This window comes from Panthera uncia, chromosome D4 (assembly GCF_023721935.1).
Source record: "Panthera uncia isolate 11264 chromosome D4, Puncia_PCG_1.0, whole genome shotgun sequence".
NCBI lineage: Eukaryota > Metazoa > Chordata > Mammalia > Carnivora > Felidae > Panthera > Panthera uncia.
The window spans coordinates 73,396,046-73,468,134 of NC_064807.1; positions in this window are offsets into that span (position 1 = coordinate 73,396,046).

The window sequence follows — 72,089 nt, forward strand, 5'->3', positions numbered from 1 at the left end:
AGAGAAAAGGATATCCAGGTTTTCTGGAATCAGTCTGACAGCCACACAGTGTGCCCCATTTCAAGAAGTTTTTGTGCACATTGCCTGAAAATTGTCCACATTTCTTCAGTTTACTTTCAAATATGAATTGCCACGCAGACATAGAATTTGCCTATAACTGTATCCAGCTGTGTACCATGAGTATTTTAAATAGAATACATAAGATACGGAAGAATCATAGAAATAAGTCTCCCTAAAAACACTATTCATTTCAAACAAAGGCCATTAGCAGAAGAAAGCCTTTGAGTTAGAAAACCAGGACACAAAATATAAGGCTGCTTTAAAGCTGGAAGCTGTTCTGGTGAAAAACCATAGAAAAGCCAATCCTATCTGTGAAGATTTTGCATATGGGTGTGTAATATAGACATAGAGGTCCGATTTCCTTTGCAGAGAAGGAATGTAGCATTGTGATGTTTCTGAAATTCTAAACCTGAACAGGGGTCAGGGGGAATCATTAGAGTCTGAACACATATGCCAAGGTATGCTTTATGAATACTAAAGCTGGAAGAATCACTTTTAAGGACGTACACAGGTTTCCCTGCTGGCCATTCTGCATCCGGCCTTTCTTAAAGGGTCTCTCTTGGAAAATAAAGTCAGTGATTTTTTTTTTCCAATGGCCCCACAAAGCAGGAACAGATGTGACATGAGTAACCTCTACTTTGTGCATACCTTAGAGAAAAACGACACGGACTAGAGCAGGGGATCTGGCTCCATGCCAGAGACAAGGACAATTGGAGTTGAGGCCTCTAATGACATGGTTCACCTCCGCTCACTCCTTTGTGCTTGCGTGGAGCGTGCAGGTGGGGGGAAAGGGCTGTGTCTACTCATTGGAAGCATAAATGAAGTATCTGCAAAAGGCTGTCATTTCCCTTTTCTCTGTCCTCTCTTTTTCCCCTTATCAGAATCCCCATACAACTGTAGATGACTGTCTCTTAATGCATGGGAGATGGGATAAAACAGATGCCCAGGGCCTGCGTGCGAGTTGGACACCTGAGTTAGAGTTTTGACACTTTAGAAAATAATTTCTAAAAAACAAATTACTTACACTTTGTGCCTCCTTCTTTGTTATATACACAAGGATAGTATTCATCTACTTCACAACCTTACTTTTAAGCATTCAGTAGATCGTACATGAGGAGCACTATGCCCAACACATAGCAAGTCTTTGATAAATATTATTTTTTACAATTATGAAGAATCCCTTCCCATTGTGTTTTATAGTTATCTGGGTCCATTTCTTATTTCTTCCCCAACAGAAAGGAAGCCTCTCAAGTGCAGAAAACATGTCAGATTCACCTTAATATTGTATGGTCTCAACTCCGTTTCAGTGGTGTGCTAGTAAATGTTCAACGACTGGCTCTCCACAAGAGGAAGCTCAGATCTGTCATGCTTGCCAATTTCTGTGGCGTGAATGCTCCCACCATGGTCGTTTTCAAGCCATTAACATGACGTCAGCTGACTTGCAAAATTCCTGAAAACTTAACAGTAGTCTCTTGTGGGGCAACACAAGCCAGCTTTGGTACACCACTGAATGCATGTACCAAAGAAATGTGAAAGAATAAACATGTGTATAAATAAATGAAGAATTAATGATTCACACAAAGGATTCTCAATGGTAAGACAGTCATAGCACCCTACCCTTTATTTTTTCCCAGCTGGACTGAGGTACAGTTGACAAATAAAAATTGCATATATTTAAGGTACAACATGATATTTTGATATACCTATACATTATGAAGTTATCACAATTGAGCTAATTAACATATGCATCATCTCACATAGTTACATTATTTATTTATTTATGTATTTATTTATTATTGATATGGTGAGGACCCTTAAGATCTACTCTCTTAGCATATTTTAAGTACACAATCAGTATTATTAATAGTCACCATGCTATACAATAGATCCCCAGAATTTATTAATAGTGTCAGTGAAAGTCTTTACCTTTTGACCAATTGATCTCCATTCTCCCAACATCAAAACTCTTGGCAGCTACCAGTCTACTCCATGTTACTAGAACTTCAATTTCATTTCAATTCCACCTGTAAATAAGATCCTAAAGTATTTGTCCTTCCACGTCTTGGCTTATTAAACTTAGCATAATGTCCTCCAGCTTCATCCATATTGTCACAAATTTTAGGAGTTCCTTCTCTTTATGGCTGAATGATCGTTCCATTATACATATACTCCATTTACTTTATCCATTCATCCACCCGCAGACACTTCAGATGTTTCCATGTCTTGGCCATTGTAAATAATGCTGCGATGAACATGGGGGTAGAGATATCTTTTTACTAGTTTATTGAGTTTTGCAATAATCTTTTCTATCCTCTTGAAAGAGGTCTCTGATCAGTAGGAATATTTACTGAGGATTTCTACAGAATATTAGTCCCAAGACTAATAGTCCCAGAATATCTGTCCCAAGAAAAAGAAAATCTTGATCCAAAAACCTTGGGTACTGTCACAAGTTATATGTTTCTTATAAAAATTCATAATGCACATGGGTATATTAAAGACACTGATAAGTCTCATAATAAAGAAACCCAATTCTTTATTGTAATATAAAGAAATATGTCTTAAACATATTTGACCACTAAAACTGTTTTGGCTGGGTAACTAGCAACATCGTAAGGAATTAATGTCGCTGAAGAACACAATGAAATAAACTGACAGAACTACTTTTTAAAAATTATATAGAAAGGAGTAAATGTCTTCAGTGATTTTTGGAGAATATATATTTTTTTAACTGGGAACAAGTTTACATACATCTTGGATATGAATCAAAAACAAAAAAAATGTATTAATAAAAATAATAGCTGCCATGTGCCAAAGGCTGCCAATGCCCAATTCTGCAAAGTGGATAAAATTACCCCATTGTACGGATGACAAAATGGAGATTCAGAAAATTTGAATTCATCAAAAATGAACTATGGGGACCTCATCAAAATAAAAAGCTTCTGCACAGTGAAGGAAACAATCAGAAAAACCAAAAGGCAACCAATGGAATGGGAGAAGATATTTGCAAACAACATATCAGATAAAGGGTTAGTATCCAAAATCTATAAAGAACTTATCAAACTCAACACCCAAAAAACAAATAATCCAGTGAAGGAATGGGCAAAAGACATGAATAGACACTTCTTGAAAGAAGACATCCAGGCGCGCCTGGGTGGCTCAGTCGGTTGAGCATCCGACTTCGGCTCAGGTCATGGTCTCACGGTTTGTGGGTTCGAGCCCTGCATCAGCCTCTGTGCTGACCGCTTGCTCAGAGCCTGGAGCCTGCTTCAGATTCTGTGTCTCCTTCTCTCTCTGCCCCTCCCCCACTCATGCTTTGTCTCACTCTGTTTCTTAAAAATAAATAAATGTAAACTGTTTGTTTTAAAAAAAAAGACATCCAGATGGCCAACTGACACATGAAAAAATGCTCAACATCACTCATCATCAGGGAAATACAAATCAAAACCACAATGAGATACCACCTCACACCTGTCAGAATGGCTAACATTAACAATTCAGGCAACAACAGATGTTGGCGAGGATGTGGAGAAAGAGGACCTCTTGCACTGCTGGTGTGAATGGAAACTGGTGCAGCCACTCTGGAAAACAGTATGGAGGTTCCTCAAAAAATTAAAACTAGAACTACCTTACGACCCAGCAATTGCACTACTAGGCATTTAGCTACGGGATACAGGTGTGCTTTTTCGAAAGGACACATGCCCCCCCCCCCCATGTTTATAGCAGCACTATCAACAATAGCCAAAGTATGGAAAGAGCCCAAATGTCCATCAAAGGATGGATGGATAAAGAAGATGTGGTGTGTATACACACACACACACACACACACACACACACACACACACACACACAATGGAGTATTACTCAGCAATCAAAAAGAATGAAATCTTGCCATTTGCAACTACATGGATGGAACTGGAGGGTATTATGCTGAGCGAAATTAGAGAAAAAAATATATGACTTCACTGACATGAGGACTTTAAGATACAAAACAGATGAACATAAGGGAAGGGAAGCAAAAATAATATAAAAACAGGGAGGGGGACAAAAAATAAGAGATTTAAATATGGAGAACAAACTGAGGGTTGCTGGAGGGGTTGTGGGAGGGAGGATGGGCTGAATGGGTAAGGGGAATTAAGGAATCTATTCCTGAAATCATTGTTGCACTATATGCTAATTAACTTTGATGTAAATTTAAAAAATAAATTAAATTAAAAAAAAGAAAATTTGAATTAATTTACTTACTGGAAAACTGTTGAGCAGATCAAATCCAGATCTTTCTGTCCCCAAGCTGGTGTCCTTCTACAACATCAGACGTGTGATGTCATTATAAAATGATGATCATCAGTTTTCGCCCTTCACTCTTCAAAGCAATTTCAGTTACACATATATTTTTAAAGATTTTATTTTTAAGCAAACCGTACACCCGATGTGGGGCTCAAACTCACAAACCCCAAGAACAAGTAACCTGCTCCACCGACTGAGCCAGCCAGGCACCCAATTATATTTTTAAATTTACTTTCCCTTTCTCCAGTATTTCAATAACTATTCCAAATTTCTACATTTTCTCTGCCATCCCACTCACAGAAAATTATTTCACTTCCTTTTAACCAACTATATAAAAGCATTAGAAATACACATCTCAGTTGCCTACAACCTGACCTATAAATTTAGTTTTATATGACCTATCCTCACACCTTCCCTGTTTATGTAAGAAAAGAAGAAGAAGAAGAAGAAGAAGAAGAAGAAGAAGAAAAGAAAAAAAGAAAAACAAGTCTTGACATCTGTGCTACATACCCCAAGCCTTTCTTGACTTATCACATTCCTCCCTTTATCCATACCCCTATCTCATTCCCTGCTTCTTCTTTCTCACTGGATTATTCCATTTTTAAAAAATATTTATTTTGTTTCATTTTTGAGAGAGAGAGATAGACAGAGCATGAGTGGGGGAGGGTTAGAGAGTGAGGGAGACACAGAATCTGAAGCAGGCTCCAGGCTCTGAGCTGTCAGCACAGAGCCCAACGTGGGGCGCAAACTCCTGAACCATGAGATCATGACCTGAGCTGAAGTCAGATGCTTAACCGACTGAGCCACCTAAGCGCCCCTGGATTATTCCATTTTTAAAATGTTTACTTCTCATACTTTAAACTAGCAATCTATAATAATCTTTCCTCCTCTCCTTTTCATCCCTCTTTATCCTCCAATTCTCTCTTCCCTCTCCTTCTTAGCCAAGCATTTTGAAGATATTTTCTATGCTAGCTGTCTACATATCCTTATTTCTCAGCCACTTTTTGAACCTCTCCAATTAGGCATTTTTTTAAAAATTTTTTTAAATGTTTATTTATTTTTGAGACAGAGAGAGACAGAGCATGAATGGGGGAGGGGCAGAGAGAGAGGGAGACACAGAATGGGAAGCAGGCTTCAGGCTCTGAGCCATCAGCCCAGAGCCTGACTCGGGGCTCGAACTCATGAACCGTGAGATCGTGACCTGAGCTGAAGTTGGACGCTCAACCGACTGAGCCACCCAGGTGCCCCTCCAATTAGGCTTTTCCTACAACTCTACTGAAACACTTTCAACTAGATCGTCAGTGACCTCCTTGTGGCTGCACATTGGAACACCTTTCAATTCTTTATTTAATTAACCATTCCTTCCTTCCTATGTTGTTCCCTTTGCTTCACTGATAACTCACTTGACTTGCTTTCCCTCCACTTTTCTAGTAACTGTGTCTTAAAGTCCTATGGTGGCTTCTCTTCCTCTGCCTGTCCTGAGAGATGAATTCCAGGCTCATATTTCTTCTCAGTGAACATGCTTTTCTTGAGTGATTTCTACTCTCATGGATTCACTGATGGCCTCTATGCTCATATTTCTCATCTACTTGCAGTCCAGAAGAACCCATGACTTCAAAGCACATCCAACTTCCTACATGAAATTTCAACTTGAAATTTCAGGTATCTCAAAAGCAGAACTGTTAACAGTCTCCTACTCTCAATATGCTTTACCACCCATGTTCCCTTTTGAGAGTAAATTTTACTCAGGGTTTCTGAGACAAATGAGTGAATGGATGAGTGAACAAATAACAATCCTCACCTTTTCTGTCTTTGTCTACTCTCAAACCTCATCCATCATCAAGTCATTTGAATTCATCTACCTAATGTTTTTATGATCTGCTGATTTCTCTCTAACACACCACAAGTGTGCTCTGATCCAAACTTTTCCTGTTTGGGTATCAACAGTATCCTCCCATCTGAATCCCTAACATTGACTCTTACTCCTGTACAATGATTCTGCATTCTAGAGAAAGAAATGTATTTCTAACATTAAAATCTGATTTGTTCAGTCTTCTTTTTAAAGATCCTCCCATGGTTTCACTTTGCTCTCCATCCATCCTTAACATCTAAAAGTTGTTCAGTGTAGGCCCAATGTAGGCCCTCTCTAGCCAAAGTTATTCAATGTAGGCTGAAGCACTTTTATTCCCAGTCTTTTCTGCACTACATCTCCAGTAAACACATGTGTGTATGCGCACACAGGCACACACATATACACATACACATACTCTCTCACTCCAGTTATACTGACCAATTCTGACTCATCCTCCCTGTCTCATATAAAAGTCATTTCCTCAGGAAGGCCTCCCCTCCTCCAGTTCCTAAGGTTTCTTTCCCATGTATTCTCATATATCCCTGTTAGGGAATTCACAAGAATTTGTGTAAAATTGCGTGCCTCTTCTTCAGTATGCTTGAGGTCCATGTTTTTGAAAAAGCGCACGAAACCTAAAAATTCCCATATAAAGTAGTTCCCATGAGAAATAATAGCAAAGGGTTGAGTTCCAGGATTTCTATTACATTTTGCAATTCTGGAGGTAATATGCTTATATTATCATAGTCTATAATCACATTATTTAAATAGCCTGTACTCATATAATTTGCATTATACAGATTCATATTATGTGAATGTAGGACAGAAGAATTTCAGTTAAAATTGTAATCTAGCATATGTGTTTTTATATGTTTCCTTTTGAATCACCATGAAAATGATGATAATGAAACTAAAATGTGTAAATTCATAAGGATGCAGAGAACCAGAGACAACATGACCTGGAAAAAGGGGCATTAACACATTTCTCAAAGATGGAAAGCAGATGAGTAAGTTGTAACTGACCTAACAGACTGGAAAATCCTGAAACCCAAGAGCCTTTCAAAAGAGATCCTTATTTAAAAAAAAAAAAAAAAAAAAGAAAAAAAAAAAGCTTACTTGCATCATAGAACTCCAGAAAAGCTAAAAAATTATAGACATTGGATAGCTTGAAAGGCATAGGGCTTAAAGTACTGACTGATCTAGAATCTGCACAAGAAGTTAGACCCCCAGGTGCTCTTCTATGCCCTGTGCTGTCAGGCAACTGTCCCTCCCTGACTCTGCAGCAAAGGCAAGTATTTTGTTATAAAGGGATGTAGAATGAAGGCTACTTTAAAGTACAAAGTCCAGTCAAGCAGAGGATAAAGCGAAAAGCCATTTTGAAAACAAGAAAATTAAGCAAATATTATGAATGGCAACCACATACTCCCTACCCTCTCTAGCCAAGAGATGGGGCTTCCTCTCTGGAGATCCTGAGTGGCCCAGAGGGAAAAATAAAGTAATGGCTTTTGAAGATTCCAGTGAAACAACTGGAATACTTGAGTACTATTACATCAACATACAGAGAGGACAACCCAGTAATCCACAAAACCCACTCATGTGGCAGATTTTTCTTCTTTATTCCTAAATATAATAGATGGTCGATGATTCCCAGGCATTTGAGGACAGGCTCTAACATTAAAGACAAAACCCAAAATGTAACATTATACTCAGAGGTAAAATGGAAGTATATGTAAATGCAAAATGAATTGTTACACCCCCACTCAAGAATGCAATGTTAGGAAAAGGAATGATCTAAGAACAAAGAAAAAAAGTCATTGGAAATTAAGTTAGTCATTAGAAAAAAGTTATTAGCCTAGGTGGCTCATTCAGTTAAGCTTCCAACTTTGGCTCAGGTCATGTACCTGTGGTTCATGAGCTCAAGCCCCACATTAGGCTCTGTGCTGACAGCTCAGAGCCTGGAGCCTGCTTTGGATTCTATGTCTGCCTCTCTGTCTGCCATTCCCTCACTTGTGTTCTGTCTCTCTCTCAAAAATAAAAATAAACATTAAAAATCCCCATGATTTCCCCGCAAAAATATTTTCAAATTGAATTGAAAAACAATGGTGAGAAAATATCCCAGAAAGTAGAGAAAATGGATACGTATATGGAAAATAGGAGAAGAAATTGTCAAAAATACTAGAGGATCAATCAGAAAGTCCAGGAAATAACTAGTAGAGTTTCCAGAAAGAAAGACCACAGATAATGGAAGGGAGGAAACAGTGTGTGGGTGGGCACGTGCGCATGTGTGCATGCATATGTGAAATAATTATACAAGTACAAATCAAAGTTTACCATAGTGAAAATTGTGAACATTAATGATGTTGGGAAGGTGATAAGAATTTTCAGGGAGCAGAAGAAAACAGTTCATGTAAAAAATATTGGATATCAAAATGCCATCACAGTTCTGATAACACAATCCCAGACACTAGAAGAAAATGGAGCAAGGTCTTAAAATTGTGAAGAATTTATAACACTTAATATTTAGATTCTTATTCAAATGTAAAAGCCAAAAGCAAAAGCAAAAGATGGGTTGAGGTATGCAAGAACTCAAAATATTAAGTTTACACACTAGGCTCATTTGTTCCAGTAAAATAAGGAATGAAAATATAAATAAGAGAAGGATGGCAGTCAGAAAATAGCAGCTTGTGTACTGCAGAGAAGACAAAAGGAGTCCCCAGGAAGAGGATGAAGGGAAACTCAAGGTAAGAGCTATTTGCAAAACTTAGAGAGCAGTTAGTCAGTTGGCACTAGAGCCCAAGAACGGTGGGCTTCAGGACAGTGGTCTCCAAGGGTAAAAAACAGATCATACACACATACATACATACATTTCTTTCATTTTGAACCAAAATAACAAGTTGTATTGTTCTAGGGGATATTTGGAGTTTTAAAAACATCCCTGAACAAATGGATTGTTGAGGCGATTTTAAACCCAAGGGAAAGAAAATGTATACAAAGAAAGGAAATAATTATGCTGTATTTCATGGCTCAGCTCTTAAGATATTTACATAGTCTAATAATATAAATACTAAACCTTGATTTAATTTGAAATGTGATAGAACTATCTTAAGAAGTTAAAGAAAGGAAAATGTGTGTGCTTATGTGTTGGTACAAGGAATGGGCCGTGGGGCATATGGTAAGACAGCAGCCAAAACTTCATCATACACAGTTAAAAGTTCATGGATAATGTCCAGAATTAGGACTAAAAATATATATTGCATAATTTAGAAAAATGGAAGCAAGTACCCAGATAAATATTTTGAATGTGTTGAAACTGTGAGCCTCGGGGAAGTAAGACTCAGTGGTGAAGGACTGATATTTTGCTATTTTGATAAAAGTTTCATACTATTGTTTGACTTTTTAAAATATCTTCATATAAACAATGAAGCAGTGGGATGGAATGAAGAGGAAAACACTAGTAGATGTGACTCCAAGATCATGTTCTTGTCCTTGAATTGGGTCCGGAATTCAAAAGTGCTGATTATATTCTTGTGTTTATACACGCATAAAGCTTACATATACTACATGTAGGCATAAACACGTATTGAAGAAACAAGAGGCAGACTAAGAGGAAGACTTGAAAACAGGAGACCTTATCTATGTTAAATGTTGAAGTTTTGGGAGATGGGAAAATGGATTTCCCTCAGTTTCTAGAGATGTTAACTGACTACTCTGCAATAAGCTTTTTTTCTTTGATTGAAAAATAAATGATATAGTCAAGTGACAAGTGTCTATAGTACGTAAGTGTCTGGTAAACCTTTCCGGGTAAATCAAGGTTTGGTGTCTTTGAACAGAGGTACCATTGTCAGACACAACGACCATAGAAACCACAGGTTGAGAGAATGCTCCATTTCACTGATGTCTATTCTATGGCTACAGACTCTTGCACAGGGTAGCCTGGGGTTGCACATGCCTCTCATCTTAGAATGTGCCAATAAAAACAGTGGGACGTTTACCATCACATGGATCTAAACATCAGTTGTCTACTCTTCCCAATGGATCTCATACTGGGCAAAATTATGTTTACTTAATGGCTACCTTCCCTGTGTGTCCACAAGCTCGTGTCTTGTCCATTCTTGGAAACCCACTGCCATTTGCCTGGCACATCGTGGGAACTAAATAAATAGTAATTGAATTAATGATTAAACTACAGTTCCTCTTGAGTTTTTTTCTTTCCTTTTTTTTTTTTCTTTGACTATTGATTAACCTGAGGTTTGGGTTATTACAAATTACATAGGCTATAGTCAGCTCTTATACTTATTTATCTACTTCCTCCTAGGATGACTGAATGGCAACAGCATGAAATTCAGTGACAGAAGAACCCAGTTTAATTCCTGGTTCTGTCCTTTCCTGAATATCATTTTGTGCAACTCTGCATAGCTCTCTGAACCTAAGTTATATATATCACCAGTCGAATGATTATAAGACTTTCCTCATGTTATAAGGAGGGAATGAGACAATATATGTGTATTTTATAGACTGTAGAGTAATATATAAATATCAGTTGTATCTGTGACCAGAGTCTTTCTGATAGATATTTCCCATGTATTGTACCTATTTTATTTCCCTCTCTATCTATTCTTTTTCCAAATTGAATTAACAGGTGGAAAATTTAAATAAAATACTAATCTTTGTGTGTTTATATTAAGAATTATTAAAATAGAAATTGCCACATATATTTATCTCCTTAAGTCATAAAGCATCAAATATGTGAATTAATTATGTTACCCAAAGTACTATTTGTCTTGTCATTTTTCTTAAATTTTTTTTAACATTTCTGTATTTTTGAGAGACAGAGAGAGGCAGAGCATGAGCAGGGGAGGGGGAGAGAGAGAGAGAGACAGAATCTGAAGCAGGCTCCAGGCTCTGAGCTGTTTGTTAGCACAGAGCCCGATGCGGGGCTCAAACTCACAAACTGCAAGACCATGACCTGAGCTGATGTCAGATGCTTAACCAACTGAGCCACCCAGGTGCCCCTGTCCTGTCATTTTTCTGATAAATCTACACAGAGTTCATCAGTTCTATTACATAGTCAGTCATCAAGATATAAGGAAGGAGGGGCATCTAGATGGCTCAGTTGGCTGAGTGTCCACCTTCACTCAGGTCATGATCTCACAGTTTGTGGGTTCAAGTCCCACATTTATAGGGCTCGCTGCTGTCAGTGCAGAGCCTGCTTCAGATCCTCTGTCTCTCTCCCTCCTCCTCTTCCACTCACACTCTCTGTCTCAAAAATAAATAAACATTAAAAATATATATATAGGGAAACATTGAATCATGGTTTTTTTTCTGTTTTAAGTTGCCTAATGTTTTGAGAAGGGCATGCTGTATGAAGTTATAAAGTTCAATTAAGTTTTTTATGGCATGATTAGGTCTCTATCAACACCTCTTTTAGATCAGTTAATGTCTTTGCAATGTAACAAAGGCTAGATCTCTCTTATTTTTAAAAGAACATTATGTGGTAGAACCATGTTTTGTAGAGACATACCCCAAATTCAAATCCTAACTCAACCACTTAATAATCTCCCAGAACCTCAGTTTCCTTCTGTGGAAAACAAACAAACAAACAGGCAGTTGAAAGAAATAGTACAGGAAGTGCCTGGTTGGCACTCAATTAATGCTTGTAGTCATTGATGTTTTAGAATCAGACTTTAGACTGGGGCACCTGGGTGGCTCAGTTGATTAAGCGACCGACTTCGGCTCAGGTCATGATCTCGCTGTTTCCAAGTTCAAGCCCTGGGTCTGGCTCTCTGCTGACAGCTCAGAGCCTGGAGCCGGCTTCAGATTCTGTACCTCCCTCTCTCCCTCTCTCTCTCTCTCTGCCCCTTCCCCACTCTTTCTATCTCAAAAATAAATAAACATTAAACAAAATTAGAATCAGACTTCAGACTTTTGAAGCTCTAATACTCAGATACCATCCTCTGCCTAGTCTGTATTTACATAATAAATTGGATGTGAGGAAAGTGGTTGGTACTAGCTGGGTTCATATCAGAAGAAATGTGCATTGCCTGAATGGGTATAGAAGGAGTAACGTCTTCAGAGGAAGAGAGTGGCTAGGCTGTCTTTGTGTAGCTGTGTCACACATGATTGGAAAGCCACAGATGCCAGAACTGTGCTAAGTGTTTGACATGTGGAATGAGAACAAAAACAAAGACAGACAGCAAACCAAGAATATCTGCTTGCTATCCCTAGACCACAACTGCTGTCAAAGGAGGGGAAGCCTGGCAAATAGAAAGAGCTTTGTTCTTCTGAAAACTTGAATGGGTTTCGGTATGCATGTTTGATATTAAAACCTGAGCAAAGTGACCGTGCCCTGCTTTTAGGGTGCCCAGGACTTTCCAGGATGGAGAGGGTGAATGGAAAAGAAGAAGAAAACAGAGAAGCAGGGAGCCTCCTGATGACAGAGGAGCCTGTGTATAGCCTTTCAGGGAAGCCCCCAAAATTCTCCAGTAAAATGTACCAAACTTGTGTGCTGACATGAGTGATTTTGTTGCTGCTGCTATGTAAACTGAAGGAGAAAATGGTGCCTAAATCGATGCAGTGATGGGAAGGGGTAATAATGTAGAACATCAGATCATAAGAGAAACTAAATATCTTTCAGGGACTTTGGACTTCCATAGGCCAATTTGAGAGTGTGAAGCAATTTGATGAATTTTTTTGTGTGGGGGTGGGGGTGGGGGTGGGGGGACTCTGAACTACCCAGAGGTTATATGTGAATCACAGTATTATTATCTATTTTCTAGACAAGCCTGGAAGATGTTTAAATGGCTTGTCCAAGGTCAACCAGCCAAGTTTGGGGCAAGGGGTTAACATTTGCATCTATGTCTATGCATCCCCAGAAATGGAGCCCTTGGTTACTATGCCTTGTTTTCTCACTAAGACCATCCTCCAGATCATCCAGTGGGGTCAGCTGGGCTGGCTAAATCAAAGCTCACGTCAGAGCTTTGGACAAAACAGATAAACAGGCCCCAACTGTGCATACTCTGGTGACACCGAGGAAATCTGTACTTTTAAACATTTCCCTAGATGCTTCTAGTGGGAATTTAGACTTAGAAATCTAAGACAAGCCAGTGTCTTCATATAAATGTGGGAAGCTGAGGGCCTCAGTTTGTAAGAGTCTTATACACAAACACTGAGTTTTGCTAGCATCAGGAATAGAACCTATATTTCTAGACTCAACATCCTGTGGAAAATATGCATGAACACAAACTGAGTGTCTATACAACATGGAGCTTACAGGGTTCAAAGGAGAAAACATGGTTTAATGAAAACCGTTTCTTGGAAAGAAACTCACTAGAAAGCCTAAGAATACTTCTATCATTTTTTAAGATGCCAATTCTCTAAGGTAAGCATTAGAATCCTTATTTTGTCAGAAATAATCCCTGAGATCAAGAGAGGGAAATGATTTGACTGAATCTACAGAGCTAGTAAAATACAAACTGGACTCAAATCCAGTTCTATTACATGAAAAAGAAAGACTACACATCTGATAAACAACACTCTCCTTTTCAAAGTGCGTATGCATTACACGAGCTGCTCTTGAGGTTGTAAAAACAGGGTCATTTTGTGCGTAATAAAAAAAAAAAATCCTCTGGCTCTCACCGACCGACTGTTGTGCAATCTCAGTCCCTCAAGAGCCCGGTCCAGGTAATCCAAGGGTATCCAAGCACATTGCAGTATGCTCTCTTGATCAGCCTTCTTTGCCTCAGTTTGAAACTAACTGAGCAAACTGATGACCCCCTAGAGACAAAGAGGGGCTGCATATTAAGTAAAATGAAAAGCAGTCTCATGGATAAGAAAGGACCTAAGGGCAGAGGGCAGAGGAGCCAGCTAGGGAAATGTATAGGGAAACCCACTTGTGATGACGTTTACAGTTTAATGACCTTTTATACTGCAGATACTATACCAATGTCGGTATAGCAGTAATTTGTCAACTGTTGTCTAAATCTGGACCTTGAGATTGCTTGCAGCCATAATAAAATGAAAACAACAACAGAATTCCCCTTCCCTGTTCCCTCTTTCCCCCTCCTTTCCTTCTTCCCTTCCATTTCCTTCAAAGACATCAGCATGTCCCCCAGCCAAGGCAGTAGAGTGGGGCTGGGGGTGAGAGGACCAAGAGGGATCTGTGCACCTGGCTGCCCAGAGGTGCTGACAAGTGTGTGCAGTGGGGTAGTGCAGGAGGGCAGTGGTGTGCCCAAGGGCCAGGAGGACAGAAGGAGAACAGAAGACGAAGTCGGTGTGGTTAGGAGATTGCTTATCCTAAGCAAATAAGTCAAATGATTGAGCAAATGAGTAAATATTTTGAGAATAATGAAAGCCAGTTTTCTCAATGTTGGAAACATGATTTATAAAAATAAAAAGACAAATCTGGAAATAACTCTGAGGTATTAGAATTGGAAGTTATTCCAGTTATTTGTTGCTATATGACAAGCCATCTTGAAATTGTTGCATAAAACAACCACTTTTTCTGTTTGCATATCCTATGGGTCAGGAGCCCAGGCAAGCACAGGCAACACAGACTGACTCTGCTCCATGATGCCTGGGGCCTCAGCTGGGAAGACCAGCTGGTTGGGTTGACCTGAAATCATCTGGAATCCCCAGGATAGGTGAACTTCTTACATGCTAGCTCAGGGTTCCTTTGGAAGTATTCTGGTGAAAAAGGTGGAAACTGCATAGCCTTTTCTGACCTGACCTCAAAAATCATATAACATCATTTCTGCCACATTCATCCAGCGACACATGAAACACAAGTTCACCTACCTTTAATAGAAAGGGACATAAACTTACCCACTGATGGGAGGAGTGGCAACAAATTTGTGGACATTTAAAATCAGTCAGATTGTCATGAATGTGTATATATGTCTATATACATATATATATAAGCATATATGTATATGTGCATACATGTATACATATATATGCATATACATCCATACATATATTTTTCCCTAACTCTGCCCATTGGGAGTTTCTAGAGCAATGAACAATTTCTCTAGAACAATAGCAGTGAGAACACTGAACACCCAGACAATCTTGGCTTCTAAATATCTTCCTCCACCAAAAGGAATAGAGTGCTTGAAGAAAGAGCTGATTCCAGGGCCAAGAAATAGAAAGTATGAGATGAGCATGGACTATGTTGTTTTGTCATAAAATAAGGAATGTTAAATGAAGTATGTCAAAAAGATATGAGAGTCAGTTAGAAGGTGCTCCCATTGGCCAAAGATGGATCATTTAAAATGGATCCATTTTTGGATCTTTTGATCCAAAGATGGATCAAAATAAAATGGTGGTAGTAACATCTCACAACCCCTTGAATTAGTTGAGACTTTATGAGTTCACACTGGTATAAACTAAAAAGCAAACAAACATAAATAAATGGGGTGAAGGAATATTTCTTCCTTGTAGCAATATGCCAACTAGTGAATGTAGAAGGAATGATGGAAATAGAAGTCACCACATGGCAATTATCATAGTTGAGGTTGACTTAGGCAGATGTTATCAATGGATGCTAAGGCAGGGGGTAGATTTCTGCAAAAAACAAGATGTCACGGTAATCTCTGAATACCCCCCACATATTCATCAACTACAAAGTAAAAGTGGTGACTTCAGTGTGGGGAAATCGGGCAGTTAGCATTGTGACCAGGCGATCACGGTTGTCATGACCAGTGGTTAGACCAGTCAGCCTTGTGTCTCCCCATGTGAGTCACGGAGAATAAGAAAGTGTGATTTCTGTGGTATTCCTATCAAGATGGCATGGACTGCATCAGGTCCTAAGGAAACATCAGGCAGAATCTGGTTGAAGGTTGTCCTACAAAATGAAAGGACTCTGCTCTTAAAAACTGTTAGGAGCATGAAGGACAGAGAAAGGCCAAGTAGATCTTACAGATTGAAGAAGAGTGAGGAGATCTACAAACTAAAAGCAATATATTCCTGAACAGATTCCTCACCCAGATAAGCGAATTAGATATTGTTGAGACCATTGGAGAAATGTGCATGGGGTATGTAGATTGGAGGGTGGTACTATGTCAGTATTGATTTTCTGCTTTGGAGGTTTGTTTGATCTGGTATGAGAGAGTGTCTGCCTGTCAGAAATACACATTGGAGAGTTAAGGAGTCATGCAGGCACCTTATCTGCTGTGGCTCTCAAATGGTTCTGAAAAAGACTAAGGACAATACATGTGGGGGAGAAGAGAAAAGAGAGAGAGAGTAAAAGTGGGGAGTCCATGTACTATGGGATGAATTATGTTCCCCCTCCTCCAAATTCATATGTTGAAATTTTAACTCCCCGTAACCCAATAGTGAGACCCTATTTGGAGATACTCATCTTACAGAAGTGATCAAGTTAAAATGAGGTTATCAGTGTGGATTCAGTCCATTAAAATGGGTGTCCTTATAAGAAAAGGAGATGTTAGGGCCCTGGGTGGCTCAGTCAGTTAAGCATCTGACTCTTGCTCAAGTCTTGATCTCAGTCGGGGTCGTGAGTTCAAGCCCCATGTTGGGCATGAAGCCTACTTAAACAAAAAAAAAAAGAGGGGGGGAAGAAGAGGTGCTGACACAGAGACACATGTAGAGGGAAAGTAATGAGAAGGGGCACAAGGAGGAGGCTTCCATCTATAATTCAGAGGGAGGCCCGGGGCAGATCCTTCACTCACAGCCCTCCCAAGGAACCAACCCTGCCTACACCTTGACCTCCAGCTTCAGATTTGATTTCGGTCTTTCCAGAACTGTGAGATAATAAATTTCTGTTGTTTAAATCATCCAGTCTGTGGTACCTTGTTACAGCATCCCTAGCAAACTCATACAAATTCATCCACCACATGGCAAGGATACAGAATTTCTCCACATTGTTCTTAATGAGCATTCTGTAAGTTTGAAATCATTGTAAAATAAATTATTTTTAAAGTAGTGATTAATTAGCATTTCACATGGGATCATCCACTTACATTTTCACCCACCCTGTCTCCTTTCATCTTCACCACACCCCAGAGAGGTAGGTGAGGTGGGCATTAATTGATTCATGTCACCGTCCAGCAGTCTCTGTCTGAGAAGATTGCCAAAGGGTCTTTGAAGTTAACCACTGATGGGAAAAAAAAAAAAAAATGGAACTTAAAGAGCTACACTCAGCCTCTAGCTCTGGCGGTAAGAGAAGCCAGTGGCTCAAACATGTTATCATTATGTTAATGTCAATGTAGTAACATTATCAGAAAGAGGGAAGTGGGGGAGAAGCTCCTTTATAGAGTGACAGATTGCCCTTAACCTTGTTTCCTTAAAGAAAAGAGCTGAAGAGAGGAAAGGAGAGGAGACAAAAAGGCAGAGGAACAGGATGCCGGGAAAGGATGGAGGAGAGAGAGGAGCAATGGTCTCTGACTGCTCTGGGTCCCCACCTGAAAGCTGATGAGCAGGCAGACGGGAGGCCAAGGGGAGCATCCTCTCCTCCAGGTGGAGACGGTCCCTCCCTCCCTCCTCTCCCCTTCAGCTTGTTCATAAATTTTCCACAGTGTCACTTACCAAGTGGTATTGTTTATTGCTGTTTTCTCTTATCTACTAAAGCCTGAGGTCTTCCAAGTTCTTCTGCTTACTTATGGAGGCTTGGCTAAAGACTGCACCGTGATCCTATAATGATACAGTCACATGAAGTCACCACCGTGCTCGTGGTCATCAGTCTCAACCAGGGTCACACCCAAAGTCATCCCCCAAATCCACATGGCCCTCTGTGATAGGTCCGCCTGTCACCTCCCTCCAGCCTCCAGAGACTCCTCAAGGTCTCTCACACTCACCAAGGCGAGCTCTAGCATCAGGGCTATGTACTTGTGGGTCCCCTGCCTCAAACATGCTCTCTTCAGACATCCAGATGGCTAGTCTTCTTACCTCCTCTGGTTTTTACTAAAAAAGTTACCTTCAGGGGTACCTGGGTGGCTGAGTTGGTTAAGCATCCAACTTCGGCTCAGGTCATGATCTCGCGGTCTGTGAGTTCGAGCCCCGTGTCGGGCTCTGTGCTGACAGCTCAGAGCCTGGAGCCTGTTTCAGATTCTGTGTCTCCCTCTCTCTCTGACCCTCCCCCGTTCATGCTCTGTCTCTGTCTCAAAAATAAATAAACGTTAAAAAATTTTTTTTAAAAAGTTACCTTCACAGCCAACCCTTTCTGAAAGTTAAATTCTACCTGAAAACATCCCACTCCCCTTTCCCTACTCAATTATGGCCTTTGGAGCTTGTCACTATGTAACATACTGTGGTTTTTATCTATTTGCATTTCTTGTAAAAATCCTCTTTCTCACTGGGATATCTGTTCCACAAACCCAGAGATTTTTGTTTTATTTGCTGCTGTATCCTTAGCCCATAGAGTGGTATTTGTCTCAACAAATATTTATTGAATGAATAATTAGTTACTTGACTGTCCTCTGTCTCAGTAACATTATCAAAAGTGGGATAATAAATATCAAATGTTGGTGAGGATGTGGAGAAAATGATCATTCATATGTTGCTAGTGAAAATCTGAAATGACACAGCCACTCTGGAAAACAGTTTGGCAGTTTCTTATTAAACTAAACATGCAATTACCATATGACCCAGCAATTGCAGCTTTGGGCATTTATCCCTGAGAATGAAAACTTATGTTCACTTAAAAAAAAAAAAAACACAAAAAAAACTGTGCACGAATATCCCTAACAGCTTTATTTGTAATAGCCCCAAACTAAAAACAATCCAGATGTCCTTTAATGGGGAATGGTTAAACAAAGTATGGTACATCCATACCATGGAATATTACTCAGCAATAGAAAAAAATTAACTGTTGATACAACTTGGAGGCATCTCAACATGGAAAAAAACAACAACACAGCAATCTCCAAAGGCTGCACACTGTATGATTCAATTTATATAATATTCTCAAATGCCAAAATTAAAAGAGATGGCGAACTGATTACTGGTTTCCAGGGAGTAGGGTTGGAGATGGTGGTGGAGGGAGGGAGGTGGATAGGTTTATCTACTTGACTGAAAGACAATATAAGGGACCCTTGTGACGATAAAACTGCTGTTTCTTGACTGTGGTGGTGGGTACACGAACCTACATATGAGAAGTAAACACACACACACACACACACACACACACACACACACACACACCACAAATGAGCACATGTAAAATTTTGGACATCTGAACAGTATAGGTAGATTGTATCAATGTGATTGTGATATTGTGAGATGCTATCATCGAGGGGGATTAAGTAACTAGCACGTGAAGTCTCTCTGCATTATTTCTTACAAGTGAAAGGGAGTCTAAAATTGTCTCAAAATGAAAAGGTTGAAACGGTGTATTATTTAATTGTGAAAATGTACATTGAAGCCTCAGAATGTACATCACCTTTTCAGGGTAGTTGTAAACATTAAGTGGGCATAAATACATACACTTCTGTGTCTGTATAAAGCACTTAGAATGCTGCTCAGCATATAATAAACACTCAGTGCATTTCAGCCATTATTACTCCAAGCCTTCAGGACAGACCTGTATTCAGGTCATCTCTGATCCCCGCTATGTGTACTGTTTCTGATGCATATTACAAACACCAGTTGCCATGAGCTGAATAAATGACTTTTCTAACCCTCTTCACCAACCTTCATGGAGCATGGGTCAGTAAGAAGGGTGCCCTCTGTGGAGTCCAGAGTAACCAAGAACCCTAAAGAGGAAGACAGTAGGACTATCTAAGACTCTACCTCCCAGATGTTCCACTCTTTAAAAAATTTTTTTGACATTTTTTCATTTTTTGAGAGACAGAGAGAGCACAAGCAGGGGAGGGGTGGAGAGAGAGGGCAACACAGAATCCAAAGCAGGCTCCAGGCTGTGAGCTGTCAGCACAGAACCAGTCGCAGGGCTCCAACTCACGAGCTGCAAGATCATGACCTGAACTGAAGCCGGACGCTTAATTGATGGAGCCACCCAGGTGCCCCAAGATGTCCCACTAACTTATTGTAAAGTTTCAAAAAGCCTATTTTCTTCACTAAGTCTTATTTCCACATTTGTGGGAAGGAATTAGAATGGCATGGGCTTTTCCAACTCTTAACTATGCATGGTTCTGTGTTTTATAAGCACAGAGAACTATCCTTCCTGAAATGTGAACATTGGACCAGAAGTCCACAGGTAATTATATCTTGTCTCCAAAATTCTGACCTCCAGTTCCATTTGGGTCAGATTGACTCTTCCGTTTCGGGCCCCTGTTAAAGCACAGTTATTAGCAGCTGGTTTCTACCATTATAGTTCTTTTAAGTATGTTGTACTCAGAGTATCTGTAGATGATAACAAGCCAAGATTTTGGAAACCTTTAGGGGATAAGAAATTGTAGAAATTTAAGCTATAATTATAGTATTAATCACTACCATTGCATCACTATCGTCCAAAGCCAAGGGGAGTTACACTTGTTAAATGTAAAAACAGTAAAGGCATGTTGTGATTTATGAAAGCACACCAAAAAAGGCCTCTGAAAAATACCAGCTTGTTTATTTTATCTAATATTTGTAACACAACCTAATGTATTCGTGTAGTGTTTCTAAGAGGACTCCTGGGTAATTTTCCATGCCAAAAGTTAGCCAACAGCTGACAGATGTCCTTACTCAAGAAGGCCAGGTTCTACAGTGCTAGGAGTATCACATGGACATTCTTGCCTGTCCTCTTGCTCTATATCAGTGCATCTGGAATGTCCAGTCACTTCAGAGTTGAAATCACTTATATTTCTCTACTAGCTTGGGATTACTTGAATATTAAATCATTGAGTATTTACTGAACACATTGTGTAAGCTTACCCTCGCAGAGACACCATGAGTTGATTGCAGTGAAATATGCAAGGATCTCTATTATTAGTAAATATGATTTTCTGAGGAACTACCAAAGGCCCCCATTGTACCTATGGTAGCTCATCTAATTTAACTCTTATAACTCTATCAAACACATATTAATAATCCCAGTTTACAGAGACAGCCAAAGAAAATTTTTTTCTTCAACCCAAAGAAAATTTTTTTCTAAATCTAATAAAAATAAACGTATGGATCCTGGTACTTAAATTGTAATGACAGAGGAAAAGGAAATCAAGTAGGGCCAGCGTAATTGAAGAAGATGGGAAAATATTTTCAGTGTTGATAAACAATTGGTTGGATTCACTGGTATTGCCAGCAAAACTATCTTTTAAGAATAAGGCTGAAATAGGGGTGCCTGGGTGGCTCAGCCGGTTAAGTGTCTGACTTCAGCTCAGGTCACATGATCTTGCAGTTCATGGGTCCGAGCCCCACGTTGGGCTTTGTGCTGACAGCTCAGAGCCTGGAATCTGTTTCAAATTCTGTCTCTCTGCCCCTCCTTGCTCCCCCTCTGTCTCTGTCCCTCTCTCTCTCTCAAAAATAAATAAAAAATTTAAAATAAAAATAAAGAGAATAAGGCTGGGGCACCTGGGTGGCTCAGTTGGTTAAGTGTCTGACTTCAGCTCAGGTCATAATCTCGTGGTTCATGAATTTGAGCCCTGTGTCAGGCTCTGTGCTGACAGCTCAGAGCCTGGGGCCTGCTTCAAATTCTGTCTCCCTCTCTCTCTACCCCTCCCCACTCCCTCTCTGTCTCTCTCTATTTCTCAAATATAAATAAACATTAAAAAAAAACCTTTAAAAAACAAGGCTGAAATTGGCATGTTTATATATATGCATATATAATATATTATGAATAAATTATCATAAAATAAATTTATAGAGGATGTACTTATGGAAAAAAAAAAATCCCAGTAATGAGATCTAGGATGCAAAGAAACAGCAAACATTTGGGCATATCCAAACAAACACCATCCGAAAACAATAATAGCATTTAATTTAAGGTTAAAAACTAAAAACCATTCAAGCTGCAACTCACATACTGGAAGACAATAACACATGTGCTGGGAAGGAGTGAGAAGAATAAAGTCCTTGTATTGTTCACCATGGGAATAAAAATATCTGTTAACTGAGGACTTTGTTCATTATGTCTGTAATTTTTAGCATAACCACTAAAGCACTAAAAAGAGGAGGTTAAATTAGAGCACATATGTTTAAATTCCCAAAACAAAGCGAACAGCAAACAACAAAATCTACCAAAACAGAAGAGTAAAATTCTCAGGCCAGAGCAAAGATGGATAAGGCAAAAAGAGAGCTGGGTTATCAAGGGAAACCTAGGGAGAGGAATTTATCCTTTCAAGAGCTGTTCAAGGAAGGTCTAGCACATTGACCTGAAGACCTCCCATCGAAAAGATCCAGGACAGCAGTTACAGCAAGGCCTCCTTGCTCTCTAAGCTGAGGACCAGTTGTGGAGAATATATAAACAACGTTGCTCTTCCAGTTAAAATTTAGGTAGTCTTAGAGATTCTACATCAGTAGTTCTCAAATGTAGGACTCCAGATTATATTTCCAAATACATTGACTCAGTAGGGGCATTTTTATCACATATCCCAAGAGATAACAAGGTGGGCAGCCTGAAGACCCCAGTTAGAAAGGCACTATCCTGCATGAGAATATCACAGTGCCCTTGGCCATTCTGTTTCTCAGTACAAATTAATACCAAGGCCCTTGGCGTATATCTCAATCTCTGGAGAATTTGAGGGGGGGAGAAAAAGGCATTCATTTTAATAAAATACTACTCTTCACACTGCAAAAAACAGGTTCCTAAGCTTAAAAAAACAAAAACAAAAACCCACCTTGGTACATTAGCAAGATAATGTCTCTAAATCTAATACCTCCTGGGAGGCAGCCCACCTGATCTATCCTGGTGAAACCCCAGCTCAAGGTTCCCACCACTTTTCTCATTTCGGTAGTGCTGGTCAAGAAAAGAGGCCTTTCCAGTAATTCAAGGCCACCTTGTTGAAACCCCCAAATCCCAATATCAGGCTCTATACGACAGTCAAACCTCAGACATTCACTGAACTAAACTCTTCTCCAGAGGGGAGCACACGTCAGGATTTATGACTTTAATGGAGACAGAAAAGTCTAACCCTCACACCCATTCCTACAAATTCCAGGATTTGCTTTTTTTTTTTTTTTTCTCCTCTGGAAAAATTGATTTGAATAAGATTCTTATATAGACTCATTTGTTCCATCCCAGATTCATTAAATTTCCTATTCACTTCCCCTTCATCATCCCTATGCACCCAGGTATTCATATCAACTTCCTCTTATTTTGCTACATCAGTCATTAGCTCATTTAGGACTCTCAAATACTTCATCATTTACATATTTACTCATTCTGTATTTCGCTTTTCTTACTCTTTGATTCTCGGATTCATATATTTGTTCATTCTCATCCATTAATGAGCTTGCTCATTCATTTAAAATATACGCAGGGACACCTAGGTGCCCTAGGCCCAGTCAGTTAAGCGTCTGACTCTTGATTTTGGCTCAGGTCATGATTTTGTAGTTCATAAGATGGAGCCCCACATTGGGCTCTGTGCTGACAGCGTGGAGCCTGCTTGGGATTCTCTTTCTCCGTCTCTCTCTGCCTCTGCCTCTCCCATGCATGCCCTCTTTTCACTCTCTCTTTCAAAATAAATGATCCTTAAAAAAATAAATAAAATACACACACGCACATGCACGCAATCTTCACGCAAGCTTCTACCCTGCTAGAGCCACAGGCGGACACTGGCAATACACCCACGACTCCTCAAAGTTTTCAGTTACTTCCTTCGGCTTTCTTTTTCCCAGACCTCCACCTGTGAACGCACTGCTCCTAGGACTCAGATCCCAAGGGCATACCTAGAAATAAAATTTACAGGAGCTTCTAGTTGCCAATCAGGCCAGGCTTAGAGCAAAATTCTGTTTCCTCCGAGTCAGACATCAATCAGCCTAGAAAGTTTGACCTAGCTTTCAGGCTCTGTAAAGGGAAAACATCAGAATTTTTCTTCCTATGCAGAGAAAAACCCACCTCTTCGCTACTGTATGTTTCCTTCCTGGGGGTCGCCTTTACTAAGCATATACAACACTTCACTTCTGACATTTGCAGTCACCAAATGCGTGGAGGCTTTCCCACCAAGCGATTCTCCGTGGCACCAGCTCCTGTCTTACAATTTAACTCAATTCTGACCCTGCCCACCTGGGGACAGAATCAAAGGCCACAGGTTAAGAGCTCAATCCCACAAGACTGCCTCCCCCACGCTTTCACACACTTCAGCTGCCGGTCGTGAGCCCTGGTTATTTCTCACCTGTACCTCTGACCTAGAGGTTCCAGCAACCCCTCCTTGGGTTTGAATAATTTGCTAGAGTGGCTCATAGAATCCAAGGGAACTCTTATGTTTTCAAGTTTATTAAAGACTCTGATACAGGATATAGATGAAGCAAGATGCAGATACATAGGGTGAGATCTGGGAGGGTTCTGGTTGCAGGAGCTTCTGTCCGTGTGGAGTTGGGGTGTGTTACCCTCCCTTGTGTAGATGTGTTCGCCAACCTGGAAACTCTCTGAATCCTTCATTACATAGGCAAGATCGATTATATCATTGGCTGTTGGTGATTTTTTGTTTTTATTTTTTTTAATGTTTACTTACTTTGGAAGGAGAGAGAGGCAGAGTGCTAGTGGGGGAAGGGCAGAGAAAGAGGGAGGCACAGAATCTGAAGCAGGCTCCAACAGCGGGGCTGGAACCCACCAGCCTCGAGATCGATCGTGACCTGAGGTGAAGTCAGATGCTTAACAAACTGAGCCACCCAGGTGCCACTGGCTGTTGGTGATTGATTCAATCTCCAGCCCCTCTCCCCTCCCCAGAGGTCAGGGAAAGTTCCAACCTCGAATCATGTGGTTAGTTCCCCTGGCAACCAAGCCCCACCCTTAAGTTACCTAAGGGGTTTCCAAAAGTCACTTAATTAACATAAAAAAGACACATTTAAGGCTCTTATCACAGAAAATTGCAAGGGTTTTAAGAGCTCTGTGCCGGGAATGGGGTGGAAAACCAAATACAGTATTCCCCCCCTCATCCTTGGTTTGATTTTCTGGGGTTTCAGTTTCCTGCACCAACCGAGGTCTAGAGGCAGATGCCCCTCCTACTGATATAGCCAGCATCAGAAGGTCAATAGCATCAGAAGGTTGCAGGTATCCCCACACTTCACCACCTGCGGCATTCACCTCCCTGGTCTCGCCTGGTCGTGCAGGCATTTTATCATCTCACATCATCACAAGAAGGGTGAGTACAGCACAATAAGATATTTTGAGAGAGACCACATTCACATAGCTTTTATTATACTATAGTGTTACAGTTAATGTATTATTAGTTATTGTTGTTAATCTCTTACAGTGCCTAAATTATAAACTAAGCTTTATCGTAGGTGTGTCTGTATAGGCAGCAACATAGTATAAATAGGGTTTATACTATCTGTGGTTTCAGGCATTCATGCAGGTGTTGGGGGGGGGGTTGGAACATATTTCCCATGGATAAGTAGAGACTACTATATATATATTTCTTATTATAAATCATAATATCACAGGCTATCAGAGCTCCTGCCTATGCCTCAAATGAGTGAATCTCAACCATGACTTTGGGGGTGGCTATGTAGTCCCTGAATTCTAACATTCCGTGAGCCTTCAATTGCTCTGTCATACGAAGAATGTTTACTCAAGCTCCCTTTTCCATGATTATAATAATATCATGTTATAATCCAGTACAAATGACCCCTAGCTTGGTTAAACTCAAAAGACTATACTCCCAAAGTACAAAGTATTTTTCTTAAAAACCCACACCAATGGTGATGGTTGAATATTTATCTTTACTTCTAGTAATTTCTAAGATGGTAGCAACTTAGATGGTGCTATCTATGGATGTAATCCTAGTCACCAGCATAGAGTTTGGCTTAAGGAATATATTTTAACAGAAATAAGAGTGGCAGGTATTGTAATTACATAGGTGCAAAAGGCCTGGGGGAGAAGAAAGTGGCATAAACTCTGCGTAAGAAGGGCAGGAACAATGAGGAAGTAGGAGGAAGGCTCACTAGGCAGTGCCAGAGCTCTTGTGCATATCTTGTGCATGTCTTGTTCATTTCCTGGCAAAGAAAACTGCATTTTCAATGATACATGAAACAGAAGTTCCCTGAGGTCAGGGTTGGGTCGTAGCATACAGAGGACTAGGAATTGGGAAAGAGTGGGAAAATGAGGCTAGGAAGGTAAACAGAGACCAAATCATGCTACCCGTGATCCATGGTAAGGCGTTTGGGCTTCATTCTCAGCAAAAGCAAGGTAAATAAATGATTTACACGTGGAAGTAAACTGGCCACAGGGATTTTGTTTCCATTTTATTTGGGGGAGATCACTTATGACCAAAGCAAACAAGATACAGACTTCTAGCTCAGGGAAGAGACTCCCTTGTTTTTTGTTTTGTTTTGTTTTTTTTGTGTTTTTTTTGGGGGGGGGGGAGGAGGGTGTTGTCAGAGAATCAAAACAACTTAATAGGATATTTTGAGCCAGGTTTATACCTAAGAAGCACATTTCAGTCATAAGTACAAGAGCATACTCTCTTTTTCCTTTCTTCATTCTTCTGCGTCTTGGTCAGCAGATCCTATCAGTTTCACCCCCTAAGTGCTTTTAAAGTACATCCCCTTTCTTCTCTTCATTCCTATTGTCATTCCCCTGGTTCAGACACCCTTCATGCCTGACCTATTGCTACCACCCTTTACTATTTTGGTCACTTCCTATATTTTTCCCACCAATCTGTCCCCCACTGGCTGTCAGAGTGAACATTCTAAATGGCTTTTTTCCTGTTTAGTTTTTTTGTTTTTTTTTTTCAATAGCTCCCCTTACTGAGAAGTTCAAGTCTAAATTCCTATAATGTGCCCAATTTTATGATGACTTCTCCAGCACAATTTCCTCCATTGTATGATTATTGCGTTTTCAAAAAGCAGATCAAGTCACCACAGTAAGACTCCCTTCCTTACAGTCTTGTGTAGGAAAAAACCACTCACAACTTAATGCCATCTTCCTATGATGTACACACCTCATCACACTTATTTCATTGTGTTGATAGTTATTTGAGTGTGTATCTGTCTTTATCCACTGTCTTCCTTGGAGACAGAAACTGTATTTTATTTATTTGTAAAAGCCTATAGCCTGGAATACTGTATCTTTAAATAGATGTCTCCTCTTCCCCCAATTTTTTTAATAAGCAAACAAATGAACAATGATTATATTTAAATTTTCTTTTTAATTTTTTAAAATTTACATCCAAATTAGTTAGCATATAGTGCAACAATGATTTCAGGAGTAGATTCCTTAGTGCCCCTTACCCATTTAGCCCATCCCCCCTCTCACAACCCCTCCTGTAACCCTCAGTTTGTTCTCCATATTTATGAGTCTCTTCTGTTTTGTCCCCTCCCTTTTTTTATATTATTTTTGTTTCCCTTCCCTTATGTTCACCTGTTTTGTCTCCTCTTAAAGTCCTCATATGAGTGAAGTCATATGATTTTTGTCTTTCTCTAATTTCACTTAGCATAATACCCTCCAGTTCCATCCACATAGTTGCAAATGGCAAGATTTCATTCTTTTTGATTGCTGAGTAATACTCCATTTTTATCCATTCATCTTTATCCATTCATCCATTGATTGACATTTGGGCTCTTTCCATACTTTGGCTATTGATAGTGCTGCTATAAACATGGGGGTGCATGTGTCCCTTTGAAACAGCATACCTGTATCCCATGAATGAGTGCCTAGTAGTGCAATTGCTGGGTCGTAACGTAGTTCTATTTTTAGTTTTTTGAGGAACCTCCATACTGTTTTCCAGAGTGGCTGCACCAGTTTGCATTCACACCAGCAGTATAAGAGATCCTCTTTCTCCACATCTTCGCCAACATCTGTTGTTGCCTGAGTTGTTAATGTTAGCCATTCTGACAGGTGTGAGGTGGTATCTCATTGTGGTTTTGATTTGTATTTCCCTGATGATGAGTGATGTTGAGCATTTTTTTATGTGTCTGTTGGCCATCTGGATGTCTTCTTTGGAGAAATGTCTATTCATGTCTTTTGCCCATTTCTCCACTGGATTATTTTTTTGGGGGGAGTGTTGAGTTTGATAAGTTCTTTATAGATTTTGGATACTAACCCTTATCTGATATATCCTTTGCAAATATCTTATCCCATTCCGTCAGTTGTCTTTTAGTTTTGCTGATTGTTTCCTTTGCTCTGCAGAAGCTTTTTATTTTGATGAGGTCCCAGTAGTTCATTTTTGCTTTTGTTTCCCTTGCCTCCAGAGACATGTTGAGTAAGAAGTCGCCGTGGGCAAGATCAAAGAGGTTTTTGCCTGCTTTCTCCTTGAGGATTTTGATGGATTCCTGTCTTACATTGAGGTCTTTCATCCATTTTGAATTTATTTTTGTGTATGGTGTAAGAAAGTGGTCCAGGTTCATTCTTCTGCATGTCACTGTCTAGTTTTCCCAGCACCACTTGCTGAAGAGACTGTCTTTATTCCATTGGATATTCTTTCCTGCTTTCTCAAAGATTAGTTGGCCATACGTTTGTGGGTCCATTTCTGGGTTCTCTATTCTGTTCCATTGATTTGTCTGTTCTTGTGCCAGTACCATACTGTCTTGATGATTACAGCTTTGTAGTATAGCTTGAAGTCTGGGATTGTGATGCCTCCTGCTTTGGTTTTCTTTTTCAAGATCGCTTTGGCTATTCAGGGTGTTTTCTGGTTCCATACAAATTTTAGGATTATTTGTTCTAGCTCTGTGAAGAATGCTGGTGTTATTTTGATAGGATTGCTTTGAATATGTAGGTTGCTTTGGATAGTATCGACATTTTAACAATATTTGTTCTTCCTATCCAGGAGCATGAAATCTTTTTCCATTTTTTTGTGTCTTCAATTTCTTTCATAAGCTTTCTATAGTTTTCAGTGTATAGATTTTTCACCTCTTTGGTTAGATTTATTCCTGGGTATTTTATGGGTTTTGGTGCAACTGTAAATGGGATCGATTTCTTGATTTCTCTTTCTGTTGCTTCATTGTTGGTAGAACAATGATTTTTTTAATGAGAGAAAAATGAATAAAAATTTTAAAAATGGGTCAGGTTCAACTAAGGAAAAAAAAAGCTTGTGTTCTGGTATTTTGGAGAGAGGAATTTTTCAGCTTCTTGGAAAGGTACAGAAGACCTTTTGCTCACTGTTCCTCATTATGCTTCCCTCTATTAAAAATATAAATATGGTATGATGGCTTTAATATTGATCAACTCTAAGCATACATCTATTGATACCTAGGGAGAAATTGACTCACAGCATTTCCAATGATGTGGTTAGAAAATGCTTTGGATTGTCACTGGGGTCAGGCCCGAAAGAGCCAAGAAATCCAAATGTTTTCCCTCTATCCCGCACTCGCTTTCTGACTGAGTCTAATGGGAGCTGCTTGGGCTCATCCCAGGTAACTGCAGGTTCTCAGAAACCAGATTAGGTGGGAAAGCCTTCACAGACTGGGACTTACGACCTGATAAAATCTATGACCAGTGAGTTGGAGACTCCTTCAGGTCCAGTGGAGAACACGAAAGCCAGAGAGGAAATGAGGAAACACAGCTGGAAGTACTAAGAGGATATGACACAGAGGGGTTGAAATGGTTGTGGGGATAAGCGATTTTCTAGGAGAATAACACAATTGAGAGAATCAGGAGGGAAAATTAGGGGGTGGGCTTTTAAAATTGTGTGAGTGTATGTTCTCTCTGTTGATACCCTGTGGCATTTTGGAGAATGGTATTGACTCCTAAAGGCGACTGGTCGGTGAGGATGTGGAAAGGAAATAGAAAAGAATGTTTACGCATCTGTAAGGTGTCATACTCAGTTCCACAGATAAATCTGTAGAAAGACTTGATTTTTGCCCTAAATGAGCTTTCTGATGCCGTATGAGGGAGCTACAGCTACTCTTCCATTTATAAGTAGGGAAAACTGAACTTCAAAGAAGTTAAATATCTTATATGAAGACATTCATACAGGAAGAGAGAACTAGACTTTCCAAACGTCTGACTACAAGAGCAGACCAGAGGCAGGTGTTTGCATGAATTAGCTGCTTCTCCTGTCTTCCACACAGTGACTCCTCAAAACATGTTACATTTTTCCTCTCTGAAAGACATTATACTAGCTGTGGTGGGGAAAGATGCAGAGAATGGCATCCATCGCTTGGGCTTAGTAGTGCTGTGGGGTGGAAACTGTTTCAATGTGGCTATTCTATGTGGCTTTGAGCAAATGTCTTCATACCCCCAGGTGCTCTCATTCTAGTAAGAGATAGTAACTCATAACCCCCTCTTTTATTTTATTTTATTTTATTATTTTATTTTATTTTATTTTATTTTATTTTATTTTATTTTATTATTTTATATCCAAATTAGCATATAGTGCAACAATGATTTCAGGAGTAGATTCCTTAGTGCCCCTTACCCATTTAGCCCATCCCCCCTCCCACCACCCCTCCAGTAACCCTCAGTTTGTTCTCCATATTTATGAGTCTCTTCTGTTTTGTCCCCCTCCCTGTTTTTATATTATTTTTGTTTCCCTTCCCTTATGTTCATCTGTTTTGTCTCTTAAAGTCCTCATATGAGTGAAGTCATATGATTTCTGTCTTTCTCTGACTAATTTCATTTAGCATGATACCCTCCAGTTCCATCCACATAGTTGTAAATGGCAAGATTTCATTCTTTTTGATTGCCGAGTAATACTCCATTGTATATATACATGCCACATCTTCTTTACCCATTCATCCATCGATGGACATTTGGGCTCTTTCCATACTTTGGCTATTGTTGATAGTGCTGCTGTAAACATGGGGGTGAACCCCCCTCTATAAGGCTGTTTCAAGAATTGGGAATGTTCTCATCTTAATGTGGGATCATCATCAAAAGGAAGGTTTTTGATTTATTTTTCACTCTGTTATTGTGTTGACACTGGTCTATGATCATCAGGTTATCAAAGGCTATAGAAACTTGACAGAAGTGTAGTTGATGTGACACAAATTAATAGGAACAAAAATACAGAATACTTTAGGCATTAAAGAGGACTTTTGGGTTGAATTGTATGATTAATAAATACACCCAAATGACTAAGCTCATATAGATTTGAAATCTTATCATTATGCACTGCATAGCTATAATATGTATCAAATCCAGAGTAGCAGTCCAGTCACTGTAACTATATAATAGAATAAGGAATCTTATAACTCCTTTATTGCTGTTCAGTTTATTATTAGTCACTGTCTCCAATCGAGACCCTAATTTTAATTAGTTTTACGTGTGGCTAAGTATTGACATGAGACCAGTACACGTACCACTACTCCTAAAATCACATAAAAATAATTCACTGCGGTCCTGGATACATGAACCTCATTCATTAGTTAAGAACCTATAGACTATGTTAACCTATAGACTATGTTAATCCATCCAGTTCACAGATTGGAAGTTGAAGCCCAGGGATAAAACATAAAACACTGATTTTTCCGTAAAATACTAAGCACATAACCACAGGATTCAGAATTTAAACTGAGTTTGAGTGCAATAATTTTCAGCTTCACTTTGCCTATTTTCTTAGCTATACGATTTTATTTTATTTTTTAGCATGTTCCCATTCCCTGGAAATACTTTCTTTTATCTAAAAACTTCTAGGAAACAGTACTATATTAGGTTTTCAAGAACACATAAATGATAATCAATTATAGAATTTTTAACAGGTAATCCAAGCTGTCTGTTAAAATCTGAACATTCACCAGAGTAGTTGCCTAAGCAGTCACACTTTTGTGTCCTGGATGGATGAGGCTCGGTGTGGAATTTTATAGCAGTGGCCCTCCATATGAATGTAATCAATGCATGGCTGGCACTTAAGTAGGAATCACTTTGGAGATATTCTTGTTTAGTGGCTTTCTGTCAGGGCTGACAACCAGCATGGCTTGGAGATGTCTCTCCAAGTACAAATGCTTGAGTCCCACCCATGAAGTTTCTGACTGACTAGATCTGAATGGGCTTGAGTGTATGTCCTTGGAGACTCTCACCAAATAAACTTTTTGAACAGACCTGGCTGAAGAACAATCTGGGAATACACACATCCCTATTTTCCATTCTGCAAGTAGCAAAATTGAAGACCTAGCAAAAGGGAAACCAAGAAAGCATATTTTCAAAATTCAGAGTTTACTTTGTTGCTCAAGGAATGCCAGAATGGGGACTGTAATTATCACATGACACTTGATGTTCTTGTTGCTTAACATCATGTAGGGGTATAGAAAAAAAAGCATAGGATCTTATGTGTTCCCAAACAGTGTAAATGAGATTTTAGCATATGTCTACAGATATGCATAGAGAGCCTATGTACTTCGTCCTCATGACTCTGCTATATTCTTCTCTGGTTTTTCCTCCCGGGCAAGCTAAGGGTGATGCTGGGCGATAAAGAGGTCTCGGGGGGTCCTCTGGGCCAGGTGTGAGCAGGGAGCAGGTAAGAAACCAATGGGGAGCTAAGGCCTGAGAGCTGGATGACATGGCCTCCAGAAAAGAGTGACCATCCAGAGCATGACTTTCATGGGGCAAGCAGAGGCAGCCTGCCACACTAGCAGCAAGAGGTCATTCTTCATGGTCAGCAGCAGAGAAACCAGTACAATCAAGAGGTGGAATGAAGAGAACTTTCCTTGGTGGAAGGAACAAAGGAGAAGGGAGTCTCTCTTCATCCATGCCAGCGCTGGAAATTGTTATCAGGTAATTGAGCCTACATGAATCGCACTGAGAGCCAGAGATAAATAAGAAAAAAAATCTACTTTTAAGGGATCACATTCTACTTTGATAAGTGTGTGCAATGAACAGTATTAGGGGTTAATTCACAGGAGATTTTTGGCAAAGCTATTCAAGGTAGGCCATGCCTGAGTATCCTTGCAAAGGACATTTTGTGGTTTACCACACAGACATGGTGAGCACAGTGAGGGCATTCTTGGCAGAGGAAAAGCATGTGCACACTACAGAGCAGTGGAAACATGTTAAGGGAGCTACAAGCCCTTGCTTGTGCTTGAAGCTGAAGCACAGACACAACTGTTGAAAGATGGAGAGGTAGGTGACGTCTTGTGAAACGCCCTAAATGCCATGAGGCCGTTCCCTCTGCTTCCTGTAGACCACTGACTGGCAAGAATGTGATGTATATTGTATTTTTCCAAGAGGATAGAGCTACTTTGGGAAATAGTAAGCTCCCATGGTTGTCAGCATTCAGGGTATTTGAGCATTGAACTAGAATTTAGACTACATGGTATTAAAGATCTTTTTCCAGCTATAAGGTATTCTGTAGTATCTATTTAGGTATTGTGACCTTGTAAAACAGGCATGGCTCTTGTGAATGAAAAAGAAGAAATAGAAATAAATAGAAGAAATAGTTACAGGAATAGTGGAAGATACTGGAATGGATAGTAAGTGCAGGTAGTGGGAGAGAAACATAGTCCAGAGCATTTTATCTTACCTGGATATTCAAAAATCTGGGAACTGTTTTCTCATCCATTCTCGCTCCTCTCTGATCCAAGATCAGATAGCCATCTAGGATGTCTCCATAGTGTGGTCTGGGTGATTTACAAAAAAAAAAAAAAAAAATGTTTTACCCATTTATTTATTTTTGAGAGACAGAGCATGAGTGGGGGAAGGTCAGAGAGAGAAGGAGACACAGAATATGAGTAGGCTCCAGGCTCCAAGCAAGCGTTCATCACAGAGCCTGATGCGGGGCTCGAACCCACGAACCACGAGATCATAACCTGAGCTGAAGTCGGATACTTAACTGACTGAGCCACCCTGGTGCCCCTGGGTGATTTTAATAAAGAGACAACCAGATGATGCCATCTCTCTACCCTCAATCTTTTAATTGTTTCCTATCATTCCTACAAACTATGTTACATGGTGTTACATGGGCTGCAAACACTTTTATGATGTCTGCCCTGCCCCCCCCCCCCCCAGTCTTGTTGGAAACCAGATTCCTCTACATCAGAGTGTCTCAGCGTTGTCACTATTGGCATCTTGGGCTGGCTAATTCTTTGGGGGCCGCCCTGAGCATCCTAGGATATTTAGCAGTCCCTGGTCTCTGCCTATTAGCCAGTACTCACCCTCCAGTTATGTCCACCAAACATTTCTCTAGATTTCCAAATGTCCCTTAGAACTTCCTTCTCTGTGGAGAAATAGGATCTACTTACATAAATGGCTTAGAAAAAAAAAACGGGGCAGAAAGCTGCCACCATGGGTCGAAAGTGCCCTAGGTTAGCTAGCAAGATATTGTAATGGAATCACTGGTAACTTGTTATATCACCTGTAGGAAATTACTTTCCATCTGATACCAATATACTATTGTACTTTGATCACAAACACCACCTGCCCCCAGACCCTTTGCTTCTTATACACACAAGTTAATGATTACTGTTTGATTGCTTTCTCTGCATTCGTTATGTGTGTAAGGTCTTGTTTTCTTCACATTTACCACGTGGGTAAGACCTTGAGAGCTCAATAAATACGGAGACAAAGCCCGTGTTAAGGGCTCTTGTCTCCTCCCACACATTAGCCTGTCTCCTATTCAATTCTGCATCCACTCTCTTGCTGGACAAGAGAGAACTCCAGACTCCTGGTCTGTGACAGTTCTCCAGATACCATGTTTATTCAAATGAACCATTTTTCCTGCCATCATGAAACATCAGAATTCTCCACCTCATTTCTCTGAAATAATCTCTATCTCTCCACCTCCAAACATTGATGTCTAATGGTTTCTCATATCACTTTTTTCATGGAGCCTGTAGTGATCCACCAATCATAGTGCTGCAATAACAGCATTTCTTTTGGCTGTATGTTCATCACTGGGATTATTGGAATAATTCCTGACTCTTCCTCCAGCCAGTGTACTTCATAAGGACAGCGACCTGGTTTATTTTTACCCATTATTTTATCCTCAGTACCTAGACTAAAGGCTGGCATGTGAGAGAAACTCAGTAGACCCTTATTCAATGCATAAATGAAAAGTGAACAAAAATTATCGTCTTCAGGAAAATGAAATTAGATTTATAGCCTAACAATTATTTGCTAAGCACTGATTTTGCATTAGGCAGTATGCTGAGTCCTGAAAGCTGAAGAATAATATACAGCTTTTGCCCTAAGAAGCATAGCCCTACAGAAGAAATCAATTTGAAGGTAGAAAGTAATGATGGAGCATTCTAAGTGATCAAGTGGAGGTCTGAACAACCTGAAGCTGGGCATATACAGAGGAAGAAGTCCAAGGTCTGCCTATGAGAATGAGAAAAGATTTCACAAAGAAGGTAATTCTTGAGCTCAGACTAAAGGACTAGATAGAGAGGTGCCTGGGTGGTTGGTTGGTTAAGGATCCAACTCTTTATTTCAGCTCAGTTCATTATCTCTTGGTTTGTGGGATCGAGCCCCGTGTCAGGCTTTGCACTGACAGTGAGGAGTCTGCTTGGGATTCTCTCTCCCTCTCTCTCTGTCCCTCACCCACACGCATGCACTTGTGCTCCTCTCTCAAACATTTAAAATGAATGAATGAATGAATGGTTAGCTAGAAATTTCCAGATGGACAAGACTGATGGAATAGAGAGGTATTGCAGCTGGTATGACAGGTAGGAAATCAGTCTTAACAATGCTGCAGGTGTGCAGCAATCCAGCCAGCTCAAAATCTCCACATAATTCTGGGAAATGAGTTGGAAGACATAAGCGGAGATCGAGCAGGAGAACTTCTGGTGCCAGGCTCAGAAATTTGGACTTTGTCCTGAAGACTATGGGAGATCACAGAAGAATGGCAAGCAATGGCGTGAGTCAGATATACGATTTCAGAATGATCACCTGAATGTTTGCCCAGTAGATACAGAAGAATACAACTTCACAATTCAGGGTCTCATTGAAAATCAAAAATTTTTTTTTAATTAACAACAACAGAAAACCTGAGTTGTGGATCTGGCTTATAGTAACTTGTCAACAAAGAAAAGCAGAAGGCAAACCCAGTATGAGGTCCAAAATGCAGAGACCCTCTTACCAAAGGGCTTAGTGCAATCAGAGTCTTCTCTTTTGTGAACACCCACATTTATTGTTCATGGCAAAATACATACCGGAAGACATAGGGATCGGGAGGCCAGCCTCAGGCTTCGGGGGAAAGAGATGAACATAGGCATTTTCTGGACACTGTGGCATTCTGAAACCTGATGATTGAGTGTTTGTTTTCCCATTGTCTGCATTTCTGCCTAGTCCTCCAACATGAATAATTGTCAGGGTTTTGCTAGGCCGAAGTATATTCCAGGGAAATCGGATCTGCAATTTTGCAGAATTTCACAATGCCTTGTGCAGTTCTGTGTCAAATTGTTTGTTTAAATCTAGTTTATTTTACCTTTTGGTCCTGGACGTACTATGAGCTGAAATATTTATATCACTGCCTCTTAGGAGTTGTGCATTTCCTTTGTTCTGTGAAAAAAATGTGCTGACCTGCTCTCTGTATATGAGTAATTGTTTTTATTTTAATTACTTGAGTGCCTGTGGAAGTAGATTGGAGTATGTGGCCTGTTCTCTCATTGGTCATTTCTTCTCTCCCTTTCACCCACAAAGTTCTTGCACTCATTAGCAAGTGTCCTTGGAGACCACTTGAAATTGGGATCTCCCGGCCAGATCTAGCCTTTAGAAAGGAGATGTGTGGGAATCACAAGGATCAATAAACGTACTTTGCTGCCCAATACAGAATTCCCCTTCTCCCTGCCAGGCTCCAAGACACCGGAAAGAAAGGCCCGAGTACATTCTTGTCATTGTTCAGATCTTATTTCTGAAAACAAGTCCCCCTCCCCCCCCACATAAACATACACACATATTTCTTTATTACATATAGCATTCTGTTCTCAACTCCCTGCCTGCTGACTTCATTCGTTCGTTCGTTCAACACAATTACTGAATTTTCATGGTGGACTAAGTAAGCAAAGCAGGAACATCTGCACTCACAGGGTCTTCAGTCGGACATAGAAAGCAGACAGTTCAGCAGTTAATATCGTCACGGAGGTGGCAGAGGGAATGCCGTAAGAGGTGCCATATGGTTCTGATCTCATGGAAATGATGCCAGAAGTGATGTTCAGGGCGAGGAAAGAGGTAGCTAGAGAGAGCTAGCACCAGGAAGGAACAACGTTCCAGGTTGGTGTTGCAGTGTCATTTGGTGAAGAGGTCCAACTAGAGAGGTAAGGACAGAGCTGGCATTTTCTAAAAACCTGGTTCTTACTTACAACAGCATGACGTACTTGTGTTCAGCATCAGCTCCATTTCTTGAGAGCACTTGGGCCTTGGGAAAGTGACTTAAGCTTTCTATGGCTGACTGTCATCATCCAGTCCGTAGGGTGGATGCAGAGGTTGAATAAGGTAGAACATGTCAACTGTTTACACACGGGCTGACACCCGGTAACTTCTTGATAAACATTAAGTCATGTTATTTGCTTTATTAGTACCATGATTATCGTCATAATTATTATTAAATATTTTTATCTCATACTCACCCTGTCCTTATTATCTTTTCTACTCTGTTTTGTTGTTGTCATCCCCTTGAGTCAGGTGATTTGGGATCAACATTTTTCTGGAAGCTACCCAACCCTGGGTCCCCTCTCTACCCACATCCTCTCCTTCCCTCTCCATATTTGTTCTTCTTTCCCTTACCCTTTCACTCCTGTGGTTGACACTCTAACACGGTTGGGCTGAACTGGACAAAGAATAATCTAAAATAATGGAGCCCCGAGTATTATTACTTCCATGACATGGCCATGTTTTGTTCTGTTTTTTAGTTTTTTAATTATTATTATTTTTGATTTTTTTTAATTTTTACCTTTTTTTTTTAGGGAGAGAGAGAGGGAGGGAAGGAGGGAATCCTACACAGGCTCTGTGCTGAGTGTGGAGGGCTCGATATCACAACCTGGGATCATGACCTGAGTTGAAATCAAGAGTTGGATGCTCAACCAACTGAGCCATTCAGGTGTCCTTCCATGCCAGAACCATGTTAATAACAAAGTCTATGCATAGCTTGCTTGGAATTTGTGTTAACATGTTCCACCGCTTATGACGATAAATGAATAGAGTATAAATTATGAGTAAAATAATATTTCTCACCTAGTGGTCAACATGAAGAGACTCTTCAACTCTGGTAATGTTTCTCAGTTTCTCCATATTTCCATATATACATCACCATACCTAACTTTAGGATTTATCTCCCATCTGAACTAGTGTCATATCATTGCCAATACTCTTTCTCTCTCTTTTTTATTTTGTACTTAAAAGAAAATATTAAATGTTTATTTCAAAAGAGGGAGAGAGAGCATTTTGGGGAGAAGCAGAGGGAGAGAGAGCATTTTGGGGAGAAGCAGACAGGGAGGGAGAGAGAGAATTCTTAGCAGGCTCCATGCTGTCAGTGCAGAGCCTGATGTGGGACTTGATCTCATGAACCATGATATCATGACCTGAGCCAAAATCAAGAGTTGAATGCTTAACCAAGTGAGCCATCCAGGCACCCCCCTCTCTCTCTCTTTCCAAATTTGCCTGTTCTGGTTCCAATCCAGCTTCCACTGAGATATCAGAATGTTCTTCCTATAAGACCACTAATTACATTATATCCATGTTTGAAAACCTTCAAAGATGCCCTAATACATCTTAGATGTTTTCTAAATAATGAGTCTATCAGGACACCTTTCTGTCTTTTTTTTTTTTTTTAAACCTTTGAACACAGTATTTTTATTTTATTTAAATTCAAGTTAACATATGGTGTAATAATTATTGTAAGAATAGAATTTAGTGATTCATTACTGTCAGGACACCTTTCATCTCAAGGAACAATAAGAAACTCTTATCACATTAAAAGTAACAAGAATATATTGCTTTACCTACCTGAAAAATCCAGAGATAATTTGAGCTTTGGCTCCACTTTGATAGGGACTTCAGTTTTGTTTCTCTATTACTTTCTTGGTTTCTTTCCAAAGGTCAGTCTTCCTCTCTAGCTGGCTTTCAGGCTGGCAAACCATTTAACGAGCAGTCAGAGGTATCACACCTTCACATTACACCATCTAGATAGATACAGAGATACATAACAAGTCAAGGACTTCTTCCAATGACTCCATCTGGAGCTGTGGACCCACCTCTGAAGCAATCACTGAATCTGTAGAGATGTCATGAGCTGATTGTCTTAGATTTGGTGCTACCTCTGAGTTGAACCCTATGGGAAAGTATATTGTTTGTTAGTTTAGAAAACCCCTGGAGTATAAGTGAAAGGGATCTTTCCAGCCAAACAACATGCATGCTTTGCGAGGCCTGTGATAGATGCCGGAAAGGAGGCAACCATGTCCCCCACCTGAGGATGTCCTCCAAGGCTTGTCATGTTCGCACTCCAACCTATGACTCCGGTTTCCCATCATTCATCTCCCTTTTTATATTACTCCTGTCAGACTGAATTAACTGTGCAAAGTTCCCATTTCTGTGCTTTTGCTCCGGATTGACTTTCTGTGTGGAATCGCCAAGCTCCCGCCTCTGCTCTGTCTTCCATTCTGCCCCTCTGAGTTACAGAAAACCCTTCCTGTCCTGTGAGACCCACTTCACATGCTGCCTCCTCATGAGTCCTTCCCACCTCTTCCCACCTCTTTCTTCAGCCAAAGGTGAGTGAAAAACACTGAGGTTGCAACCCTCCAATTTGGGTTTGCCTTCTGGAGCTACCCCCTTACTCAGGGAATGCTTAGACTCTCCTGCTTGCTTTGTCTCTCTCTCCTCTTAGGCAGGGACCTGCTTTCTCTTTCATTTTTTGTCAAGAAAGTAACAGCTTTGTTTTGGAAGTTTTCTCTATATGCCAATGATGCCATCTCCTATTTAAATACCTAAATCACGACTGTGTTAGATTTTTGAGCTGTTTGAGCTTGGATTTTGGAAAACCCGGAGGGCTATTTATTTTGTCAAAGGAATATTCAAAGAATTATAATCTAATAACCTAGAAATTATTACTTAAGTGAATAAAAACAAATGAAGGCAACATGTGAAAGTTATGATTTTCTGTAGTCCTTACCCTGAAATATCAGTATATATTTTTCTTTCATTTGCAAGTAAGGATCATTCTGCAGAACACTTTTATTTCTGAGAAGTCATTTGTAAATCAGATGTCATATTCTCCTTTACATGCATTTTAATCAGAAGTAAATTGTATGACTTTCTTTGAGTTTTTAGTGGCCTCTAGTATCTCAGATCCATGTCAAGTTGTTAACAAGCTGCAGATACATATTTAACCATATCTTTTAAAGGTATATTTTAATGAGGCAAAAATACTTTGGATTGTATGGGTACTAATTATTGACTTAGAACTTTTTAAAGGTCAATCTTTGGCTGTGGTGAGTTTTTGTCCGTGTTGTACACATGTATTCTGATTTCCTTTTAAGGTAAAGGCATAAATAAACATTGATGTGAAGGTATGAGGAGGCAAAACTATGGTGCAAAATGTCAACTCCAATGGTGAAGTAAGACATTTAAGGAACTCGTATGATTGTCTTTTATGTCAGTTTCAAACATGAGGGATGAAAGGCTGTGAACATTTTAAATCAGGCTTTCAAAGACGTAAGAATGTATATGACTTTTAATATCTTTTTTTGTGGACTATGCTGGTTTTAGGCATTATCAATTTTACCAGCATACCTGAGAAGCAAGCAAAGTATAAAATCTGATTCAAGGATGTCCTTCCAACATTGGGTTAAGAATGCAAGAACTGGATGGGGGAAACACTCCATCAATGATGGAGACTGGTTGGAAGGACATAGGAATCCATTGGAACAAATTCCCAATCTAGAAATGATCTAGGATGAGTCAAACAACAAATTAGAAAATTATAGCATTGAGTTAAAAACCACAAAATAAAATAAATATCCATAAGTCTACACTGATAGAATAAATGAACAAGTGAATGAATGAGTAAATAAATGGAGTGACAAAGTCACTCTTCCTTAGAGTAGACTATATTAGTTCTATTGTTACTGTAACAATTTGCCACAAATTTAGTGGATTGGAAGGACGCAGATTTATTTTAAAATTAAAAAACAATTACAAAACTCGAGGTCAGAAGAAGGTCGTGTTGGCAGGAGTGACCCCTTTCTAGAGGCTCTATGGGAGAATCCATTTCTTCCCTTTTCCAGCTTCTTCAGACTTCCTGTATTCCTAGGCTCATGGCTTGCCACAATGCCATCATTAAAGCCAGGGATGACCGATCTGTCTCATGCCACATCACTCTGACATTCACTCTTTTCTATCCTTCATCCCAATTTAAAGCACCTTCATGATTACGTTGGGCCACTAGATCACTCAGGACAGTCTTCTTGTTTTAAGGTCAGCTGATTAGTAACCATAATTCCATCTGCAATTCTATTTCTTCCTTACCATGAAACATTATATACTCACAGGCTCTGGGGTTTAGTATGAAACCTCTTTGGGGGAGGTCATTATTCTGTATATATTATAGAATTATACTTAATAAACGTAAAAGGAATGATGCAGATAGAAAATTACCATTTGGCGTAGAGTAATATTGCATGCATCAGTCAATACTATAGTTAGGGATGATGAGAAACAGGATATTTGAATATCTTCAAACTATCTCCCCATGATATTTACTAATTACAAATGGAGTAACTTTTCATGCATAAACATGACAGACGCCATCATAATCAAATAATTAGTGAGCTGTGGGACAACTTAGAATAACTGAATATGTGTATAATTGGAGTCTCCAAAGGAAATGAAAGATAACAGAAGAAAGCATTTGAAGAAATAATGACTAAAAACTATATTTGATGAAAACTATAAACCCACATATCTGGAAAGCACAACTGGCTCTCAAGCAGCAGACACATGAAGAAAAGTATACTAGGCCTATCATGATCAAATTTCTTAAACTTATGTTAAAAAAAAAATGTTAAGAGCTGACAGAAAAAAAAAAAAAACACATGTGCATAAGGTCAAAGGTAATAATGATGCTGATGAATCAGCAGGAAAAATGAAACTCTGAGCCCAACAAGGCAACATTATTAAAGTATTGCGTTAAAAAAAAAAAAGGCCTGGGGCGCCTGGGTGGCTCAGGTAGTGATCTCGCGGTCTGTGGGTTCGAGCCCCGCGTCGGGCTCTGTGCTGACAGCTCAGAGCCTGGAGCCTGTTTCGGATTCTGTGTCTCCCTCTCTCTGACCCTCCCCTGTCATGCTCTGTCTCTCTCTGTCTCAAAAATAAATAAACGTTAAGAAATTAAAAAAAAAAAAAAAAAAGGCCAAAATTTAATCTTGCGTTTTTAACCACCAAAAAAAAAAAAAAAAAAATTTTTTTTTTTTTTTTTTAAGAATTAAAGCAAAATGGGGGCACCTGGGTGGCTCAGTAGGTTGAGCATCTCACTCTTGATTTCAGCTCAACTCATGATCTCCCTGTTGATGAGTTTAAGCCCCACATCAGGCTCTGTGCAGACAGTACAGGACAGGAGCCTGCTTGGGACCTCTCTCTGTCTCTCTCTGCCCAACCCCTGCTGGTGCACGCATGTGCACACTCTCATAATAAACTTTAAAAAAGAAAGCAAAATAAAGAATTTTTTTAGACAAAAAGAAAGCTGGAAGAACTCCTATATAGCCAACTATCTCTAGAAGGAATGATTTTAAAAAGTCCCTGGGACATCTGGGTAGCTCAGCTGGTTAGTCATCCGACTTCAGCGCAGGTCATGATCTCACAGTTTGTGGGTTTGAGCCCCACATTGGGCTGTGTGCTGACAGTTGGGAGCCTGGACCCTGCTTGGGATTCTGTGTCTCTCTCTCTCTTTCTGGCCCTCCCCTGCTTGTGCTCTGTCTCTGTTTCTCAAAAATAAACATTGGAAAAGAAAATTTTTTTTTAAATCCTTGAAGCAGACAGAAAATAATACCAGAGGAAAATTTGCCTCTAAAGAAGAAATGGCTAACATGACAAACAGTAAAACTATCATTGGAGATTATATGTACAAATACACACACACAGAGGAGATTATATATATATATATATATATCCTATTTTATTAAAGTTCATTACAAGATAATAACTGAATTTGTTTCTCATCAAGAGGGAGTAATAGGGATCATATTGACCTTACCCCACTGAAACCAAAAAGCAAACCAAATGTATGCACCAGGGGTTTTGAAGAGTTCACGTAGTGGTTGACAGCGGCCCTTCAGGGGCAGGAACCGAGATGGACCCTGCAGTTGTCAGACCTCACCACCTTGAGAGAGTTTCCAGGCCTGGCAGCAGGAAAATGGAGCACAGCCTGAGCCAAAACAACTCCCTCAGCTGAAGAGCCGGAGCCGAGACTCTCAGAAGGCCAACGTGGCTAGAATCCCTGGTACAGGGTAACAGAGGAGAGTTAGCTACACAGAGAGAACACTCTAAACATATGCCGAGGGCGCCTCTCGGGTTTTTAGCTCATTGTTGTTAGGATGTTCATTTTTCCAAAATTGATCTACAGATTCAGTGCAATCACAATGAAAACCTTAGGAAGGACATTTGTGGAAATTAACGATCTGCTTCTAAAATTCTAATGGCAGGAAGACCCAGCGTAGTCAAAAAAGAAACAAACAAAAATTTTTGAAAAAAGAATATGAAGGATAAACACTATATTAAGACCTATATTAAACTGGCATGTTTTCAGAATGCAAATGTTGCTGATGCTTTGCCTCAGAGCTTGCTTTTTGTGTGTTCATGTGAGCCAGAGACGTGGAGACATCTGTTTCTCTTCAGGGCCCTCGTCAGTAGCAGTTTTCTGCCCCAAAGTTACGCTCCACATTTCCAAATGCGTATAACCTTGTTCTCCAACTGACTATCTTCAAACTGTTCTCTTTCTTTTCTTTTCTTTTCTTTTCTTTTCTTTTCTTTTCTTTTCTTTTCTTTTCTTTCTCTTTTTCCCATTCAGAGAAATGTCAAAAAAAAAAATTACAGATACCTTCAGTGTTAGGCAAATAGATCTATGGAATAATTGCAGATAATAGTTATTTAGAAAGTTTGTCATTTCTTAGAGCTGATAACAATTCAAATGTCTAAGGGTCATGGCTTCTGGAATCTGGCAAGTCTTCCATTAAACTTAATTCTCACATTGTAGCTCAAGATTTCATTAATGATATTCTGTAAATAATTGGAAATGTGACATTGCTGATTTTTTTTAAACTTTTATGTTACAGTGATAATATGATTCATTTGTATTTCTTTGATCATTTCTTCTCTCTTTGAATTATCACTTAAGCATATCCTTGGTTCTGTACATTATCATAATTCAAATTTAGCCCAATAATGGACACCAACAGAATCTCTAAAATAATCTTGTTGGACACAAGATTAACTTAGTCCAGTTCCACAGATATTTTTTAAGCCTTACTCTAGTTTTGGCCCTAAGTTACAAACATAAATAGTCTATCTCCACAAAAAAGGAACGGAATGACAAGAAAATGTAAATGTTAATTTTCATCGCAGTTTCTCCAGATGTATCTTCATATTGCCTTCAATTTCAGAAGGTAGTTGTGAGAACTGAAAAGAAATGATGTACAAATGCATACTCTTTTCTGGGATGAAAGCTGTGTGGTGCAGGTTAAAGAAAATGGCTTCAGAGATGACAATTCTGGGTTTCAGTCTTAACCCTACACTTCCTTACTGTGAAACTTTGCCAATCCTCTTATACTTTCTTGGCTTCTACCCTTACATCTCTAAGATGAGGATAATTAAACATCTCTCATGGGGTTGTTACGAAGGTAAAATGAAATAATCGATACGAAAAGCTCCAATCCAGGGCAGGACAACCTAGTCAGTGTTCAATCCAACAAATTCCCTTTCTCTAGAATGGAACAAGAGACTGTCTGAGAGGCTGCTGATCATCAAGAGAAGAGAGAAGCCTGTCAGCAGTAGAACATAACAATTTATAAATTTCTTATTTCACAACAAGCTCTAGGACATCCATCGTCCGTGGAAATAAACAAACTCTGAGTCTGGGGCCTGTTCCCAGCTGTGGAGTCCAATGCAAATGCACCTGAATGAGTAACGTGTGCTGTGGATGACTCACCAACCCCTGACTGCAATCTGGGTCCATCTGCCGAGCAGGGCCGGCTACCCCACCCAAAAGAGGCTCACAAGGACCTCTACGGATCATCACTCCTACGGATCGTCTCTTGGGAAGAGGGAACCCTGCTTACTCTTAGGTGTGTTAGGCAAAGCCCTTGTTCTGATTATTGAGGAGGCTGTTAAAGAAGCAGACAAGTTTCTCCATGCATCTTTCAACCTCATCAAGTTCTTAATTCCTCTTTTAGAAAAAATAACTGATTCCAGGAAGGAGAGGCATGACTTTCCCAAGGTTTCACAGACAGACCTCGGGACACCTTTTTCTTTAAGACTCATTTCTTTAACATTTCTTTCTGACACATTTCTACTTTGTAATGTGCTGCTCAGTAAGTCATTTGAAGTCTTTTTTTTCTTTTTTTTCTTTTTCCCTTGGGAGTTAGAGGATAGTGTTCCCCCCCCCCCCGGAAGTTATAGGATAGGATTGGAATGAAAAAGATGGTAAGTATGCCCCAGATCCCTCCAAGACTCACCCAATATCCTCACATGCTGAGAATTTTTCTGGATTCTTGTACACATCCAGTCTGATGCTTGGTTGCTAAAACCACTTGTGGCTTTCTTGACTCCATGCACTCTGATCTTTTGAATCCTTCTTTGCAAGAATTCAGTTAGACAATGATGCAAATACATACTTTCATCCACTCCCTTAGTCTTAGCGGATAAGGCTGATCAGTTGTGGCCCTTATTCGCCCTGAGTTGGGAAGTTACCTAAAATATTGTCTTAATACAATCCTCCCAGAAGCTGACACATGTGGGAAACATTTCCAAAGCTACTCACTGTGCCATCACAAAGAGAGATGGACTTCCCTTAGACAGTGTTCTCTTTCAAAGCAAAGTCAGACACACATGCAATGTAATTTTAGGATAACGATGCCTCCAGGGCTTTGGTGTGTAGTAGGTACTCAACAATTATTTACTGAAAGAAAGACAAACAACTGAATGGATGTGGTGAGTGTTAGATCAGTTTTATCAAATAGCAATTACTCTTCTAGAATATCTCAGACATAGAAGGGACATTACTGACCAAATGGAACATCAGCAATTCAGAGAGAGGGAACGACTGGGCAAAGTTTTTGCTTGGTGAGTGTAATGAAAGCAAGATGATACATGGAGTTTTCAGTAGAAGGAAAATTAAAACATCAGACATCAAGTGGGGTGGGAATCCTACAAAATTTCTCTCTACCTACTGGCCCATAAACCCAGCATGCTTTATGGATTTGTAATAGTGAATGACCCCTAGAAAAGTCTCTAAAATGAGTGTGTATGAGTGCACAGAAACACACACACACACACACACTTTGGGTTTTGCACATCTGTTTTCTCCATAATTAAGAAAACACTGGGAAAAGAAATTATCTACTATATTCTATTCCTTTTTGTAAGCCTTTGAAATATATATGTTTATTACATCATAATGTGCTTAAAGAAAAGTTTTGGCTTGTTATGGCGGTTAGTGGAATTGGCTGCTTCTCTCACATTGAGGTGAATACAGAAATGGTGTCCCAAAAAAAGAACATGGAAGGAAATAGGATTTGTGGAAAATGCTGCTACTCTTTCTTTAATACAGTGGTACTTATTCTCATGTGTGGTCAAAAGCCAGTGACTCATCTTATAACAAAACTCCCTAAGGAATCCCAGCTGACTCAAAGGTACACAGGAGACCTATGGGAGTAACAGTCTGGTTTTCCCATCAGCCAGCCTCTCCACAAATGGTTATACTGTTTTGTTCTGTTGTTTTTTAAATTAATTCTGCTTAGAGAATTTTATCATGGAGTTTTAAAGAAGAGGAAGGAAAATAATTTAGGTAGAGGACCAATGATAGAAATGAACGAGCAAGTTCTTATTTGAGTAGTTCAGAATAGGGAAGGGGAAGGAGCCATTGTTCTGGAAAGAGCACTTAGCTTTGGAAAGTTGGCAGCCTGGGTTCTAGTCCAGGTTCAACTTATTCTTTTTTAGTAACTACTTCCTCTCCAAGGACCTCATTTTTTCCATCTGTAAAAATGAAGGGATTTTGTACAACCACTTTGGAACATTCTTTGGCAGTATCCCCTACAGTTGATTATATGTATACCCTACGATCCAGCAATTCTAAGTATATACCAACAGAAATAATTGAATGAGTGCACTAAAAGATGCTCACAGCAGAGTTCGTAGCAGCCTGAGTTGTAATAATAAAAAACTTGGAATATCCCAAGTGTTCGTCAACTCTAAAATGTATTATAGTCCTACAATAGAATATTACATAGCAATGAAAATGAATGTGCAAAACCATGAGTGAATTTCATAATGTTGAGAAAATGTTCCAGGCATAAAAGATTTTATACTGTAGGATACCACTTATGTACAGTTCAAAAATAGGCAAATTAGTTGACAGAGAAATGGTTTGGAATTAGATCTGGATTAGAATCTTGAATTTACAAATTAATGGCTGTGGGGCTTTGGGTAAGTTGTATTACCTCTCAAAGTCTCATATTCCCCATCTGGCACATAAAACACTTAACACAAGTTCTCTCATATAAAAAAATACATGGAAAGTGGTAGTTGTTGTTATTGGTATGTTGTTCTAGGATTTAAAAGGAATTCCTAAATCTGTCGCTGTGGGTCTCTATTATGTCCACTGTCACACACATTTTGGTGGTTTTTCTGTCCCTCCTCTCATCCTCCTGGCTACTCATTTTTCCCCTGTTTTATTCCTTCATCCCAGTGTTTCTGTCCTGGTTGCTTTTGATCTTTCTGTGGCTCTCTAAGCCTCCCACTCCCCCACCCCTGGATATAATTCCTTCCAAAGCTCTTCCAAGACTGAGGAAAGTGGCTGACATTTTATCTTTATAACTCATTCTGTCAATTGATCACTCTCTTCTTTTCCACGTGCATAGTCTTGGAAACCACAAGCCACACTAGTGTGTACTTGTTATAACTTCATGTGGATTGATCCCTGGGCTCAAGGCACAGATGTGTCAAAGCACAAATGTTTAATGGCATGTAAGGAAAGGTAATAGATCAATCCTAAGGCTCATTTGATATGTTTTACCTGGAGTGAAGCACTGTGAACTCTTCACTCTTCAGTCAGTAGTCAATCTGCTGTCTCAACCACCCTTTCCCATCATGGTAGCCCAAATCCCCTAAATAAGGGTTTTTTGTTTCTCCCGCTGGTCATGGGCACTGTCCTGCATTTTCCATTCAGCAGGTTTTTTTAAGTATAAATCATGCTGCATGTCTTCTTTATTGAAACCCCACCAATAAGAGCCCAATGGAACTGGAATTGGAATAAATCCTAACTCATCACTGTGACCTACTCTCCTTCTCCCCCTTTGTTGCAATGGCCTTATTTATGTTTCTCACATACATTGCACTTCTACCCAACTCAGAGACTGCACATGCCAACCCCTTTATGAGAAGAATTCTCGCTCCTAGTAATCATTCAAGTATCACCCGTTGAGAGAGGATTTTCTGAAGACCAACCTAAAGTAACCTTTACCTTGCCCCCAAATCACTACCACATCACCTTATAATATTTTCTTTATAGCTATTTTCACTAACTTCAATTATCTGCCTTTTTTGTTGTGTTTACATGCTTATTGGTGTGAATGTGGGAGCAAGGGTGTTAATGTGGTTTATAGATAATGCCAGTGGCATTGGTGATGCAGGGAGTAATTAGCCGATAGTGGCCTTTCTGTAGTCTGGGTTTCATTACTCCTGCTCATGGCTTGTTCAGTAACTCCATGATCCATCAGAAGAATTAATGTTAATAATAAAAGGAACATGGCCTCAGACACCTTCCTCTCCTTATCTTTGATTCTGATATGGTCTCATTCACTGGCTTCTACTCACTGGGTCAGGATGTTTTTCAGGTTTGATGATTTGAGAATGAGAACTTTACAAGTTTCTCCCTCATTCTTTATAGACTTTATTTTTATTTTATTTTTTTTAACGTTTATTTATTTTTGAGACAGAGAGAGACAGAGCATGAATGGGGGAGGGACAGAGAGAGAGCGAGACACAGAATCGGAAGCAGGCTCCAGGCTCCGAGCCATCAGCCCAGAGCCTGACGCGGGGCTCGAACTCATGGACCGCGAGATCGTGACCTGAGCTGAAGTCGGATGCTCAACCGACTGAGCCACCCAGGCGCCCCTCTTTATAGACTTTAATATGATCTGAGCAAATAATTATCTGAAAAGGAATAATAGTCTTATCGGATAGTCTTACGGAATATTAATGTGAGCATCAACAGCTGAGTTCCACCTGATTAATTTCTCCTTTGCATGGTATGTCGTGGGTAGATATACCATGGTATTTTGGTATTTTTTTTTAATTCAGTTGGCTTTGTTTATTTGTACTCTAGTCCCAAATAACCCAAGTTCTCCCAACATGGAGAGATAATTTGCCACTAACGTTATAGGAAATGCATGAAGGCACTGAGTCCCTAATAAGTGTATACATCCCCCCCCCCCGCCAACTTTGAACATTTAGAAAAGCTTTTCAGGGCTATTTTTATTAAATATTTATTGTGCAAACATGCTCTTAGAGACCACATATGACAATTCCTCCAGACCCTTTTCCCTTCCTTAAAAGCAAGCATGGGTTTAGAGAAGAGAAAGATTGGCATTGAGTTGTAGTATAAATATCTGGAAGTTTGACGTGAATTCAATTTTTGGTTCAACACATAATAGTTGTTGGACACTGACAAGTTATTTAACCTCTTTGAGCCACAATGGTCTCAGTAGTACAATAAGAGCCATACCTGCTTTGCATTTTTGTTCATCTATTGGAGGATTTAAGTGAGTATTAAATCCTTGGTCATTCAATAAATGTCAGTTCTCTTCCTCCACCACAAGATGCCATAATAATGGCCTTTACTTGGAATGCAGTGCAGTGAAGGAGCTGTTGGTCTTACTGTTGCCCCTTGAGGAACACCATTGTCCAATTCTGCAGTGACTCCAGAGAATATTAATCTAAGCTGAATGAAGCCTGTGATGGAAATATGCACCCACTGAGGAGTAAAATGGATTTGCAAAAAATTATGCAAATATGGCCACATGCTTTTCTCTAGACCCAACCACAACATGAGCGCAGATTAATCAATGTGGACACTGTTGGCAAATGGAGCATTTTCTGTTCTTCCTGAGCATAAGAATTTGTTTCTAATACTGGGTTTCATTTCAGCTGTACAAGTGGGATGGAGATGAGGCCCTGCTGAATTATCTCTCTTCTATTTTAAATAATTATCTCAAAAAGAATCTGAACTCTTAAGGATAGAATAAAAATGCTGAGATGAGGGAGGTCCAGGGAAAGTTTGTGAGTGCATTTTACTCCATGGTAAATACTAATAGAAATACGCATGCTGTACTACCTGTCAAAACCAGCCCCTTGGGCTACTAATAAGTTTTGTCTCTTAGATTTCAGTGAAAGCATGAGTCCTGCTGTATATGTGGGAGCATATAGACTCTTCGACAACTGTGAATTTTTTATTCATTGATGCATTTAGGGATGGAGAAGGAGGGACCATTTATATTTATATCCAAATATATCATTATATATGTTATATCTAAATATATACTATAGGTAGGATATGAATATCATAAGTATATATGTCCTGTATAATATCCAAACTATTGAGTAACCATGGAGGAGCCATTTCTATGAGCCTAAGTTCTCTCATTTGTACAATTGGAATAAATTACATGAAAGGTGCCATATAAGGGTAAAATGCTCTAAAATGTAAGAGGTTACTTTCATAACTATTTCTTGCCAAAGGCACGGTCATTTATTTGGATAAGAATTTGAATTTGTTAATTCATTTTTCCAACAAATTTTCACTGAGCACCTATTATGTATTGAGTACGAGTCTAGGTAGTGGCATAAATTATTTTTTTTAATTTTTTAATGTTTATTTTTGAGAGAGAGCGAGAGCGAGTGAGCGCACGTGCGAGAGTGGGGCAGGGGCAGAGAGAGGGAGACACAGAATCCAAAGCGGGCTCCAGGCTCTGAGCTGTCAGCACAGAGTCCTACGTGGGGCTTGAACTCACCAACTTCAAGATCATGACCAGAGCTGAAGTCGGACACTTAACCGACTAGCCACCCAGGTGCCCCATAAATTGTTGAACAAAGACAAAAATTACTGCCTTCATGAAGCTTGTGGTTTTGCATAGAGGCACAGACAACAAATAAAGTACATGTGTGTGTGTGTATACATATATACACACACATCATGCACTTTATTTGTGTGTATGTGTATATATGTGTGTATGTATATAATGCATAAGCACACACAAGCCACATAGTGTATATACTCTGTTTGATGGGAAAATATTGAACACAGTAAGACTTCCTAAGAAAGTATTTGAGTGGAGACTTGAGTTGAAACTCCTGAATACATTAAGATATGGACTAAAAGACCAAGTGAATGTCTCTGTTGAACACATCAAATTATTTGTGTGTTCTTTTATTTCTCCATCTGTCTAATACTAGCACTTCTCAATTCCTTTAAGATAAGAAACTGAATGTTTAAAGTATGCTTGATAAAATATGTAATAAATAAAGTCATAATCAGTATGGCTTAAGTAGGAGGATAGTTTAGGTTTTTTTTAATGTTTGTTTATTTTTCATAGTGGGGGGAGGAGCAGAGAGAGGGGCACCCGAGATCCAAAGCGGACTCTGGGCTGCTAGCAGAGAGCCCAGCGCGGGGCTTGAAGTCATGAACCGTGAGATCATGACCTGAGCGAAAGTTGGACACTTCACCGACTGCACCCAGGCACCCCAAGTAGGTGGATAGCTTTTACAGGAGAGTATACAGAACCAGGGGCTGCAAGGTCTCTATCTGTGTTCTGGTATCTCTCTGAATGGATAGCTCAGAAACCTTCGGTGAACCTGAGCTCTCTCAGTAATCTTTTTTTTTCTTTTTCTTCCATACTGGGAAAATACCTTAGTCTACCTACCTCAAAGGTATTTGTGAGGGTCATTTGGGTATAGCATCATTGCACTCTGAGACATGTACAAGTCCCATCTAAAAGCAAGATGTTTTAAGATAAATTATGCATTTCTCAGTAGACTAGAAGCATAAATAATGTTTTATTTGCCTGACAAGATCTCACGTATTATATAACCAGGCCATATCTTCTCAGTGTCTTATAATACAAGTACAGAAGCTCTTCTATTAAAGAATTTACAAATTATGCATATTCATAGGTGTTAAAGTCAGCTTCCTCAGGAACAAAAGCACAGTGACTATGTCCACCACACCAGATGAAATGGTCACATAAAATCATGTGAGTCTCATCTATTCTTATTTTTATTAGTTTATGTCATATGTGCTGTTTAAAGTAGCATACTTTTACAAATATTTTATGGTGAAGAAAGCCAAAATACAAACATCTTTGAATATGTGTTTTAAGAGAGTTGACCAAGAAAATACTAAGATTTAGAATTAATGCTGTCTACATCTCTAGTTCTTCTGTGAAATTTTACTTTACATAGGCATTTAGCAATATTTTAGACATGTCGGGGTGCCTGGGTGGCTCAGTCGGTTAAGCATCCAACTCTTGATTTCAGCTCAGGTCATGATCTCAGGATCCAAGCCCTGCGTTGGGCTCTGTGCTGGGTGTGAAGCCTGCTTGGGATTCTCTCTCTCTCTCCCTCTGTCTCTGCCCCTCCCCCACTCATACTTGCGCGCTCTCTCTCTCTCTCTCTCTGACAATAAATATTTAAAAGCAATATTTTAGACATGTTAATAAATGTACTCTGTACAGCTGCTTACAATCCAGCCTTTTTAAAAAGACGCCTCTATGCTCACTTTTATGACTACCATGGAAATCATGGGCATGCACAAATAGGAAGTGTTTGTAGACGTGTGTGGTACATTGAATAATGGGTACCCCAAAATCTTCCTGTCCTAATCCTAGGAGTTTGTGAGTGTTATCCAGTAACAGGGATTTTATAGATATGATGAGGTGAAGATGAAGAGATTATCCTATATTACTCTGGGCGAGTTCTAAATGTAACCAGGATGAACTTTATAAGAGGGAGGCAGAGGGAGATTTGACCACAGAGACACAAGGGGAGAAAGTGATGTGATGATGAATAGCCATATTTGAAGATGCTAAGCTGCTCGCTTTGAAGCTGGAGGAAGGAACCCAGAAGCAAAGCCTGGAAGAAACACTGCTCTAGCAGATGGAATGACCAAGGAAATGGATTCCCTCCCAAGAGCCTCCCAAGGGAGTCCATCCATACTGACACCCTGGTTTTGGCCCAGTGAAACTGTGTCAGACTTCTGACCTCAAGAGCTATAGAAGAATAAATGTGTGATGTGTTAAGGCACCAAGTTTGTGGTAGTTTGTTGTAACAGCATCAATAAGAAATTAACACAGTGTGAACCTCAAACCATTGACAATATCCCCACAGGAGATGCAATTTATTCAGCCAATATTGAGCTAACTTCTGTTAAACGAGATTCAGACTCACTGGACCCGGAATCTTGAGAGCATCTGGTACATGTTCAGCATCTCAGATGATAGGTAATTTCTGTTCTGGAAGCAGATGAAACCAGAGTAATATCCTAACTCTACCTACCAAGGATGGTACACTTTTCAATGCATTGCTTAACATCTCTGGGCCTCAATGCTCTTATCTATAAAAGGGAACTAATAGTATCTTTATTAACAAGGTTGAGGCCAAGATGAGATGGAATAATGCATGCTCAGGACTTCACATCATTTTTGGCATATATTCTGTACCAGGAACATGTTAACTGTTTATTTTATGTTTATAATAAACAGATAAATAGCTGAACTATAAGTAGGTAGATAAATAGATAATCACTCTAGGTGATATCTCTTCTATGTCAACTCTGGCCAATGGAAATATAATGTATACTACATATATCACTAAAATTTTTTTAAGTTTATTTATTTATTTTGAGAGAGAAAGCATGAGTCGGGGAGGAGCAGAGAGAAAGAGAGAGGGAGAGAGAAAATCCCAAGCAGGCTCCATGCTGTCAGCGCAGAGCCCGACAAGGAGCTCAGACTCATGAACTGTGAGATCATGACCTGTGCTGAAATCAACAGTTGGACCCTTAACCAACTGAGCCACCCAGGTCCCCCTAACGTATGTCATTTTAACTTTTCTGGTAGCCACATTAGAAGTAAAAAGGAACAGGTGAAATAATTTTAAAAATATATATTATTTACCCAACATATCTAAAACAGTATTATTTCAACGTGTTTTTACATAAACAATATAAATTAAATATTTTGGATTCTTTTTAAAATTTTTTGAAATCTAGTATGTATTTGTCCTTAAACTAACCCATCTGGTTTTCCTGGGGCTATCCAGGTTTTAGCTCTGAAAGTCCCTCATACTGGCAAACCCCTTAGTCCTGAGCAACCTGAGGTCATTGATCAGGTCATCCATACAGCACATCTTAATTTGAACACTAAGTTGTCATCAGAAATAGCTGATCTCTAGAGTCCATCAAATTCAATGTGGGAAAATGAGATTCACTTATTAAAATTCTTCCAAGTGTACTTGAAAGATTTTCAATGACTGAATTGAGTGTCCATTTTCACTTTCAATTCATTACAATCAAAATTAATTTAAAAATTTAACTGCAATTCCTTAGTTTAGTAGTCCTAGCTTCTGTGGCTGGACTAATAATTTTTGTAATTTAAGTTTATTTACTTTGAGAGGAGGGGAGGGGCAGAGAGAAGGAGAGAGCTAGAATCCCAAACAGGCCTTGATGCAGGGCTCAATCCCACAAACCATGAGATCATGACCTGAGCCTATATCAAGAGCTGGACGCTTAGCCAACTGAGCCACCTAGGTGCCCTGGACTAATAATTACATTGACATAAGACAGATTAATAGAAAAAACAAATATAATCTCAAATGTATGGGAGTTCATAGGAAAGTGAGACTCAAGGAAGTGACCAAAGCAGGCAGCTTTTACGCCTTTTAAACAAAGAAACAATTACTTGTGAAGATTTGTCAAAGGTGTTTGGGCTTGGGGCTATCAAATTAATGGAAAAAAATAATGAAGTTTGTTTATACAGACCCGAATTGCCTATATCTGGCAATAAGCATGTCTTCTACCCTCCAGGTACACGGAGGGAACCCTTCACATGGGGAATTTATTTCCCGCTTTCAGGGGAACAAAGAACTGTTAGAGTCCTTGTCTAGCTGTTTAAGTAACTTTAATACAAAATAATATGCCAAAATGAAATATTTGGTGACGACCTGCCCTGAACCCCATCAGTAGCTACATTTCAAATGTTCAAACAGTTGGCTACTACATTAGGCAATGCAGTTCTCTTGTTATAAAACTATACACCAAATAGTCTATGCCTTCTGGAGGTTTATTCTCCTGGGTTATTCAAGCGCTATCCCAGAACTGAGCTGGGGGATTTGTTATTGTACTATGTATATTACTGAGTATTATTACATTGTTACACAGCACCCTGCTTCAATGTGATCACTGCTTTAAAGATGTAATTTTATGCACTGCAACTTTATAAATTGGTTTAAGAAACGTTTATAAGAAGCGTTTATTTGAGAAAAATCCTTGGAAGGAATGTGGTGATCAAGGCTGAATAGCTGGAAAGTAGGAGTGAAGGTAAACTATGGGAGAGAAGTATGAAGTAAGTCATGTGGACATCCATCCACTCTGTGCTGGACTTACAAGGCCAAAGCCAGGGAAGAGCCAGGATAGCCAAAGACCACACTAAAGAATAAAAGTCAGTCTTTTTTTCCTTCTGGCCTGACTTCACATCTCTAGGGACACCATGGGCTGAGCCTTCAGAGACCCACACTTACTCTGAATGATACCTTAATTATAACAACAATAATATAGTAACACATAGGAAAGATTGAAACAAATTCTGAAGGTTAAGAATTAAGAGAGCTCAGCCAAATGCATATGCTTTTTTTTTTTTTTTTTTTTTTTAAAGAGAAAGAGGGCACAAGTTGTGCAAGGGGCAGAAAGAGAAAGAGAATGAGAATTCCATGAGGGGCAGGGAGAGATAGGGAGGGGAGGGAGAGAGAGAAAGAGGCATATAGTTTTGAGTTAATGCAATTGAGGCTTAACAAGGTAACAGACAAGATAGAAATTGAACTCTCTGTAGAGACAGGAAGTATCCATTTATGGTTGTAGAAAACCAGGAATTTTCAATGCTACAAATAAATCCAGGACCCTGCAAGACTGTAGAATCCAGGCAAGAAGGAAAAAAAAAAAAAATCTGGAAGTGCAAAAAAGTAGCAATAAACCTTGTATTCTGCCTTTGCTCTTGGAGAAAAACAAACAAAAATCTACTGTGAGAAATTAAAAACCTAGCATGTGCCATGCGAGTGTTGGGTCAGAATTTCTTACTCACAAGGACCAGGGTCACAAGTGAGGAAAATAATGCAAAAAGCACACTAAGACCATTGCAAACCCCACTGTTTTGGCAGGAAGAAATGTAACAAACCGCTGTGGAGACACTTCCAAAATCAAAGGGACATGTGCTCTCATTGACAGAAGGGATAGAATGCGGGGGGAGGACCACCAAAGAAAATAAATACGTAATCCAAAAATACAAATTACTTGAGGAAATGATCTGCCACATGGGAGATCAACAGAAACAACAAAACAGAAAATTAATACACCCAATTACAGAATATAAGAAAGAGGATATCAAATAAAGATGTTTTAAATGATTAAAGCAACATAGAAGTAAACAAATGAACAACAAATTACCAAAAAAAGAGAGCATAATTAGAATTAGAAAAAAGACATACTATAAAGGAGAAAAATGCATATAATCTTAATTTTAAAAAATATCAGGCTAAATAGTAGATTAGTTATTGCTGAGGAGAGAAGTAAAGAATTGGAAGGTAAAAAGAAGTGACATTGCCCAGATTACAGCACAGAGATAAAAACAGATGTAATTTTTTTTTTTAAAAAAAGAGGTTGAGTCATGGAGCAGAAAATTAAAGTTTCAATATCTTATGTTGGGGATCTACTATTAACCACAACAATATATGGTGCATAGAAGGCACTCTAGGGGCACCTGGGTGGCTCAGTCGGTTAAATGTCTGACTTCAGCTCAGGTCATGATCTCACGGTTCATGAGTTCCTGCCCTGCATCGGGCTCTGTGCTGACAGCTCCGAGCCTGGAGCCTGCTTCAGATTCTGTGTTTCCCTCTGGCTCTGTCTCCCCATCCAACATCCCCTCCCCGTCCCCCGCACTTGCACTCTCCCTGTCTCTTGAAAATAAATAAGAAATGTTAAAAAAAATAATAATAAAAAAAGAAGTTACTCTAAAAATACTTGTTGGAAGAAAGAAAAGAAAAGAAAGAAAAGAAGTCCCAGAGGAAGAAGATAGGTAATACATGACAAGGAAGTGAAGATTAAAGAGATAATAACTAATTTTTCAGAACTGGAGAGAGATGGGAGACATCAGTTTAAAGAAATATAGCGAGTCCTAGAAAGGAAAAATTAAAATAAGCATATACTTAGACACAACATAGTGAAAAGAATCTTAAAAGCAAACAAAGGAAAAAAATAAAAAACAAATTAGATGTTCAGTAGACTTCTCATCAACCACAGAGGCTAGAATGGAATAATATATTTGACATACCAAAGGGTAGCAATTTTAAGCTGATGATTCTGTAAGACCTCAATGTTACTCAAGACTGATAGTGAATTAAATCAATTTTCAGGAAAGAAGACTGTAGCATCACAAAAAGTATTGCTAAACATGTGTTTGAGAGAGTAGAAAATTTTGTCAGGAGATGCACAAAGAATAATGGTGAATAAAGTAATTAGTACACATGCTAGTAACTCTTAGTGGACACAAAAACATAACTACTTTGGAAAGTGTTCCTAAACAGTAGCATGAAGGATTGGGGTGGCCGTATGAACAAGATAAAATATTCTAGGCTCTTTGAATTGTTTGGTGGGAGTTTACCTTAGACTTTGTTGTTCTATATGCATTTCAAATGCTATTTTATTTTTTTCAAGTGTTTAAAAAAATTTAATCTCTACACATTCCTCCAACTGAGCTAGGCAGGCACCCCTGCATCTCAACATTTTAAAAGTGAACACTAAAAAAGGAAATGCTGTGTGTGTATGTGTATATATATACATACATACACAAATGTATACCTTCAAGATTAGTAGAGGAAATAAACAAAATTTTGTGAATACAAATGAAGGCAGGAAAAGAAATAAAAACAGTGTTTTAAATAGAGAACGCAGAATGATAAACTTCAAAAGCCAATAATCACCATTAATATGATAAATTCATTTCACCTGATTAAAGACAGAAATCCTCTGATTGGATTTAAAAATAACAGTTAACTGTCACAGACAAGAGATTGAAGTAAAACAAAAAAAGTAGAGAAATGTCAATAATGAAAACGTAGAATGAGTTACACAAGACACATAGAGCCAAAGGCAGCTTGAATAAGAAAATTGGTTTTACACAGAAAGAGCTTCAAGGCAAAAAATTTATTTAGGGATTAAAAAGTGCTTTAATTAACCATAAAATCATAATCTCCTAGGATAAGACTCCTGAATGGGTATGCCCTTAATACCGTAACCTTAAACTATATTACATAGTAATTAATGTAATCATAAGGAGAGAATAGTATATTCATAATTATAGTGGGAGATTTTAATTTACTTAGAAACTCATCAGGATGGTGGAGGGATTTGGGCAGGGGTTGGGGTTGATGGGTGATGGGTATTATGGATGGCACTTGTGATGAGCACTGGGTGTTTTATGTAAGTGCTAAATCATTGGGTTCTCCTGAAATCACTATTGCACTGTATGTTAACTACCTAGAATTTAAATGAAAATTTGAGAAGAAGAAAAAGAAATTGGTCAGCAAAGAGGCAAAAGAGTAAATGAACACATGAAATGTCCTTCAAGAATATTTCATAAACTAGGCCACATAAAATTTCAAAGACAATTCTAAAAGCCTGACATCAAAAGATAATATCATGTGACCACACTGCGAACAAAATAGAAATTGGTAACAAAAAGATAAACCACAGTCCCTCTCATGCATTTGAGAGACTAATACTAACTACATTGTCCGTTAAGAATGTATAATGGAAACCAAAACATTGAGATCTGAACTGCAGTGAAAACATGAATTAGTACATTTCGTGCGATATGGCTAAGGCAGTGATTGGGGTAAATTTATAGTCTTAATTAAGAAAAGGTTAGAAATAAATGAGAGAAGGAACTAGTGCAATTTCAGACAAGATAGGAGAAGCTGGAGGACATTGTGCAAAGTGCAACACGCCGGGTAAGAATACCGCACGATCTCACTCATACGTGGGATCTAAAACGGGCAAACTCATAGAAGCGGAGAATAGAGTGGTGGTTGCCAGGGGCTGGGAAGTTGGGGGAGGTGGGGAGATTTTAGTCAAACACTATAAACTTCCAGTTATAAGATTGGTAAGTTATCTGTGATAACTGATGAGCAATACTGTATTGTATCCTTGATATTTGCTAAGAGGGTGGTTCTTCACTGTACTCACATGGTGGAAGAAGAAAATGGTAACTAGGCGTAGTGATGGATGTGTTCAATGGTTTGACTGTGGGGACTGTTTCACACTGTATATGTATATATCAACAGTTTAATGTTTATTTTGAGAGAGAGAGAGAGAGAGAGAGAAGGAGAACGAGCAGGGGAGGGGCAGACAGAGAATTCCAAGCAGGCTCTGCATTGTCAACACAGAGACCGACACGGGGCTCAATCTCACCAACTGTGACATCATGACCTGAGCCAAAATCAAGAGTCAGAGGTTCAACTGGCTGAACCACCCAGGCGCCCCCACTCCTAAGCTGTACACTTTAAATACGAACAATTTTATTTGTCAATTATATGTTAATAAAACTGAAATGTGATGTACATTGACTTAAAAAATTAGAAGAAAAGCAAATGTAGAGGAAAAGAACAAAGCATAAGAAAAATGAAAACAAAGAAGCAATTGTAAGCTTAATCTTGAAAGGACTAACACAATAGAAATGATGAATTCCTACCTTTATGTCCCATAACACACACAAAAAATAACTTGAAATAGATCTAGAAAACCTAGGGGGAAATCTTCATGACCTTGAATTGAGTAGATTTCTTAGATAGGACATCAAAAATATGGTCCAGTGGTGCCTGGCTGGCTCAGTTGGTAAAGCATGAGACTCTTGAACTCAGAGATGTGGGTTTAAGGCCCACATTGGGTGTAGAGATTACTTAAAAATAAAATCTTAAAAACAAAAACAACAACAACACAAACAACACTAAAACCCAAAAGCATGGTTCACAAAAGAAAAAAAACAATTAGACTTTATCAAAATTAAAATATTTTTATGGCAAGAGAAAACGATTACGGAAATGAAAATGCAAGTTATGCACTTGGACAGAACATTAGCAATCTTATATCTGATAAAGGACTTTAATTTAAAATATATAAATAACTTATATAACTCAATAATAGGGCAATCAACTAAGTGTGCAAAACATTAGGATACACATTTTATCAAATAAGATAAACAAGTGGCCAATAAGCATAAGAGAAGATGCTCAATGCCCTTAGTGACTGGGGAGATGCAAATGGAAACCACAAGGAGATACCACTGCACATCCACTGTGACATCTGTGATCAAAGACAGATGGTATTAAGTGTCGGCAGGGATGTGGAGGAATGGGAATCTTCCTGTATTTCTGGAGATATAAAATAGTGCAGTCACTTCAGAAAACAATAAGGCAAGCTCTCCTCTGAGGTACATACCCAAAAGAAATAAAACCATTTGCCACACAAGCTTGCATGTGAAAGTTTATAATAGCATTATTTTTTGTAATCATATTTTATTTTAATTACAGTGTAGCTTAACATACAGTACTATATTAGTTTCAGGTATAAAATATAGTGATTCAATAATTCCATGAGTTACTCAGTGTCCATCAAGGTAAGGTGCTCTCAATCCCCTTATGTCTCCCATCCTGCCACCCTCTGGTAACCATCTGTTCTCTATAGTTAAGAGTCTGTGTTTTGGTTTGTCTTTTCCTTTGTTCATTTGTTTTGTTTCTTAGATTCCACATATGAGTGAGATCACATGGTATTTGTCTTTCTCTTATTTCACCAAGCATTATACTCTCTAGATCCATCCATGTTGTTTCAAATGGCAAGATTTCATTCTTTATGGCTGAGTAATATTTCATTGTATATATATACCACATCTTCTTTATCCAGTCATCTATTGGTGGATACTTGGACTGCTTCCATAATTTAGCTATTGTAAATAGTGCTGCAGTAAATATAGAGATGCATGTATTTTTTTCAAATTAGTATTTTTCTATTCTTTGGGTAAATACCCAGGAGTGCAATTACTGGATCATAGAGTAGTTCTATCTTAACTTTTTGAGGAACCTCCATACTGTTTTCTGCAGTGGCTGTACCAGTTTGCCCTCCCACCAAACAGTGCAAGAGGGGTCCCCTTTCTCCACATCTTTGCCAACACTTGATGTTTCTTATGCATAATAGCATTATTAATAACAGCCCAAACATAGAAACAATGAAAATGCATATCAACTGGTGAATGGATAAATGCAATGTGATATATCCATATAATGGAATATTATTCAGCAATAAAAAGGAATGGACAATTGATGCATACTACTAAATGGATCGCCTTAACAATGTGCTATGTTAAAAAAAAAAAAAAAAGCTGGACACAAAGGATCACATAATGGTTGTTCCATTTACACAAAATGTCCATAAAAGGTAAACCTACAGAGACAGACATACGGGATCTTCATGGAGTGATAGAAATATTCTAAATCTGTATTGCATAATAATGGTTGTGCAATTCCATAAACTTACTAATAGTCATTGATTTGTACACTTAAAAATAGGTGAATTTTATGGTATGTAAATTATATCTCAGTAAAGCTCTTGAAGTCACAAAAATGCAAACCATAAGGGGAAAGTGGACTAAGTTTGGGTTTACATTATTTGTAAACCATGTAAATTATTTGATATTCATTAAATTTGATATAAAAACACAAAATACTGTATATAGCTCCCAAGGACATAGAATAATATGATGGCATTTTTGAGAATTCTCAGCTCCCATGCCCCAGATCTGTAGCAGGCAGAATGGCAGAGTAGAAAAAAAAAAAAAAAAAAGACTTGGAATTACTGGCCTCAGCCATGTCATTTAGAAACTGTAGAAGTCATTGATTGCCTAAGTCTCATATTTCCCACCTGTGAAATGGCCTAAAACCATTATGGTAGTGAAGATTAAATGATGCAGTATATGGCATGAATATTTTGAAAATTGTAACAACAAAAAAAAACCTATCATGTATAAAATAATAAATAGTAATTGCTGTTGTAGTTAGGTAACTTCTATGTGCCAGGCATTTTACGTGTGTGTGTTGGGGGGAGGCATTTGACATTGTGTTATCTCATTAAAGGCTCAAAGGAAAAAAAAGAAAACCTGTGAGATAAGTAATACTTGCATTTTACAGCGAGGATAAAGAGTTACTGCTCAACCCACGTCGGGCTCTGTGCTGACAGGGCAGAGCCTGAAGCCTGCTTTGGATTCTGTGTCTCCCCCTCTCTCTGCCCCTCCATGTTCATGCTCTGTCTCTCAGTACAAAATAAAGGTTAAAAAAAAAAAAGTTACTGCTCGAGGTGATTAGATGACGTATTGCATGGATTGGGTTTAGCTGAGATTTGCTAGAATCAGAGCACCAAACTACTTTGATGCTTTACTACAGAACAGTAAGCACATTTCCCAAACTTGAGGGCTGACTCTTTCTTTTAAGTTTATTCATTTGTTGAGAGGGAGAGAGAGCAAGAGAGCAAGCCAGTGCGCATGGGAGGGCAGAGAGAGGGAGAGAGAGAATCCCAAGCAGACTCCACGCCATGAGCACAGAGCATGATATTGGGCTCGAACTCACGAACCATGAGATCATGACCTTGAGCCAAAATCAAGTGTTGGAGGCTCAACCAACTGAGCCACCCAGGTGACCTGAGGGCTGACTCTTAATGGAAGCCTGTCAAGAATGCATTGGTCACTTGAGGAATCCCGATTTGGGCTGGAAATGTCCATAGCAGGATGTGGTTTAAAGGCCCACCTTCCTGCGCCTCTCCACACAATTATCCCAACAGCACATAGCACTCATCAAGAGCTCATGTTTGTCTTCCTTCCCAAACCTTCCCCCTTTTTTAAGATTTATTTATTTATTTTTTAAACGTTTATTTATTTTTGAGACAGAGAGAGACAGGGGAGGGGCAGAGAGAGAGGGAGACACAGAATCTGAAACAGGCTCCAGGCTCTGAGCGGTCAGCACAGAGCCCGACATGGGGCTCGAACTCACGGACTGTGAGATCATGACCTGAGCCGAAGTCGGATGCTTAACCGACCAAGCCACCCAGGCACCCCAAGATTTATTTTTAAGTTATCTCTGCACCCAGTGTGGGGCTTGAACTCACAACCCTGAGATCAAGAGTCCCATGCTCTACCAACTGAGCCAGCCAGGCATTCCCCAAACCTGCTCTTTTAAATTCCCCTCCCCATCATTTCCTGGTGTACTCTCAGGATCCCAAATCCAGAGGTTTGGATTCATCTCCATAACTGATTCCAAAGAACTTTTGAGTTGTCCTTTTAGATATTTCTTTTTTTTTTTCTTTATTTTTTTATGTTTATTTATTTTTGAGAGACAGAGTGCAAGCAGGGAGGGGCAGAGAGAAAGGTAGACACAGGATCTGAATCAGTCTCCAGGTCCTGAGCTGTCAGTACAGAGCCTGACATGGGGCTCAAACCCATGAACTGTGAGATCATGACCTGAGCTGAAGTCAGATGCTTAACTGAGCCACCCAGGCACCCCTTTATTTTAGATATCTCTAATTGCAGTTCCCTTCTTTCCCACGTCATAAAACTAATTGAAATTCTTGACTCTTCATACCCACCATCTCAAGCCACTTCCAAACTATTCTCTCCACCTGCGGTCTCTCCCTTACATTCATCCCAGACTTTGCTGCTAGATAGATAACCCCCAGATGTCATGGCCATTGTGTCGTTTTCCTGCCTTTTGCATTTTAGGTCTGTCAAGATTAAACAGAACATTAAAGGCCACTTATTATATGCCCTTTATGAAATACCAGATTCCTAATTTCTAGAATTTCATAGTTTTTGGACTCAGCCCTCTATTCACTAGGGTGGAATGGGTTGATTACTAGGTAGTTGGATCAGAGAGGGAGAGGATTTGATATCAGGAAGACCAGGCTCCTGAAGGGTGGGAAACAGGGACATCATGCTTTTGTCCAGGTGGTTCTGTAGACAAGAAATCATTCTCGCCCTGCACCCTCCTCATCTAGGGAAGTTCTCACCTTTCAGATCTCTGCCTAATCTTCCCCCTGGACAAGTGCTCTCATAGCCTCAATCAGGCTCCTCTGACACAAGCGCTTCTAGCTCTAATCTTCCTTCATAGCCCTGTGAAGCGAGTAACTGATTTCTGTATCAAACCCCACACAGTGAGGTCCAATGGGGGAAATCCTGGCAATGCCACTCACCATTTTGTCACCAGTACCTCCCATAGTCCCTGAAACACAATATGTGTTCAATAAATAGTCAGTGAATTAATGGATGGATGAATGAATGAATGGAAAGGACAGACTGGTTGGATGACAACGTTGCCACGTGACTTAGGAGCTCTCAATTATGACATGCCTCCCACTTACCACCCTGAGAGCTTCACAAACACTGTTTTTAGTCCTCAGAACCACCGTAAGAGGAAGCCATTGCATAGTCCCATTTTATAGCATGGAAAATGGAGACCCGTTGAGGCAAATTGCCTTTCCCAGATGCTGGCACCATATACGAGGCATCCACATTATGGCACCACCATCAGAATTTACATCAGGAGCACAGATGAGCTGTCAAAAGCATTTCATCATGTAATGAAAAAAAAAAAAAAGTCTTTCTGATAACCACTACGATATTGCTGTGATGGGTATAACACGATGGTGTTTTTAAACTTAATGTTACTCCCTTATTTCACATTTCGCGAGATACTGGCATGTCGTCTCATAATTAGAGGGTTGTAGGTATTCCTTTGCATCAGAAGGTCTTGGCTTGTATCTTTATCCAAGCCTAATTGTTAGTAGCACTCTTTTTCACTCTCAAAAGTGTCCTGCTTTAGTGACAGATTGTATGGCTACCCTGCCTAACATGCTGTAGTCACAATTAAAACCCTGGAGGCATATCAGGTACTCCTAAAATACCTGTGTAATGTGCTGTTAAGTGCGACATCTCTGCTCTCCTCCTCTTCTTTCCAGTGCATCCCCCCCTCCTCTATCTCTTTTCTTCCCCTTTTCTCCTCCCATTCTGCCATGCTTTTGGATTGATAGAAACCTCCTTCCTTGCTCAAATGAACAGGTGACCTGTGGGCTTCTCAGCCCTTCCTGTGTTCAGAGGCCAGCAGGGAACTTAGATGGGTTTCAGAGCAGTGTCTACATCGTGAAGAATTTGGGGTTTGTTTCATTGCATAGTCTATAAAATCCCAAATGCACTTGGCCAAACTCTCTTTCCCTTTATTTTTTAGGTCCCGGGTGCAATTTAAGGAAGACTTAATCCTTGGATTTGATTCACAAAATGTGACTTTCTATCAGATATCCGAGGTCTTCTTTTAAATATATACATTAAAATTGTTTTTCAAACAGCAGAAGGTTATAGTCGATAGATTTGGTTTTAAAAAAATACACAAAAATTCTGACAGTCCTAAATATGGATACATATATTTGGTCCTCAGAGGTACAGCCATTTTTGTTACCTGGATTTAAGTGAATTTTATTTTTTGCCATCCTTCCTTTTCCAACTCTTTATCTTCAATTAAAAAAATAAATATAACAATATTGACAGTGAAATTGATTACATGTAACATTATTTTCGATCCATGGTTTGTGAAGATCAATGCTTTAGGAAGTCTTTTTATGGTCTTAGTGTTTCACAAAAGTTTCTAAAACTACCTTTCCAGAATTTGTGCTTTAAAGCATTTTTTTTCCCTGCTTAAACCTTAAAATTGCTTTTCTTCTACATAGTCTTTTACTGATTGGCCAGGGAAGGGAAGTGTTCATGCACCTCACACTCGGATCTGATTTCTGAGGACAGTGGCAACTCGTTTTTTTATATACAATGTTTTTATTTTTTAATTAAAAAAAAATTTTTTTAACGTTTATTTATTTTTGAGACAGAGAGAGACAGAGCATGAACGGGGGAGGGTCAGAGAGAGAGAGAGGGAGACACAGAATCTGAAACAGGCTCCAGGCTCTGAGCTGTCAGCACAGAGCCTGACGTGGGGCTCGAACTCACAGACCGCGAGATCATGACCTGAGCTGAAATCGGATGCCCAACCGACTGAGCCACCCAGGTGCCCCTATTTTTGAATTTTTTAATGTTCATTTCTGAGAGAGAGAGAGAGAGAGAATATCAGTGGGGGGAGGGAAAGAGAGAGAGACAGAGTCCAAAGCAGGCTCCAGCCTCTGAGCTGTCAGCGCAGAACCCAACACGGGTCTCGAGCTCACGAACCATGAGATCATGACCTGAGCCAAAGTCAGACCCCTAACTGACTGAGCCACCCAGGCGACCCTAAAATGTTTTTCTTTTAGAATAATTTTAGACTTACATAAAAATTTCAAAGATTGTACAGATAGCTCCTGTATATCCCTTACCTATATTCTACTGTTATTAACATTTTTCGTCATTATGATACATGTCAGGACTAAGGAACTAATATTGGTATGTTACTGCTAATTAAATGCCACCCTTTATTTGTATTTCACCAGTTTTACTTAACATCCTTTTCCTGTGTCAGAATTCCAACCAGGATACTTCATCACATGTAGTTGGCAAGTTTCTTTAGATGACTCTGTCCTGTGACAATTTCTCAGACTTTCCTTGTTTTTGATGACCTTGACAGTTTTGAGGAATACAAGTCAGGCATTCTGTAAAATTCCCTCAGTGTGGGTCTGTATGATGTTTTTCTCATGGTTAAATTGGGTTTTGGGGTTTGGGGGAGGAAGACCTCTAAGATGAAGTGCCATCCTCGTCACATCACATCAAGGGCATCTGCTGTCAGCATGATGGATCGCAGAGGATGTTAACTTCGATGACCTGGCCTACGTAGTGTTTGTCTGTTTGGAAAAGAATTATAGTTCGAGTAGCTCTTCCGTAGTATTCAGAGAGGCAACAGGGAAGAGGTTTGAGGTGTCCGCTCTTGAGTCAGGAACTATGAATTCTTAATCCCTGCTACTCATTTCCTGTGTCAATTCACCTTTCCTGGTCTTACCTATAATATACAGGGTTTAGGGAAAACACTAAGATGACACGGGAAACCTTCTGAGGTCTTCTTATGTCTTTTTTAAAAATTATTTAATATTTTTTTTATTAGGGGGAGAGAGTGAGTTGGAGAGGGGCAGAGGGAGAGAATCTTAAGCAGGCTCCACACTAAGTGTAGAGCCTGATGAGGGGCTTGATCCCATGACACTGGGCTCATGACCTGAGCCAAAATCAAGAGTTGGCCACTTAAACGACTAAGCCACCCCGGCACCCCACTTATGCCTTAAATTCTGTGTTCTCAAATTTATTTTTAGCCCACTTTATCATTCAGAGTCCCAGTAGAAAGAAGGGTAAGTAATGTGAGGAGATGATGATAAAGGAACTATTGACAAAGGTGAGGGTAGGGTATAGGGAAACCACAAGCTCTAGTGCAGCTCTCTAGGTCAAGTGCAGCAGGGCACCTGCATCACATCTGGATCTGAAGAGGAGGAAGGAAGGACTGCTTCGGGGGCCGTCAGAACACATATACCCAGACAGAGTAGGGGAGGCTTCCTGGAAGGAGCTGTAGCCATCATCCTAGCACAGCCAGCCCATGACAAACCTATAGGGGAGGGAGCCGGTAGAATGAGTACCCTGACTTAATCTTTCTCCTTCTCTCTCACGTTCTGAAAATGTTCGCCACTAGATGAAGCTAACCTGGGCTAGAAGGCAAACAAACCCAGAGGGATAAGACACTCTGGACACAGAGAAGGATGGAGAAGGGTAGAACATGTATCTTGGAAGGACAAAGGAGAGATACCCGGCACACCTGTATTTTGCATGCTATGAGTTACGGTGGAGCCCAGCGTGGAGCACACCCAATGTTCTTTAATATAGCTATTTCTTGATTATGTGCAGAGGTGGAAGACTGAATTCCCAGACAGCCCCATGCCAGTGCGTCGTAATGGTAATTATTGCAATCTGCTACTTCGTCTTCCATCCATTAATCACAAGCAATGGATGTGACCTCTCTTCCATGTCAAAATTGGAACTGTGTGCAGATGGTTGCAGTAGACTCTCTGGAGCTTCTTTTCCCCACCGAATAGTCCAGGTTCCTTCTTGAGTGGGTGGAAAATGAGACCAGGTTACTCCAAGGAGTCACCCAAGACTAAGGTGTAGGATTCCATGGGAACACAAACCACTTCCCTAAGGTTCATGGATGTTGCTGAAATTTAACATAAAGAGATGGAGAGAGGGGCAGGGACTCTGAGGGACTGGGTCAAGAAGCAGACTTTGAATTGTCCTTATTAGGACCACACAGAAAAAAACCCCCACAAATCACAATGGCATGGGGGAAATTTGAGGCCCCCTCACAAGTGAGTTAGGAACCTCACATTACAATGGATAGGAAATGGTCCATTTCATAAAAATGACCCCATCTTAAAATTCTAGAGGGAAAAAGAGGAATAAAAAGCACTTTGTAATGTTGTTTTACACTTGACAAAACTTTAGTATTGTGTCATTTACAACGTTCTGGTGGTAACGTTATTCCACCCATCTCAAAGATGAGGAAAAAGAGGCTCACAGGGATTAAGTACCAGATCCAAAGTCACATCGCCCTAGCCCAGGGCCAGATGCATAGTTGACACTCAGCAAGTAAGCCTGAAGGAGAGAAGCTTAATTAGCGTTAAGTGCTGAGCTAATCTTCCAGAAAGGGCTGCCCAGCGCTTTCTACCTCCTGGCACAGCCATTGGGCACACAGAGAAGTCAGCCAGGGTTCCTTTTTCATGTTCCAGCCAAAGAGACTCATTTGGACACCTGAATGAGAATAATTTTTATATTCTCTAACGACTATCACTCATTTTCTGTAACTTAATAAATGTGATGAATACAAGAGACCTTGTGAAGCCAGATTGCATTTGCGAATGGGCTGGCGTGACTTGACGGATAGATTTGGAGCCCGAAGCGGGAAATAGAGTTGCTGAAAGCTGCAGGTGTCGGCACAAACTGAGCTTTGGAGACATTTCTCTTTCCTTGGATGGTGCTAATCTGGGCTTTTTAACTGATTAGAAAATCTAAAAAGGGCTGCGTGTTTTTTCAGTGTGTGGTATATAAGAATCAACAGCAGCAAGCTTTTCCTTCACTCTTCCCCCCTTTTTCTAGCTTCTCTCTTCACTCTGAGGACTAACAGGTTGGAAATAAGGTCACAAGAGCTAATCTGAGGGATTAGAAGACTCACCTGGAGGATATTACCTATACTTTTGCTGGGAACTGGAGAACCCAGGAAAAGCCAGAGCACACCCACACCTTGCTTTGCAAGCTACACATTTTAAATTTTGTTGAGCACTTTAAAAAGCATTTTAGGGGCACCTGAGTGGCTCAGTCAGTTGAGCATGTGACTCTTGATCTCAGCTCAGGTCATGATCTCAGGGTGGTGAGTTCAAGACCTGTGTTGAGCTTTTTCTGGGTATGAAACCTACTTAAAAACGATAGATAGACATAGCATTTTAAGTATTCTAAGGAAAGAGGGACTGTGTTCTTTTAAGTACCATGCCACGTTGAATATAATGGGAAAGACCCTGGGATCTGAGTTAGACAGTCCTAGGTTTAATTTTGAATATATAGTTTAATTTTTTTAAGTTTGGACAGTTTTATTTTTAACTTCTCTGTATCCTTTATGAGACGCATAAAATTTCAAAACTCACCCTATACTGCAGTGACTCTTGATCTTAGCTGCAGATCTCAGAATCTCCTGGGGAGTTTTAAAAAAATCTATATGGATGCGTAAGTCAATTAAATGCCCGTGTGTGGGACCTAGGTACATGAACTGCAGCCTGGCTGTGCAGCTAGGATAGAAAACTACACCTTTGACCAATCAGAATGGAAGAGTCTGTGGTTCAGGGACACAGTACGTTACCTGGTTTGCACTAAACCTCTCGCAGATGGGAAAGTTGAAGCTTAGGAGGTTTCTAAGTTTGCCCAGAATCACACAACTAAGAGTAGAATTCAGGTCTTCTGAAATCCAGGTCAGCATATTTTCAGCAATATTATAACCTTAGTCCAAGTTGCTCATAAGCTACTCAGAGCAGAAAACAGCTTGGGATACTCATGCTTTAATAATTAATAATAAAAGTAATAATAATAATAAATGCTACTAGAGGCAGCTTGGCAGGGAGGTTAGCCTCTACAGTGGCCTGCACTCTGATGACCAGCATGTCTGATTGGGCTTAGATTTCACTTGAACCAAGAGTCTCAGACCCACATGTCCACCACGTTCAGGCAGGCAACCAAGCTGGCAAAAGACAATACGGAGAGACAGGAGCCAGGATGAAACAGAGGGTCAGTCTTTTAAATTCAAATATTTAACAGATTTCAGACCAAACGAAACAAACTAGTGACCTGAACTCCCTTTTAGGGTGCTGGTTTATGAGCCTCTGCTTCAGTCCCACCAACGTATTGCAGAACATAATACAAGATTTTAGGAAGAACTTGACAGCATGATCTGACCCAGAGTTCTGCCCTTAATCTGAAATTGCTGTATCATCTTTTCTGGAGCTAGGGAAACCAGAAGTTGGAGGTGTTGAGTACTGGTCCAAGCCTTCCAGGTGACTGAGTCAGAACAGATTCCTTGTCTTCAGACCCTGGTGACACCGCTTCCTCGCTGGGAGACTGTGGGTGAGTTATTTTCTCTTTACAGAGGCTTGGTTTTTTGTGTTTGTTTTTTTCTACTATAGCAATTAGAATAATAAAACCAATTACTTCATGATGTCGTTATAGGGATTAAATGCAATAGTGCATGTTAAACGTTTAGCTCCGTGCTTAGTACAGAGTGACGCTTGTGACAGCTGATAACTTTTGTCATGTTGTTCTGTCATGCTGCATCGCTTCCCGTCCAAAGTAATGACCATTCAGAGTTCTTGATGCTTTCGGGGACCACGTATTTTCAGACTGGCCGTCACCTTTCCTGCAAGCTTCCTCTCTTCGCCATCAGACTGCAAATTATACTTAAGAAGTCTCCCTGTTGTGGGCTCCATGGGTGGTGAATTCTAACCTGCAGCCTGGTGTTTGGAATGAGGGTATCACAGCTTTAAGGCTGACTGCTGTGTAACCGGGGTCAGGGACCTGGTATATGGCCTCTCGGGGATAGGACCGATTCCTTTTAATAACATATCCAAAAGAAAAAAAAATGGTTATAAAAGGCTATATAAGTTATAAAAGGAAATAACTGGAATCAGAAGCTTGAAAATGTTTGGACCTCCCAGACCCTGCAAGCAACGACATACTTTTCCCATAGCCTGAGCGAGAGGAGTTTGGCCTAGAAAACTGGCTTGTCTCTGTTTTGTCTCTGGTTCCTGCGTCTTGCCCCAGCCTCCTTCCATCCGTCATTGTCCAGTAGACTGAAGGAAGGGCATGTAAGGGCAGAGTGATGGGGGCGGACACGTTTTCTGAGCCTCTGCTTGTAGCCCCCATTATGTTGTGAGAGGACAGT